Below are 72,089 nucleotides of genomic sequence, written 5' to 3'. Positions count from 1 at the left end.
TAATCAAAAGGACTTTAAACCAAAAATAAATGGGAAAAGAGATCTTATGTATAATTTGCCTCACCCCAAATGAGATATTATAGAGCATAGCCACAAAAAGAAAGGATAGCAGGAAAGACACAGAAAAAAATTATGAGACAAAATCCAAGAAAGAAGCTGGTAGCAAAAACCAGGGCCTCTATATAAACGCCCCAGATTTAGGCAACAAACAAGAGGAATTAAAGTTCTTAACTCAAGGAGACAAATTTGAACTCATGAGTATCAATGAGACTGTGTGATAAAAGCTATGATATGATTCTGGATCTAGATGAGCATAACTTATTAAAAAGAAACATGATAGTAAAAAGACAGAGGTGGTATAACATTACATATTAAGAAGGTATACTCAAATGAAGAAATTCAGTTAATAGAGGTAGTGGTGGGGGATGGTGGGGGATAGAAGTATGGAGGAGAGTACTGAGGTGAAGGTCTAAGGAGAGAGAAATAAGTGAATTTATCATTGGGCTATACTAGAGATCCCTTCGACAGAAAGAAAAAATGGATGAGGAGTTTAAAGATCACATACCTGTCAGAGGAACATGAAATAATGGTGTTGAGGGACTTCACTTAAACAGATATCTACTGGAGCCAAGCATTGTGCTAAGCACGATGACAAAAAGACAAAAAGAAAGGCAAAAAACAGTTCCTTCTCTCAAGAATCACACATTCTAATAAGGATAAACATGTAAACAACTATGTACAAATAAGATCTTTGTATATATATATATATATATATATATATATATATATATATATGTGTGTGTGTGTGTGTGTGTGTATATACATATGCATGCATACACACATACATACATACACGCACACACATATATGTATATGATGGTATCAGAGAGAAGGTGTTAGGATTGGCGGGGGGGGGGGGGGGGGGGGGGGGACTAAGAAAGGCTTCTTGTAGAAGGTAAGGTTTTAGCTAAGATTTGAAGGAAGAAAGGGAAGCCAGGAGAGAGGGATAATTTTATCTTTCAGAAACTGTAGGAATCAACAAAGAAAATTCCTATTCTGGATTTGATTTTCACAAATAGGAAAAACTGACTACTAGAATAGAAATGATCAGAAATGTAGGGAAATGTACCCATTCTATATTAGTTTGTGATAAAGGAAAGAAAATACAAGTACAGTGTGATATGCATCCTAGATTTTGGGAAAATAGATTTTAAAAGACTCGGAGGAAAAATAGGTAGGGTCCCATGAACTAAAATGCTTCAGGGAAGTCAATATAAGAAGATGGGAAATACTCAAGAATGAAATTCTAGAGACAATAAGGGGAAAAAATTCCAATGAGGATGAAAAATTGAACTGATAAATCTAGGCAGTATGATTGTTGAACCCCTGCCATTAATATCTGAAAGATCATGAAATATGGAAGAGGTAACACAAGATTGGAGAAGGAAAAATGTGATTCTATTTTTCAAAAAAGGGAGGGGAACAGTTTACAAACTATGATCCCTTTTTTGGCAAAACTTTTTATAGAGTAGCTCATCCTATTGTGAAAAAGATGAAGAGATATGGATTAGATGATAATACGTTCAGATGGATTCAGAACTGACTGGTTGGTTGAAGGACTCCATGGCAGGAAGACTCCAGTGGACTTCTCCAAAATTTTTTTGCTTGGCCCTGTTCTGTTTAAAAAAAAAAATATATATATATATGTATATATGTATATATATATATTTGCAGGGTGATGAGGGTTAAGTGACTTACCCAGCATCACACAGCTAGTAAGTGTCAAGTGTCTGAGGCCAGATTTGAACTCAGGTCCTCCTGAATCCAAGGCCAGTGCTTTATCTACTGTACCACCTAGTGCCCCCTCTGTTTAATATTTTTATCAATACCTCTCTCTTTGACATTCAAAGCCCTTCATAACCTTCCCCACTTCATATTTCTAGTCTTCTTACACTTTACATTCCTTTTCCTCACTCCCATCCCCCTTCCCACCATGTATTCTCTGGTGCAGGGACCCTGGTCTCCTTACTTTTCCTTAGATGTAACACTCCATCTCCTAACTCCAGGCATTTTTATTGGCTGTCCTCATGCACAGAATGTTCTTCCTCCTGATTCCCTTCTTCTGGCTTCCCTTTCTTTCTTTCTTCAAATCTTAGCTAAAACCTTACCTTCTACAAGAAGCCTTTCCTAGACCCTCCTTAATCCTAGCACCTTCTCTCTGATACTATCTTATGTGTGTGTGTGTGTGCGCGCGCCTATATGTATGCATATGTACATATACACATATATAAATATATCTTATTTGTACATAGTTATTTACATGTTTATCCTTATTAGAATGTGTGATTCTTGAGGGAAGGAACTGTTTTTTGCCTTTCTTTGTGTCTCTAGTGCTTAGCACAATGCTTGGCACACAGTAGATACTTGATCAATGTTTATTTGCTGACTGACTGAGGCACTGATGGTATGCTGATCAAATTGTCAATGAACATAAAGCTGGCAGTGCTAACTCACTCTACAAGCTCTGTAAGCTCTGCAAAGTACTTTCCCCACCATGATCCTGTGAAGGACATGTGAATGAAAGTGATTGAGTGACAGGCAGAAAAATAGGCCTAGTAGAACTAGAAAGTGAGGAGGTGTCCTGGAGGAGAGAGGAATGATTCACCTTTCAGGAAAAACTAATTTGAAGATTTTACATTGAAAGCAAAAACCACACTGGATGACATTCAGTATCTTAAAGGATCTTGACAGACAAAACCAGGGATTTTTAACCTAAAGCCCACATACACCCAAAGTATCCATTTGTAGATTTTAGGGAGTTCCCAAGTTTCCCAAGTTGAACTTGGGAAAAAATTACATCTTTATTTTCAGCAACCTCTAAAATGAAATGCAGCATTTCCTTGAATTACAATTTTTTTTTCAAAAGACTATTTTGAAAGGGGATAAGTAGTCTTCACTAAACAAAGAATTCCATAACACACACACACACACACACACACACACACATTAAGAACTCCTGGACTACGGCCTTGGACTAAATCTAATATGATGAAATTCAAGAAGAATAAATGCAAAGTCTTGTCTTTGGGTACAAAAAATCAACTTCAGAAGTACAAGATGAGAGAGGCCTGAATAGACAATAGTCATTCTGAAAAGGACCTGAGTGCTTTAACAGACTGCAAGCCTAGTATGAGCCAGCATTGTCATGTGGCATCCAGAAAAGATGCTGTGATCTTGGGCTTCACTAAGAGGGGCACAGATTCTAGGAGAAGAAAGGTGATAGTCCCACTGAGCTTCTCCCTCATAGTAGTAGTACTGATGACTGTAGTATATCATCTGAAGCACTGTGTTCAGTGTTGGTAATCATGGACCATTGACAACTCCCTGACCATTGACATAGGGGAGTGTCTAGGGAAGTGCAAGCAGGATGGTAAGGGGCCTTGAGACCATGATAGAGGAAAACTGGTCAAAGGAACTAGTTGTGGTTAACCTAGATAAGAGTCATGGAGGATGTGATAGCTACATTTAAGTAAGTGAAAGGCTGTCACATGGAAGAATGATAAGATTCAATCTATTACGACCCAGAAGGGAGCAATGGGTAGAAATTTCAGAGAAGCAAATTTAGGTTTAACGTTAGAGGGAAAATTCCCAATAAACAGATGTGACTAAAAGTAGAAGGGTCTGCCTAGAGATGTGATAGGGTTCCCCTCCTTGGAAGTCATCGAGAAGATGTTGAATGAACTTTTTTTTGCGTATGTTATAGTGGGGCTTCAATTCATGGATGGGCTAGAATAGATGACTGCTAAGGTCCCATCTATCCCTCTGTTTCGGTGATTAACCATGTAGTTGCATGAAGTATTATAATGATTCATAAATCCAGCAGGTCTCTTATTCCTATAATACCATAAATCCTACAAAGTACTTTTCTCACCACAATACTATGAAGGATATAGTTTTTGTATTATTAAGCCTATGTTGCATACAAGAAAACTGAGATTCAGATAGGTTTGGTGTCTTGTACATTTTAGTTGAACAAGCATTTCTTAAGCATTTTCTGCTTATGTGCTAGATACTATGCTACTAACTGGACACATAGCTAATGTGTAAAAGGTAGGATTTGAACTAGATTTTTCTTAATCCCAAGGCAGCACTCTTTTCACTATATCAACTATATCCCTGTTCTCTTCTATTTCTCATGGCCATCCTCATTGGCCAAATCTGCATATACAAAAATGTTTCATGTGCAGAAGAGGAACCTCTTTTCCAATTAATTTTCAGTCTACCTTTCCATGTCTCTTTATTACATGTAATTTTTATTGCATCATGATATGAGAAGGATGCATTTACTATTTCTGCCTTTCTACAATTGACTATGAGGGTTTTGTGCCCTAACACATGGTCAATTTTTCAGTATGTGTCAGGTACTGCTGAGAAGAAGGTATATTCCTTTCTATCCCCATTCAGTTTTTTCCAGATGTCTAACTTTTCTAATATTCCATTCACCTCTTTAACTTCTTTCTTATTTATTTTGTAGTTAGATTTATCTAATTCTGAGAGGGGAAGGTTCAGATCCCCCACTAGTATAGTTTTGCTGTCTATTTCCTCTCGTAACTTGTTTAACTTTCCCCCTAAGAATTTAGACGCTATACCACTTGGTGCATACATGTTTAGTATTGATATTACTTCATTATCTATAGTACCTTTTAGCAAGATGTAGTTTCCTTCCTTATATCTTTTAATTAGATCTATTTTTGCTTTTGCTTTGCCTGAGATAAGAATTGCTACCACTGCTTTTTTGACGTCAGCTGAAGCATAATATATTTTGCTCCAACCTTTTACCTTTATTCTGTGTGTATCTCTCTGCTTCAAATGTGTTTCTTATAAACAACATATTGTAGGATTCTGATTTTTAATCCACTCTGCTATTCCCTTCTGTTTTATGGGAGAGTTCATCCCATTCACTTTCACAGTTAAAATTATTAACTGTTTATTTCCCTCCATATTCCTTTCCCCTTTGTTTGTACTCTTTTTCCCTTCTTTCACCCTATTCCACTTGACCAGCGTTTTGCTTCTGACCACTGCCTCCCTCAATCTGCCCTCCCTTTTATTAGCTGCCCTTCTTTTACTTGCTCCCTTTCCCCCCACTTGTGCCCTCCCTTCTATCAATACCACCATTTCCCCCCTTCCCCTTTTGTTTCATTAAAGAGTAAGATGAGTTTCTTTATACAAATAGGAGTATATTTTATTCCCTACCTGAACCAAGTCTGATGAGAGTAAGGTTGCAACAATGCCCACCCCTCCCTTCTTTCCCTCTATTGTAATGAGGTGTTTTTTTTTTTGGTGAGGCAATTGGGGTTAAGTGATTTGCCCAGGGTCACACAGCTAGTAAGTGTTAAGTGTCTGAGGCCAGATTTGAACTTAGGTTCTCCTGACTCCAGGGCCAGTATGCCACCTAGCTGCCCCATAATGGGTTCTTTTTGTGCCTCTTCATATGATGTAATTTACCCCATTCCATCTCCCCTTTCCTCTCCTCCCCCAGTCATCTTTTATTCTGCCCTTTAAGTTTCTTTATATCATCACATCAAAGTTTATTTAATAACAATACCTTAACAGAGATACAGATCCCAAGAGTTAAAAGTATTATCTTCCCTCATAGGTACACAAGCAGTTTAACATCATTGAACAACCTCCCCCCCCCCACCTGTCCCCGCCCTTGTTTACCTCTTTATATTTCTCTAGAGTCTTATATTTGGAGATCAAATTTTATGTTCAGTTCTGGTCTTTTTCTCAGGAAGCCTTGGAAGTTCCCTAATTCATTGAATGCCCATCTTTTCCTCTGAAAGAGGATGATAAGTTTTGCTGGGTAGTTGATCATGGGTTATAATCCAAGCTCCTTTGCCTTCCTTAATATCATATTCCAAGCCATGCGATCCTTTAATGTTGAAGCTGCCAGGTCCTGTGCAATCCTGACTGTGGCTCCATGATATTTAAATGGTTTCTTTCTGGCCACTTGGAGAATTTTCTCCTTCACTTGATAATTCTGGAGTTTGGCTACAATATTCCTTGAAGTGTTCCTTTTGGGGTCTCTTTCAGGAGGTGATTGGTAGATTCTTTCAATGATGATTTTATCATCCGATTCTACAATTTCAGGGCAGTTCTCCTTGATAATTTCTGGGAATACGGTATCTAGACTCTTGTAGTCCAATAATTCTCATATTATCTCTGGCTCATATTATCTCCAGGTCAGTTGTTTTTCCAATTAGATATTTCACATTTTCTTCTATGTTTTCAGTTTTTTTTATTCTGCTTGGCAGATTATTGGTGTCTCATGTAGTTATCAGCTTCTATCTGCTCAATTTTAATTTTAAGACCTTATTTTCCTCAGTAAGCTTTTGCACTTCTTTTTCCATTTGGCCAATTTTTTCTCCCATTTGGCCATTTTTCCTCTCATTTGGCCAATTGCATTTTTTAAGGAATTGTTCTCCTCGGTCAATTTTTGTGCTTCTTTTTGCAGTGTAACTCTCATTTCTCTCATTTTTTTTTCCATTTTTTCCTTCTACCTCTCACTTTTTTTTTTTTTTTTTTTTGGTGAGGCAATCGGCATTAAGTGACTTGCTCAGGGTCACACAGCTAGTAAATTCTTTTGGTTTTTAAAAGCCTTTTTGAGCTTTTCAAAGAAGGCTTTTTGGTCTTGAGATGAGATCATCTTCGCACTTGAGTCTTCACTTGTAGGTGTTTTGACCAATTCATCTGAGTCTGGGTTTTGGTCTTCCCTTTCACCATAGAAGTTGTCAACGGTAAGGGTCCTTTTTTGTTTCTTGATCATGTTGTAGGCTATTTTAAAACTTATAAAGTTGAAGTCTGCTCCTGGGGCACAGGGTTCACTGTTGCAAGATTCTTACTGCTCTCAGTTGCCCCACTCTCAGCTGTGTCGAGTTGCAGCAGTGTTGAGCTGCCCACTGAGCCGAGCTTCGCTGAGGTGAGCTGCCAGCTGAGATGAGTAGTGCTGAACCGCCCTCCCCTTTCACCCAGGTGAGACAGACCTTTCCTGAAGTCTTCTAAATTATCTCAAGTAGCTGGATTGTGTCTCAGAAGAGAAACTTCTTAATGTTAGAGTTGGTTATAGAAAAAAATGCATTAGTTTCTGAAGAGTCAAAGAAATGAAGTGATTTGCTAAAGATCACACAATAGCAAATACTCTAACTCAGGGCCTCAGTTTCCAAATATAGAACCCTTTCCTCTACACCATGAAGACACTAGACATGATTGAAGGTGACTAAATGGCAGGAAGAAAAACAGGCCTAGTAGAACTAGAAAGTGAGGAGGTGTCCTAGAGGAGAGAAGAATGATTCATCTTTCAGGAAAAAAACTAACTTGGAGACATTCTATTAAAGGCAAAAATGTTTTGAAGGGCAAGGAGAAAATAATGAGGATGCGTTGAATTTATAATTTAAACTAGGACTTTTCCCAACTTGTCAGCTCTAGCAAAAGATTTAATTAAATTAATGTGCTGGTCTGACATAACCTTACAGCAGTTACCAGGGAGCAGAGTCAATTGATGCCAACACCAAAATCCCAATGGAGACACTAGGAAAAACATTCAGCGTCTTCAGCATGCCATAGATTAGAGTATAAGGCCTGATGTGAACTGCACCCAACTGATCTTTCCAGAGTATTGTCCAACTATGCTTGTTCACAGACCCTACACTCTGGCTAAGCTGAATGACTTGGTGTTTGCTAAACATGCCGTGCAATTTCCCCTCTCTACTTCTTTGCATCTATCCTCTGGTTCCATTTCAGAGCAAGTAGGTAGTGTGGTTCACATTCTGTTGACCATAAATGAGAGCTTTCTTGAATTGAGAATTTGCAAGAGACAAACTTTCATTTAACTAATGCCTAGGAATACCCAACCCCATATCCCATTTTTTTTCTTTCCAAAACACTGTACAGGTTCCTAGAAGTCTCATCAGAATAATTTTAAAAACTGGAAGTGAAAAACCTGATTGTCTCTTCTTTTATATGATGTCTAAAGCCACCCCTAGTGACTGGTTTTCACCTATTGATTTCAGCTGCTACCTTGCCACCTTCCTAGATTAGTTACCTTGAATTTCTTGCTATGCTAATAACTTCCTTTACATAGCTTCCCCAAGCATTCCAAGTGGACGTGAGGACTCTGTATCTCTCCTCCCCCCCAACCTCTTTTTTTTTCAGCCCTGATACAGGTCTGTGGCTTGGGGCTTACAGTACAGAATATTCATGAGTTTTTCACGGTATCAGTTGATGTCTCACAGGGTGTGTCTCTGTGGATCTGGGAAGAAGTCTCTGGCTAGAATAAAAGATGAATTGGGAGTCGAGGTAGGGAATGAGAGAAGACCTATTAGCAGTGCATCATAATAGCTTAGGGAGTTGACAATAAGATCCTCTATAAGGTTGTAGCAGTGATAATAGAGAGGGGTACAGGCATGAGAAATATTGCAAAGGTAAAATAGACAGGATTTGTCCAGAATGATTGGTTAAATATGAGAACTGAGGGAAGGGGAGGAGTCGAATATAACCCCAAGATTTTGAAGATAGAAGGAAGGCTGGATAGTGGTGTATTGTTTGTTTATTTTGTTGCTCGTCCTTCATTTTCAAAAAGACCGATGATATCACGACATGTAAGTGAACTAGATTTAAGTGAGGCAGAGTTGTGCAATGTCATCAGCCTGACTCTCTTCCAGAGTCCTTGGTGTACATGAGAGAGAAGGAACCAATTTAGAGATAGGATAAAAAAAATTCCATTTTAGATATGTTGAGGATGAGATGCTATTAGGACCTCAATGTTCGTTACAACTTGTTGCATTTACCGAGTTGGGGTGTGTGTCTATAGGCTTTTCTGTTGGGTGTACAGGGAAAGCCTTCCATCTTTGATCCCTTAGAAGGGCCCTTACTGGGGTAGGTGGGGGGCAGAGAATTGGGTTTATCTTTACATTCTCCTGAATGGGAAATAGTTGCACGAGGAGTATTGATGGACACCACACAGAACTTTACACATCACTTATAGAGACTATTCTATCCTGCTTTGTGCATTAAAGTGATTTGGTTGTATCATTGCTCTTGTGAGATCATAAGCTCTTTGACATCAGGAAATGACTGTGTCCTGCTCATTTTTATGTCTCCCTTAGTGTCTAGTTCAACTCCAAACACAAAGTAAGCCCTTGATAAATGGCTGAATGAATGGACAAATGACTCAAACTTAGTTAAATCTAATCCAGTTTAACAAGCATTTTTTAAGTGCTTGCCATGAATAAGTTATTGTGTAAAGTACTATGGTAGCAAAAGCAAAAATAAAATAACTCTGCTCCCAAGAAGTTTATATTCCACTGCAGGAATCCAACATGCAAATATGTAAATGTGTGTGTGTGTAGACAGCTAGGTAGCTCAGTGGATAGAGCACTGGGCCTGGAGTCAGGAAGACAAGTTCAAATCTGGCCTTAGACACTTAATAGCTGTGTGACCTTGGGCAAGTCACTTAACTCTTTTTGCCTTAATCTATTGGAAGAGGAAATGGCAAACTACTCCAGTATCTTTGCCAAGAAAACCCCATGGACAGCACTGGTGTGCTATTGTCCATGGGGGTCATGAAAAATTGGACACAACTGAACAACAAAATGCTCACACATATATATGTTATATAATCTTCTAATTTATGTATATATAATCTGAGGAGGTTGAAGAAAGCCCTAGCAAATAGGGGTAGAGTGAAGGGAATGGGGAAGAGAATAAGCATTATTAGGCCCCTACTATGTACCAGGCACCTTACAAATATTTAATTTAATCCTCACAATAACCCTGTAAGGTGGGTACCATTTTAATCTCCATTTTACAGTTAAGGAAACTGAGGCAGACAGAGGTTAAGTGACTTGCTTAGGGTCATAAGTATCTAAGACTGGATTTGAACTTGGATCTTCCTGACTCTAGGTCTAGCAGTCTAGCCCCTGTACCACCTAATTGCCTTGAGCAGAAAAGATCTCCTCCTTTCTACATGAGTTTGTCCTTAAAGGAAATTAAGGATTCTAAGAGGCAGGGGGTGAGGAGAGAGTATATTCCAGGCACCACTTTCCCTGTATCCGGCCCTTAACAGAGCCAGTTCTCTACATGAGCATTCTTCTCTTGACCCAAATGAACTTTTTGAGGTTTTTTTCACAATGTCTCTTAGTGCTACAGTCAAGAATAACCTATTGACTGGATAAGCTATGGGAGCCCCTGAGTTCTAATGGTCCTTATCCCTCTAGTCACTGCAACATTTGGGTGATTTCTTAGAAAGACAATTAAAAAGAAAGAGGAAATTAGGTTTGATGACCTCCACTGTGCTCATGTTCATGAAATCTTTGAAAAGTTTAGGATTTTAATTGTTAGAGGGGTATGGATACAGAAATTCTGGCTCTGCTACCTACTAACTGAGTCTTTGACTATCACTTCCCATCTCTGGAACTTTGCTTCCTTCTCTATAAATTGAGGAGATTTGATTAGATTAGGGTTCTTAACCTTTTTTGTATCATGGATCCTTTTAGCAGTCTGGTGAAGAAACCTATGGATCCCCTTTCAGAATTAATGTTTTTAAATTCATAAAATAAAATATTACAGAGAAATAAATTAAATGAAAATAAAGCACATTTATTTCCTATGCTCAAAATAAAGTTTATGCACCTATGAAATGTATCCAAGGACCCCATGGGGGTCTATGAACCCGAGGGTAAGAACCATTGAACTAGATGATTTTGGAGGTATCTTACAGCTCTAAATTGTATGAGCTAATGTATTGTTTGAGTTTGTGACCAAATGTTAAGGGATAAAATAGATAACCTAATGTTCCTTCTAATTCTGATATTTTAGACCAGTGGAGGAGACTCAAATAGAGATAGATCCCTATGGACCATATATTGACTTGGGAAACCACAAACTAACATTATCTATGCTGTAGTGTATTTTAATTTATTTTATTAAACTTTTCCCAATCACATTTTGATCTAGTTTGGGACATACTTGGGAGTTTGAGGGAGTTTTGAGGGCAGCTTAAAGGCTTTGGGCTATGAGTTTGACATATGTGTTCTAGACTATATCCTGTACAATATTCAGATGCCTTGAGTCCAATCCCATCTAAATATTTCCTTTTCATAAATTATATTTTTCCCTTTGAATCCATCCTTCCATCTAATCAGTATTTAAATCAATCAACCTTAACCACATAGAAGAGGGGTCAAACTAATTTTCTCATATTTCTCATTTATTGACTAATTGCATCTCCCTAGAAAATGTTTAAGGTATAGGTTTGGATTTATGTCTAAGGTCTTTCTAAAGTGAGGAGTAGAAAGGTATCCAATGTAAAATATGAATCAGACACATGACAGGTTTTTATTTCCTATGCTCAAAAGAAATACTAAGACACAAAAGACTCACAGCATACATTGGCAAGACTTAAGCTTACGTATATGACTAAATTTATAGTTTATAACTACTATTACAATATGCCAGGAAACTGAATCATAAACATCTAAACAAGAAACAATTTTCAGGACTACTGAATGAATAGGCCATTCCACATTTCACCTCAGCTCTATACTGTCCATTTGACTCCTAATTCATGTCCAGTGCCAATCTAGCTAGGACTTGGGCTCATCCTTTTTATGGTGGTCATTTTCTCCAGTGAAAAGACTTCCCTTGATATCTGTTGAACCCAAGACCTATGAACCTTTTGAACTTAAAAGATCACCTATCTTAAAAGATCACATCCATCTTGGAATCAATGCTCAATCAATGCTCACTTAAGATCAGGGAAGGTGAAGAAGAGGCAGCCCAGGATCAGGCTTACCAAGGTAGGTCATGGGAGTTAGCTTTCATGTGCTTATGGACACATGGTGGCTAGGGTTGGGGGTAAAAAAGTTCAGAGTAGAGTTCAGCAACTCCATTTGCAGCTAGAAAGAGAAATGACAAGAGAAGTAAGGGTAGAAATTCCCTTCTAAAGGAATATTTCTCCTGCTTTGTAGTCAATAAGGGAATGCTTTATTATGTCAAAGCACCAAGCCCCCTCATTGTTTTTTTTTTGTTGTTGTTGTTGTTGTTTTTTTAGTGAGGCAATTGGGGTTAAGTGACTTGCCCAGAGTCACACAGCTAGTAAGTGTTAAGTGTCTGAGTCCGGATTTGAACTCAGGTACTCCTGACTCCAGGGCCGGTGCTTTATCCACTGCGCCACCTAGCTGCCCCTAAGCCCCCTCATTGTTGAATCACCCATGTGTAGTTAGTGCAAAGTAGGAAGGGCAGCTTTGTACATGCCTTATTCAATCTTTGGTTACATTTGTTATTTAATGCTCTTCACAGTCTGGTTGCAGTCTACTTCTCCAGACAATTCATATTACTTTTCCCATTCTCTGCATTCCTGATGAAATGACCTAATTGTCCCAAATATGTGCCATATCATTTCCTACCTCCAGACCTTTGCACTGGCTGCCCTCTGTGTTTGGAATGTTGTCCCTGTGCAGTTCTGCCTCCCCAAATCCTTTACTTCTTCCAAGGCTTGTTGGAGATATCACTTCCTCCACGGGACCTTTTCTGATTCCCTCCCCACTGCCAGCTGTGATGCTCCCCTCTGTTCCTCCTGAGATCACTTTGTGTATATACTTTGTGTTTACCTATATTTGCATATTCTGGGTCCTCATAGTATATAATGTGTGCTTTTCTAGGTCAGAAATTTTTTGCCCATATTTGTATTCTCAGTCCTTAGCCTGGTATTTGCCCTCTGTTAGGTTATATAAATGCTTGTTGAATTGAATTTGATTGAAGGGATCATTCTTTCTTTTCAAGCAGATCCTTACCTTGGTCTGATATGGCCAAAGTTGTAGCTGCTGTTCATTCTTTCCCTACTGTATTCTTTTCAAACACGATACTAGGAGGTATAGACAGGAGTGTGGGTGGCATTAATAAGAGCATGGAGTTCAGAAGGAAGGAGATAATAGTCCCTCTGTACTCAACAATGGGTAGAAGTTTCAGAGAGGCAGATTTAGGCTTAATATAATGAATAATTATGACAGTTATTGTTGCCCAACAATGAAATGAACTGTCTTCTGAAGTGGTGAGCTCCCTGCCACTGGAGTTGTTTAAGCAGAGAATGGGTAACCATTTCTTGTATATCTTATATGGAATTCTTAACAACTGCACAGAGAGTTGGACTAGATGACTGTAAAAGCTCCTTTCAACTCTGAGAGTCTACCAAGTAGATAAAATGAATGACTTAGGTCCATCAGCATTTTGTGATGAAGCATTGGAGTAGAACACACATTCACGTTATAAAAATAATGATGACAATACAATGACAGCATCTTACATTAAAAATGTGCATTGGGGGCAGCAAGGTGGCACAGTGGATAGAGCACTGACCAGGGATTCAGGAGTACCTGAGTTCAGGTCTGACCTCAGACACTTGACACTTGCTAGTTGTGTGACCCTGGGCAAATCACTTAACCCTCATTGCCCCACCAAAAAAAACCCAACAAAACAAAACAAAACAAAAAATGTGCATTTATAGTTTCAAACCATTTTCACGTAAAAAAGAAAACCTGTGAAGTGATAAATGCTTATGCTATGGAAACCAGACTGTTTGTAAATTTAAATTGTTAATGGGCTTAGACCCAGTGCTGAGCAAAGCTTGATTTAGGATTTTGAAAGCAATGCATTTAATTTTAAAGCTTTTAAAAAATTGAGCTGAACAACATTGAGTTAAAAAAAATACCAATTAAGTTAATTAAAAGCAAACCTGACATTAATTTAAAAGTCACTATGATTGAATGTTTTTTTTTAAAATGATATTGTTTTGCTAACATAACTGATTTTTTATCTTTTGGTTTCAACTCAAAAATGGTTTTTTAATTAGCACAACAATTCATTTCAAACTTCTCTCTGCCCTGGGGGAGTATGCCATCTACCAATTTGCAAATGGGTTGTAATCTCCAGATGATCTTCAGTGAATGTAATGGACTGCATGCTGGTCTTGAAGACAGAAAAACATAGGTTAAGATTTTGCTTCAGATACTACTTAAAGGACAAGTCACAACCTCTCTGAGTTTCATTTTCTATAAAATGGGAATGATAATACCTGGAGTATATATCTCACAGATTCATTGTGAAACTCCAATATGACAAGGTCCATAAAACATCTTGCTTGTTTTAAGGTGCTACATTTACTCCCTCCCAAAATTAACTTGTATTATACATAAATATAATTATATATAATTAACAATATATACTGATATTATCATATATTATATGTAATAAATAATTAATGATATATTTTATATTATTATATGTTATATAACAATAATATATAATTAATAGCAATAATAGCTAACATTTATATTGTATCTGCTATGTGCCAGGTACTATACTAAGTGCTTTACATATAATATTTAGTTTTATTCTCACAACAACATGGGGAGATAGGTTCTATTTGTATGGTTGAGAAAACATAGGCAAACAGTTGCTAAGTGACTTGTTCTGGGTCACACAGCTAATTGTTGGCCCTATGTCCTAGCTACTGTACCACCTAGGATTTCCTCTACTTAATGACAACAGAAGTTCACTCTTTTTGTTTCCCAAGCACTTAACAATGTACCTGGTACACAGTAGTAGACAAATAGCTCTTAGTGATTGGTTGATTAATTGATTGCCTAATATTACACGTATTAGGCAGAAATTGACTCTGAGTCTTCTGACTCCAGAGTTCTTTTCAGAAAGTGTCCAAGTTATTTTGATTCCTTGGTCTGGAAACTCTGACGCCAGAAGAAGGGCAGTCAGAAAATTAATGTCTATTTTACAGGGTCAACTAAGTCAAATCAAGTCAACAAGAATTTGTCAAGCACCTACTATGTGTCAGGCATTGTGTTAAGCAATGGGGTTACAAAGAAAGGCAAAAACCATCCCTGACCTATAGGAACTCAGAGTCCAGTGGGGAAGACAACATGCAAACAATTATGGCAAGTAGGGTATAACTGTGAAAAGGCTTGGTAATAAAATGCAAAATAAATATCATTAATAATAATGATTATGCATGGTACAAAGTATAGAGAGCCAGTCTTGAAGCCAAGAAGACCTGAGCAAAGTGCTACCTCTGACATATAGTAGCTGTGTGAGTTTGGGCAAGTCTCTTAGCCTCTTTCTGCCTTAGGAAGCCCTATAAAACAATAAGTCACAGAGAAAGTGTTAACCTACCAATAGAGGGTGTTTCTTCTCCAAGGTGGAGAGAGCGTCTTCATCCAACCTATCTTTAAATAAATCCAGTGGAAGGGGACTCACTGTTGTACAAGATTATCATCTCATAACTTGACAAAAGGAGTTGTGGGGAAAATTTTCTTTTTGTCATTTGTGTCTTTGTAATATCTCTTGCATATGCTCCCCTCTCTCCTCTGGCATTGCATCCACCCTTTTGCAGGTACTCATCACCTGAGCCATTGCAATAGCTTATTGGTTGATCTCTCTGCCTCATCTCTCTCTTCCCACTCCAATCCATCCTCTAATCAGGTGTCAAATTTATCTTCTTAAAATTCAGCTCTGACCATATCAAAGTGTTCCTCCACTGCCCCCAGTGTGAGCATTTAAATTTTGGAAATCCACAAATACTACAAATCATGCTTTTTAAAATTTTTGGAGAGCTAGTTGTTAAACATTTACTAACACACCACTATGTGGCAATCTATCTGCCTCACTTATTTGATGCTTGAGACATCTCTTGTAGTTTATGGTTTTCATAATGGTACTTAGCAATACCTATATTATCATTCATCACAGGATATCATGGACTCTTTCAACGGAAGGTATTATTGAACAAACACTTTTCTCATATAGAATGTTAGAGAGAAGGGAGAATATCAGACCATTGGATGTCAGAACTATAAAGGAGCTTAGAGCACAGTATGTCAGAGCCAGAAGGGATATAAGGCATAAAACGATGTCGAGATTGAGTAGACCTTTAGAGATCATCTTGCCCAAGAGATAAGGAAAATGATACCCATAATCATACAACTACCTCTAGATTTAGTGCTCTTTCCCCTACCCTATTCTGCTTGCCATTTTCCTTTGACTCATCATCTAGATCTGTCCTCTCATCCCTAATTAGATTTTAATTGTTCTAAAGGTATTTTGATTTTTCCATAAGGAAGTAAGCTACATTGAAAAGAGCAATGGCTCTGGAGTCAGAAGACCTGAGTTATAATCTTACCTATGAGGCTTGCTAACTTTTTGATCTTGGACAAATTACAAAAGTTCCCTAGATGCCAGTTTTTTTCATCTGTGTAATGAAGATTTTGGGCCAGATGGACTCCAAGGTCTCTTCTAGGTTAAGATCTATGATCCCAACACAAAGCAAGTTCAACAATTTTTTTTTTGTTCAGTTAAATTTAATGTTCTTAGAAATCGAGGGGAGGGTATTCTTGACAACTGCCTAAGGAAATTCTTTTATGTCCTGGCCAGATGTTACTGTGGGGATAACTGACAAAAGACCTGAAACTGTGATTAGCCATAGGCACGTTTGGCAGACTCACAAAAGAGAAATACTACTCCCTTTGAGGAAATATTGGCAGTCTCATGAAAGACCAATAACATTCCCTTTGAGAAAAAAGAAGCTGCAACAAATGACAGGTTCAGAATATGATGCTTAACTCAGAGGAGAAACTAAATAGCAGCTTTGGAGGCAGAATGAAATAGCAGTGAGTCACAGACAAAAGTTGGGAGATAGAATCTGCAGTGTCCAAATAGAATTGTAGGAGTATGCAGTATCTAGGGAGTGGTCTTTCCCCTAATGGAACTGGGATGTGAGAGAGATTATATCCCTTTTTTATGTATTTGTGATTAGAAATTTAAAGGTTTTTTTTGGACAGAAAGTGTTGTGTAAAAGAAAAAAAATTGGATTTGGAGTCAGAGGACCTGAGTTCAAATCCTGGTACTGCTAGGGCAAGTCACTTAACCTCTCTTGGTTTCCATCACCTCATATATAAACAAGGGGATTGGACCACATGACCTCTTAGGTCCCTTCTGGTGCTAAATCTGTGACTAGATGTAAAGACAGGCAGACCTAATTTTCATCATAACATCTAGGCAACTTGTGGGGGTAGAGCCAAGATGGCAGAGGAAAGACACTAAACACACAGAGCTCCTGACACAATTACCCCCAAAACAGCAATAAAACAAGCCCTGGATTGGCAAAACACACAAAAAGATGGCTGAGATTATTTTCTAGATTAAATTGGGGCTGTACTGGGCTGTGAGAAGAATCCAATCCCATGCCAACACAGACCCCAAAAACGCTGCACAAGGGGAACTTACCCCCAGCCTCCGAATCAGCTGCAGCACCAGAGTCTTCTGGAACTAAGCTTACCATTGGGTGAGAGGACTGAACAGCTGGACCAGGGGGTGGAAAATACAGGGGTGTCTGCAGGACCTAAGGAGGAATTCAGATATCCCCCCCAGCAGGGAACCAGGAAGAAATCTTGAGCAGTGGGAGGCCCAGGTGGGGGAGGGGCACAGGCTCATTGAGGCTAAAAACCACCACAGCACTCTGCTGGCTGGTTAACTAGCAAGTTGACTTGAGGTTACCTTCAGACCACATAACAGGCCAGGAGAGAGAAAAACCTGCCCTCCTTCAAACCAAAACACCTGGGACCCTCTAAAGCTTGGGACACTGTAGCTTGGAAGTAGGGCCCCACTGTAAGAGGGAGCCAAAAATCAAGTAAAAAATGGCAAGATGAGCAAGCAAAGAAAATTGGGAACAATAGAAAGTTTCTTTAGCAACAAGGAAGATAGAGGTGCACCCTCAGAAGAAGATAGCAACTTCAGGGCCCTACATCCAAAGCTTCCAAGAAAAATATGAATTGGTCTCAGGCCAATTTGAAGAAAAAGTAGGAGAGATAGAAGGAAGAAAGGTGGAGGAAAGAATGGAAAAGAATAAAAAATGAAAAGAATGGAAAGAGAAATGAGAGCAATACAGGAGAGCTATGAGAAAAAAGTAAACAGCTTGAAAAGCCAAATGGAAAAAGGAGATAAAAAAGCTCTCAGAAGAAAAATATTGCCTAAGAACTAGGATTGAACAAATGGAAGCTAGTGACTTTATGAGAAACCAAGACACAGTAAAGCAAATCCAAATGAATAAAAATAGAGGGAAATATGAAATATATCCTTGGGAAAACAACTAACCTGGAAAATAGATCCAGGAGAGATAATTTGAAAATCATTGGACTACTTGAAAACCATGACCAAAATAAGAGTTTAGATAGCATCTTCCAAGAGATTGTCAGGGAAAATTGCCCTGATATTCTAGAAGCAGAAGGCAAAATAGAAATTGAAAGAATCTATCAATCACCTCCTGAAAGAGATCACAAAAGGAAAACCTCCAGGAATATTATAACCAAATTCCAGAGCTCCCAGGTCAAGAAGAAAATATTGCAAGCAGCTAGAAAAAAGGAATTCAAATACTGTGGAGCTCCAATAAGGATAAAACAAGATCTAGCAGCATCTACATTAAAGGACCAAAGGGCATGGAATATGATATTCCAGAGGGCAAAGGAACTGGGACTACAGCCAAGAATCATGTACCCAGAAAAACTGATTATAATCTTTCAGAGGAAAAAATGGGACTTCAGTGAAAAAGAGGACTTTCAGGCATTTGTGATGAAAAGACCTGAACTGAATAGAAAAGTTGACTTTCCAATACAAGACCCTAGAGAAGCATAAAAAGGTAAACAGGAAAAAGACTTCATGAGGGATATTAAAAGATCAAACTGTTTACATTCCTACATGGGAAGATAATACTTTGAACTCATAAGAACTTTCTCAGTAAAGAATTCACAGAAGACATCATAACATCTAAAAGGCTCAGAGAAAGCTGGACAAAACCAGTTCTAAACAGTCAGTTTCATCATTTATAAAACTGAGAGAGTAGGATTAGATGATCTCCAAGGTCCCTTCCAATTCTAGATTTAACATTCTTTTTTTTTCTCCCTGAATGGTCCTCCTGGCATTCCTGGGCAAATGAAGATCTTTCTTAAAGGCTGTCCTATAGTCTTCCTTCATGTTTCAGGAGGGTGTGCAGGTCAATTTTTCTCACTGATTTCATTTCCAGAAGCAGAGGAGGCCTCTGGCATATGGCAAAGGAAGACAAGGCCCAGTGGTCCCAAGTCCCCAGGCATATGAATTCTACCTGAGCTAGCTGTACTGAAAAAGACCAGAGGCTCATAGGTAAACAAAAAACTTAGATATTGTACTGGAGACTGCAGGGAGTTGTCCTGGTCCGTCTAGCTTAATAATAATTCACATTTATTTCATTGAATCACAGAATCTTAGAGATGAAAGGGATCTCAGATGTCATGTGGTCCACGCAGGGTGGAGCCAGCTTTGTAAAAGCTGATTGTTTAAATTTTTAGCATGAGCATTTACACCTTAGAAATCAGCAAATACTATGCATCAGAGCCTGATTATTGTTTGTGATTATCTAGGCTTAAGGAAGTGATGGAGAAAATGTTAATAATGTAAAAGCATGTTATATGTACTTCTTTTTTTGAGAGCAAGTTATTAAACATTATAAGCAGTGACTTATGTCTAACTCCTACCTGAACAGGAGTCTCCTCTTGAATGCCCCTCTTCAGTGGGCATCCATCTCCTTGCAGGTCTCAAGTGACACAGAGCTCACTACTTTCTGGAGCCGTCTCATTCTACTTTCAGACAGTTCTCCTAGCATCCTGCTACCTGGGTGTTCCCTATAGACCTTTTCCATCCGTGCTCCAGCCCCTGCCACACATGACATTAAAATACTTGAAGACAACTATGACATGTCCCATAAAATCTCTTCGCCTAGCTAAACATCCTCAGTGTCTTCAAAAGTCCCTCTCCCCACAACATTTTGTGATTTTCTTTTCTCTATTATTTCATCTGATCCTCAGAAAAAAGTCCTTTTCAATGGTTAAGGCAAACTTTATTAGCTTTATTTATAGAGAAGGAAATCAAAGCTCAGAGGACTAGTTGAATTGCCAAACCCTGCACACAAAAATATGCAGTAGAATCAGTTCTTGAACCAGGTCTTCTGACTTCAATACCAGCATTCTCTTCCTTGATGTTCATGGCAACAAGATTAAATGCAACAGGGATGCAAATGCAGAGAAGGAGGGCTACGTGATGGGGCAGGGGACGGAGGCACACAGTGAGACTTGCACCACTAGCTTAGCCTTCAGTGGCTTCCTGGAAAAACATACCTTTGGGTCACAGTTTTCATGAATTCCTCCCTTGTTCCACTCTTCAGTGAGCTCAGGCTGTTCCACAGAGTACAGCTGGTTCCTCAGAAACCCACCAGGTAACCAACTGGCTCTGCTTCTCATTTTGCTATTGCACCAATCATTTATACACCTCCCCCTGCTCACTGTGCTTGAAAATGAAGTTTGTGCTCATAAAAGATGCTGGTCTAAGGAGATGGAAGGAAAGGCGAAAATGATTCTCTACCAGCCCAGAATGTTCTCCTTTTAGTGATGTGCTCAGTGTAAGAAATCACACCTTCCTTACCCCCAAAGGCTATGGACCTCTTGACTGGACCTCAGCAGAATAATGAGATGGAAGAAATTTCTCTTTGGCATCTCTTCATCTTTCTGCCTCCCTGCCCCTGCCCCAGATGCCTGTCCTGTGACCAAGTCCTGGTGGATTATGATGTCCATTTTGAACTTTAGAAGTGTGAGGAGATTGAGAAAGCTGAGGTCTGAGAAGTGAAATGATCTGGGACAAGTTCACAGTTCATCAATGCTAATTGTGTTCCACCTCTCAGGTATCATGAACTGGAGAGAGACACCTCCTCTTTAGGGATAGGGGAGTGAGCTCTACTGATGAATCTCATAGTCCTCAGCCCCTATGCTGGAATTTTTGTGTGTTCTGCTGCCAAATTCTGGAAAAGTATAGCATGCGGCCTCATGACTAAAATAACTCCATTCTACTAGGAGCAGCTAGGTGGTACAATGTATAAAGCACCAGCCCTGAAGTCAGGAAGACTTGAGTTCAAATCTGAACTCATACCACTTACTAGCTGTGTGATCTTGGGCAGTCACTTAACCTCAATTTGCCTCAGTTTCTTCATTTGTAAAATGGAATAATAATAGCTCATACCTCCCAGGGTAATTGTGAGGATCAAAATGAGAGAATTGTAAGTTGTAAATAATTATTATAAATCATTAACACAGTGCCTGGCACATAGTAAGCACTGTAAATGTGAGCTATTATTTTTATTTATCAAGTGCTTCCTCTGTGTCAAGATGCTGTTAAGCATCCTCAGGGAACACCCACGTGCCCTTTAGTCTTTGTATCATAGCTCATAGATTTAGAACTAGAAAGAATCTTGAAGGTCATTTGGTCCAACCCTCTCACTTTATAGATGAGGTAACTGAGCCCCAAATTGGTACAGTAACTTGACTATAGTGTACACAGGGTATGAGATGATGAATCGGCATTTGAACCTAGATCCTCTGACTTTAATCTTTCATACTGTATCACAGTGCTTGCCTGGACTTCTGACCTCCTCTTCTCCAGAGTTTTGACAATGAAGACAGAAGTTAAGGAGGGGCGGAGGAATACCCTGAGGCCCCAGACAACTGTCATAATATCATTCATTCATTAACTTTTCTGAGGCTTACCTTTGCTTCTGAATGACACAAACTGCAGTGTCTCCTACAAGGCGGGGCTGGTTTGATGATTTCAAGCGCTGTTTCTTCAGCACTGACCCTGCGGAAGGGCTGTCTACTTTAGCATGGTCTGAACAGATGTCAGGATGCATAACTGGTAGGGGTCCAGATCTCTGCAATAGCACCAGGAACTTTCAAGATAAAGATTTATATGATCAAAGAAAAAATTATAGTAGTGGACCTTAAGCCAGATAGAGGAAATAAGGAAAATGCTTTTACTTTTCTTTTCTTTCTGGGTATGTGCACATGTGAACATGCATATACACATGCACACACAGGGGTGAGGTTGAAGAGAGATTTCTAGATATCCTTCAAGTTGTACAACGTAGGTGATTCACTGCTCTGTGTGGCTGTAAGACCAGCCAAGCTGATATCACACAGGTCATTATGGAGCCTTTTGGATACTTCTCCCTGCCTTCCTGCCTTACATATCTGAAGGTGCTAGGACAGCTAGATGGCAGTGGGTAGAACACTGGCCCTGAAGTGGGGAGGATCTGAGTTCAAATCTCAACTTAGACACTTGCTAGCTGTGTGACTATGGACAGTCACATTTAACCCCAATTGCTTTAAACATCTGGGGCCATCTTGCCACTGGATCCAGATGGCTCTGGAGGAAAGAGTGAGGTTGGTGACCTTGCACAGCCTCCCTCACTTAAATCTAATTCAGTGCGATTAATGACATCACCCTGATGTCATGGTCCTCTTCAAGAAAAGACAAACAACAACAACAACAATCTGAAGGTGCTAGATAATGCATTTTCAGGGTGACTAACCAGATGGATGGAAAGATGTATGCATCCATCATGAACTACCAGCACTGCATACTGGAGCAGAGCTGCCTTGCATGTGGGGAATTTGAAAAAGAACATTCTTTTTCATTTTGACTTCTCTCTTAAGTATATATAAGTGGAAACCATATTGAATTTCTAGTCAGAAGATGCAGGTTTGAACTCAAACTTTTCTATTCATTACTTGTCTAACCTTGAGCACATAATCTCCCTTCTGTGTCTCAGTTTCCTCACTTGTAAAATGAGGCAATTGTACTAGGTGCCAAGTTTCTTTCCAACTATAAGTCCCATGAGCCTACACTGAAATAGGAAAAACTACAATATCTGTTTTCAAGACATTTCTATTGAAAAGTGTTACTGAAAAGAGTCCTGTGTAGCCTGACTCATTTTTACCAACAAGGCCCTCATGGTACACAGCAAACTCTCAGGCCCCATTTGAGAAGACTAAGGGATCTCTGAGGACCCTTCCAGCTTGGACACTGCAAGTCTGAGGGTGAATTATAGAAAATTGACACTGAATGAAACCTCAGAGATCATTGAGACCAAGCTTGTCATTTCGTAGAGGGGTAGGGAGAGAGAACTCCAGAGAGGAGGAAGATACTTACCCAAGGTCACACAGTAAGCCAATGAGACATTTTTTAGCATCCATGTCTTCATAGCTTCCTGGGAAAGGTCCTTGTCCCTACATTGAACTATATGTGACTTTTTAAAAAGTTGCTCTCTTGCATATTGCATGTAATTCCTCGTATGTCTATTCATGGCAGGGAGCTGAGTCTTAGTTCTTGGGCAAGTCCCACCAAGTTAGAAAGACTTCATTTATATGTTTTTTTTCTTTTCTTTTCTTTTTTGGTGAGGCAATTGGGGTTAAGTGACTTGCCTAGGGTCACACAGTTAGTAAGTGTTAAGTGTCTGAGGCCAGATTTGAACTCAGGTCCTCCTCACTCCAGAGCCAATGCTCTATCCACTGCACCACCTAGCTGCCCCAAGATTTCATTTATAGATCAGATAATGGGTTGTGCTTGCCATCCAAGAGATAGATCATTCAAGTATTGAGAGGCTGATTACCAGCAGTCCATGGGTTTAGGGTTTTGGCCATAGCACCTCTTGAAGACTCTCTACTAAAATATGATACCTGTAGCATCTACCCCATAGGGTTGTTGTGAAGCTCAAATGACTGTGTATTTATTTTCCAAAATGTAAAGCATTATAAGACACTCATTATTCCTGTGGTTGTGACAGCTGCTTCTAAATTGGTTGGTCCTTCCATAGCTTAGCCTTTGAGAGTATAGAGTCAGCTATGTGCCATGAGAAGTCATTAAAGAATTTCAGTTGGAGATGTAGGAATCAAGGTTGAATATATATATGTATATATGCAATATGTAAATATAAACACATATATACATATGTGTGTTAGAACCTATATGTTATATATAGTTAGGATGTATATTTACATACATATATGTAGATAGTCTACTGATGCTGGGTTAATAGAGCCATATTTAGACATGAAAGAGAGAATGTCATTGTTGTTATTGATGAACTATGTTATATTCTAGCAACAGTAAGTAACATTTCTTTTGTAAGAAGGGTCCTGTAAGAAGAGCTGTGTGGGATACAAGAGGAATAACAAATGGTCCCTTCCCTCAGAGAGCCAGTATGGCCTAATGGATAAAGAGTTGACCTTGAAGTTTAGGATGACCTGAGTTCAAATCCTACCTGACAGTTACTGGCTGTGTGACCCTGGGCAAGTCACTTAACCCTTATATGCTCTAGGCAACTCTTTAAGACTGTAAATTTCAGAGAAGGTACCAAACTGCTCCCTATGTCAATGAAATCATAGAACTAGTCCCAATTTTAAATCTAGAAGAGGAAAAAAAACAAGCATTTTTTGCTATGGATTTTAGTAAAAAGCTAATTTTTAAAAGGCTAAGTGATGGGCTACATATTCAAATAAATGGCTGATGAGGTCCCTTCTAACCCCAGAGAGTCTTGTGCGCATGTGCATCCACATGTGTACATGTGTGTGTTTCTCCATCAACAACAAAAAAGGAAAAAAACCCCAAAGTTCTCTAGGGGTTTAGAGGAGGCAGAGATGATTTCTTGTTTCAGGAGGTGAGGCCAGTGTATCAGGCTTCATGAAAGAGGGGTGGGACTAGGGAGTACTTATAAGCATTTTAGGACAACCAATCTGGGAGTAGTAGGATGAAGGATAGATTGGAAAATGTTAGGAGAGGATGAAAGTAAGAAGAAAGTTTAAGAGTACACAGTGAGGGGGCAGCTAGGTGGCGCAGTGGATAAAGCACTGGCCCTGGATTCAGGAGGACCTGAGTTCAAATCTGACCTCAGACACTTGACACTTACTAGCTGTGTGACCTTGTGCAAATCGCTTAATCCTCATTGCCCCGCAAAAAAAAAAAAAAAAAAGAGAGAGAGTACACAGTGATAGTCTGGGAGAGAGGTAATAAGCCTCAAACTAAGGTAGCGAACAGGGAGAATGGAAATAATAGGGTGCACTTGGGAAATGTTGCACAGGATTCTAAGATTCAAAGACTTTCGGATAGGATATAGGCCATTATTACTATTATTGGTGGGACACAGTAACCTGAAATTGTCCAAACTCTATTGAAATAAAGATAAAAATAATTTAAATTTTCTGAGAAGCTAGGTTCTCTACCCCAAGTGTGAAAGAATAAACAGTAGGTGGTGGAAGCAGAGAGACAAATTCACATGCAAGGAAGAAGTGTCCAAAAAGGAATTACAAAGATTTCTGCCAGAATTATTACGAGAAGGGAGTAGAGAGCAGAGGTGGGGATGGAGACCACAGACAAGTGCAATTAAAGGAGAAAAATAAGAGCTGCTGCCTGGAGTATCTAATATCCTGAGGGGGGCAGAAGAAAAGGGCCAAATTTTGATGGTGGAGAGGAGATAGAAACAATTGGCCATGGATCTTGGGATTGCATTTGTGGGAAGATGAAGAGGGGAGGAGGTCAGGGGTTAGGGCTGCTGAGCTTTGAAAGTTCCCAGTGCCAAGAAGTAGATAAAGGATTAGGGAAGACTAAGTGCAGTGCCTAATTCTTTAGAAGTCCTGAAAAGCTGCTCTTTCTCAGATATTTATTTCAAAGTGAGGACCTTGATTTCAATTGATGGATTTGCCCTTGAATTCCAAGAAGAGATGATAGAATGCTCTTACGATATTTATTTTCAAGGTATTTGCAACAGAACATTTTGTAGCAGAAAGAAAATTAGATTAGGAAATTAGAAAGCGATGGCTATTAGGATATACAGCGTAATGGAAAGGACAGTGAATTGGCATCAGAACACCTTGGTTCTAGTCTCAGCTTGGCTAGACTATGTACTTCCTGTACTTACCTTCTACCTTCTCTGTAAAATGAGAGGGTTGATTGAGATGATCTCGAGGCTCATTCAGGTATAGCATTCTGTGTTTCTATAACAGGACTAAAAAGTGAGAAAGCAGGAAGATTTTGCTAATGAGGAGCTTATAAGAGCATGTGATAGGGGGCAGCTAGGTGGTGCCAGTTGGATAAACACCAGCCCCTGAATTCAGGAGTCCTGAGTTCAAATCTGAACTCAGATACTTGACACTTGCTAGCTATGTGACCCTGGGCAAGTCATTTAATCCTCATTGCCCCGCAAAAAAAAAAAAAAAAAAAAGAGCATGGGATAGATCTGGTCCCTGTATGGGTATTAGCTTGCTAATGAAAAAAAAAAAGAGTGATCCCTGGGATACTAAAAGATGTTTGTCTCAGAGATCAGAGGAAATGGATTCTAATCTTCTCATGGCTACTCACTGCCTATGTGACTCGTACAATTAACTTGAGTTCCCTGGGCCTCAGTTTCCTCATCTGTAAATGAGGGAGTAGGATTTAATAACTTCCAAGATCTCTTCTACTTATTGATCAAAATGATCCTATGATTCCCTTGTGCCATCATTCCATAGAGATTGTTCGCTATGGGCAGCAAGGTGGCACAGTAGACAAAGTGCTGGGCCTGGAGTGAGGAGGACTCATCTTCCTGAGTTCAAATCTGGCTTCACACACTTACTAGCTGTGTGACCCTGGACAAGTCATTTCACCCTGGTTGCCTCAGTTTCCTCATCTGTAAAATGAGCTGAAGAAGGAAATGGCAAACACTCCAGTATCTTTGCCAAGAAAACTCCTAAATGGGGTCATGAAGAGTTGGATATGAATGAAATAACTGAATAACTAAGTACACTAAACATATGAAGAACTAAACTAAGAAAAAATCCCTCTTACAGTTATAGAATAATTTCTAATTTATAAGGCACTTTCATACCCATGGCCTCATTTGCTTCTTGAATTATAGATGAGGATTTTTTAAAATTTGTGATATATAATTAAATTTTATACATATATTAAACATAGATATAATATACATATATGTAAGATATATAATGTATATTTTCTATGTTATTACATTTAGATATACCTAGATATATTCTAATTCATATAACTTAGTATCTTAAATCTTTACTCTTCCTTTTTTTTTATAAACAGGCAGTTCTCTCTCTCTCTCTTTTTTTTTAAGGAAATTGAGGCCCTCAGAAATGAAGAAACCATAGTTAGCAAGCAGGGGTATGCTGGTAAATGTTTAATGATTGGCTCTCTGAAAAAAATAGTATGTAGGCCACACTTTTAAGTTTAATCAGTATAGGGGGCAGCTAGGTGGCACAGTAGATAAAACACCGGCCCTGAATTCAGGAGGACCTGAGTTCAAATCTGGCCTCAGACACTTGGCACTTTCTACCTGTGTGACTCTGGGCAAGTCACTTAACCCTCATTGCCCCACCAAAACAAAACAAAAAAGTTTAATCAGTATTATTAACATTTTCTCCATTACTTTCTTACATTTAGACAATCAACAAGACAATAATTCAATGCCCTGATTTGTAGCTATGTGGCCAATTTTTTGAGGTGCCATGTGTTCATACTGAAAATTTAACAATAGACTCCCAGTCTAGTTTCAAGCTGGCTTGGCGCCAGCACATCCCTGCGAAATAAGTTCAAAGTCAGGATTTGAACTGAAAAACAGGATCCCCTGGCTCTAAGTCTACTCTTTACTCTATGTAACACTGACTCACATAGAAATGTTATAAGGAAAATTCTTTCATAAACCTTTATGCACCATAGTAATTGAGTCAATGTTTATACCACACTACCCCTCAACTATTATCTATAGATGTAATCTAGTGGTAGTGGAAAAGAATGATTGATGGGAATCAGGGTATCTGGGTTATCCGAGGATCTGATTCCTTCTCCACAATGGAGCCCTCAAGTCCACTCATTTTTCAGTCTGTGGTGGTATATTGAAAAATGCTCCCCACTGGATTTGGGGTCAGAGGACCTAGGTTCAAATCCTGGTTCTACTTATTACTTATATCGAGTTTCAGTGTCCTCACCTGCAGAATTGAAGAGAGTTGGAACAAGAAATTTTAAGATCCTGTCTAGCTCTGTAAATCTATGACTTGGTGCTGAAACCAATGTAAACATTTTAAGATGAAAACATCAAATTGCAAATGGCTTAATGTTGGGCGCCATGTTGGATGATAGAATCAGAGCAAAAAAGAATGCAATGGTCAAGAACATGGGGCCAAAGCCAATAAAAATGAAATCCAATAGGATAAACGTAAAGTTTTACATGAGTTCAAACAGTCAACTTCACAAGTTGAAATAGGAGCAGCTTTGTGGCTTGGTGGATAGAGCACTAGACCTAGATTCAGGAAAGACCTAAGTTCAAATCTGGCCTCATACACTTACGAGCTGTGTGAGCCTGGGCAAATCACTTAAATCTGTCTTAATCCACTGGAGAAGGAAATGGCAAGTCACTCTAGTATCTTGCAAGAAAAACACATGGACAGTATGTTCCATGGAGTCATGAAGGGTCAGATGCATTGGTGAAACAACTGAACAGCTGCAACAAATTTGAAATAGTTAGAGGGGAGGGTAGAGTGATAAGTAGCTTAAAAAAACTATTGGATGTTTTAGTGAATTGCCAGCTCAATACAAGTCAAAGAGTTTATGACAGCTAAGAAGCTAATATGATCTTGGCTTCATTAAGAAGGGAGTACAGAGGGGTAGCTAGGTGGTGCAGTGGATAAAGCACCGGCTCTGGATTCAGGAGGACCTGAGTTCAAATCCAGTCTCAGACATTTGACACTTACTAGCTGTGTGACCCTGGGAAAGTCACTTAACCCTCATTGCCCTGCAAAAAAAAAAAAAAGAACGAAAAAAGAAGGAGTAAAGGAAATGTATAGGGATAGGAGTGTGCTAATACTATTATACTCTGGCCAGGACATACCATATCCAGAATATTATGTTCCAGATCGATGTACCTCATTTTAAGTTGGGGGAGTCTAGATCAGGGATTCTTAAAATTTTGTGTATCAATGACTCATTTGGGAGTCTGATTGATGCCTATGGACCTCTTTTCAGAATAATGTTTTTCAATGAATAAAATAAAATCCACAGAATTACAAAGGAAATCAATTATATTGAAATAAAAATGTATTTTTCCCCCTCTGAGTTCTTGAACCAACTCTCCGGGGCCTGTGCACCTCAGGTTAAGAAATGCTGCTCTGGAAGAGGGAGGCCAAAATAATGAAGGCATATGAATTTGGGTTGAAAAAAATGGGAATTCTGAGCCTGGAGAAGACTTGGAGGGACCCGAAAGTTGCATTCAAATATTTGAAGGGTCACCATGGAGAAGCAGGATAAGACTGATCTTGCTTGGTACCAATAGACAGAACTAAGAAGGCAGACTTAGATTTGATTTCATGAAAAGCTTCCTAATCATTAGTATTACTCCAAAGCAGAATGGGCTGCCCGGAAAGGTGGTAGATTATTCACTGGAGATCCTCAAGCAAAGTCCAGATTACTACTTCTTGAGATTTTTGATCGGGTACAGGTGGGTCTCAGATGAGAGGATCATGGTGCTGAATTATAACTGGGATTGGCCAATGAGAAGACAGTCTTTGTGAGTATGTCCACGGAGCTCTGCTGTTGTGGACTGCAGGGTATGCACAGATATTGTTAATGGTCTGTTTATCATGTGAAATATTTTGAGGGCTGCCAGAACTGAGAATGCTTATAAAAGCACTCACACCCATGGTACTACTCCTAGGCCTATGATTTTTTTGTAGTAGAAAAGAAACTGGAAACTAAGGGGGTTCCCATCAGTTGGAGAATGGATAGACAAATTATGGCATGTGAATATAATCAAATACTATTGTGCCATAAGAAATGAAGAAAAGGATGGTTTCAATAAAACCTGAGAAGAGTTTTTTGAACTGATACAGAATGAAGTAAGCAGAACTAAGAGAACAACTTATAAAATGATGATATTATCAAAACAACTTTGAAAGCCTTGAGAGTTCTGATCAGTGGAATGATCAACCATGATTCCGGAAGGAGGAACAGTTACTCATCTCTCAGCTCTCCCACTTTCAGAAAAGAACTCGCTGGGATAAATTCTATATAGAAAATGCTTTATGTCTGAACTTACTATCTCCGGGGCCTGAGGTGGTCTAAGGGAGAATTTGTTCTCAGATGTTAAGGGAAAATTATATTTCTGCTCCTTGCTATATCATCTCAGTAAATATGTCCTTTAACAAGCTAATTTATATTAATTGGTTAAATAAAACTAGGGCAGTTGTCACGGGTGATTGGTAATAGGGAGAATACACCAGAATGGGAACTCAAGTTGATGACATTAGGAAGACATCTCAACCTCTCAAGGATATCCTAGTATCTTGAAGGGGGAAATAGAGCTAGCCTAGCCTCTGAGGACTTGTCATTCTGTCTAGGAGTTGGGATAAAGAACCTCAGAGCTTATTAGGGCCGCAATGGATTTAAAGCTAGAAGGCATATTAGAGACCATCTGGTCCTAGCTCCTCATCTTACAGATGTAGAAACTGAGGATCAGAGAGAAGAAATGCCTGTCCTATTGTCACACAGCTGTACGAGAGCTCTTAGAGGTCACTTCTGATTCTGAAATGCTGTGATTCTGTGAACAAGTAAGAAAGCATACGCTTTTGTCTCATCTCTGAGCTATTGTAGCAGCATAGCTGACTAATTTTGCAATCCTGATGTGAAACTGATGTGGGAAGTGGCAATACCTTCTGAACACATTTCCTCATGGTCTGGGGGAAAGCAGAGAAATGCAGAACCAAGTCAACAGCAGCCTCCTTCCCACCCAACTCTAGGGCTCCATTTTTATACAAGTAATGACAACATGAAAACTGGTGTCATCTAATCAATCAGAGAGAAGACAGTTCATATTGTTTAACCCAAGGGGAATGGGATTTGGTTTTAAAGTCTCAAGGCATTAATAGGGTTAGTGTGGTACCTCATACAGAGGCTAGGATGGAGATGTGTTCCACAAATTAAGATAAATACTCGCAACCCTCTGCCTATTCTGATGTTTAATGAAGAACATCAACATTTTAAAATCATTTCAGAGTCCGGAGGAGTTTGAATAATTCAACCTCTACCATCAGTTACTGCAAAATGCCTCATTTCATCTTATGACTCATCTGAAGAGGGAAGGGAATAGGGAAATGTACCAAGAAGCATAAGGCAGAACTAACTGTAAATTGAGAGAATATAGATGTCACAAGAGGAGAAAAAGATGAACTGTTGAGAAAAACAATTGTATTTTGAAGAATCCTCATTGCCCACATTGGCACCTCTCTGCTCTGGACTGATGAGATTTCACCAGGGATCTATTATTGAATATGGCCTTTAGATTCTCTGGGAAGCTCTATCCTGACTGAGAATCAGAGAATAATTGAATGTCAGAGCAGGAAAGGACTTAAGAGATCATCTAGTCTATTGCTCCCATTTTACACAGGGTTAAATAAAATACAGACTCTTTGGGTTAGCATTCACGGCCACAATCTTTTCAGTCTTATTAACTTTTCAATCTTATTTTATTGTAATCTAAATCCAGTACTTTACAATCCAACCAAATTGGATTCCTTGCAGTTCCTTGAGTTCATCTTTTTCTCTCCCACCTCCATGACATTGCTCATGCCATTTTCCATGCCTGATATGGACTTTTCCTCTCCACCCCACAACTTTTGAAATCCTTTTCCTCCTTCTCCAGCTCAGATGCTGCCTCTCCCATAAATGCCTTCTTTTTTATTATAATTAATCAATCAATAAGCATGAATTAAGGCCCTATGATGTGGCAGGCACACAATGAGAAGAGCTTCCTTCTTCCTTGAATCTCTTGTGCCTTTCTGATCTCTCCTATGCACACCAAACTGGTAGGATAGAAAGAGAACTAGGCAGGGTGTCATGACATTGAGATCTGAGAACAAGTTCAGCTACTAACTTGTTGTGTGACCTTTGACAAGTCACTTATAAGACCTCACTGCTTCTCAGTTTTATTATCTGTAAAATGAAGGGCTTAGATTAGGTGATCCCTAAAGTCTGTCTGGGCTATAAGATTCTGTGATTGTCTATGTTCTCTCTCTTACTAGGCTGTAAGCACCTTGAAGGCAGGGGCTGTTTAGTTTTTCATCTTTGTAATCCATGCACATAACCTAGTTCCTTATACATAATACACGCCTAATAAATGTTTGTGGAATTGAATTGAATTACAATCTTGGAATGCCCTACCTCTTCAGCTCCACTCTCAGATTCTCTGTCTTCCTTAAGGACTCAGTTCAGATGTCTCCTTCTCCTGGAAATCTTCCTTGATTCCCCAGTCCTTACTGTTCTCTCTTCTTCCTCAAATTACACTGTATTTACTAAGCTGTGAACACATCAGTCCTCCCAAGTAGACTATAAGCTCCATGAGGGTAAGGCCTATTTTACTTCTGTCTTTGTATCCTCAGGGCCAAAGGTAAGGTGCTTTACATATAGTAGACACTTCATAAATACCTAAAAAAGAAAATAAAAATCAAGGGATAAAGGAAGGAGAGTAGTTTTGACACTATTGCAAAAATCCATGTTTGAGGTGATGAGAAATTGTTTTTGAGTAGCAGCTGGGAGTGTGAAGATAAGGGGAATAGATCCAAGAGTTATTAGAGATGAGGAATGAATATAATTTGTTCACTGATTGGATATAGAGATTGTGAAGTGGATAGAGCATTAGACCTGGACTCAGGAAGACCTAAGTTTAAATTTAACCTGTCACTTACCAGCTTTGTGACCCTGGGCAAGTCATTTAACCTCTTCTTGCTTCAGTTTCCTTACTCCCAGGGTTGTTATGGGAATAAAATGAGACAACATTTGTAAATCACTTTGTAAGCCTGAAAACACTATATAAATGCTAATTATTATTATCATTACTACCGTTATTATTAGTTAGTGTGAGAGAAGAAATTACTTAGTAACTTTTCTTTCTTAATATGGTATGATTTTTTAAAATTGAGAGACAACAGAAACATCAGAACTTGGCTTCACTGGCGCTCTCAAATTATATAAAAGAATCAAATTTCTTGGAGGCCTTAGGATAAAACATGGGCAATAGTAACACAGTATGGGAAGGCATTGAGGGGCCACTATCTGTCAAGGTAGAGGGAATCACAGCTCTTCCCAAGTATTAAAGTGAGTTATGAGAGGCAGTATGGTACAGTAGTTAAAGAGCTGGCTTTGGAGTCAAGAAGACCTGGATCCAAGTCATGCCACTGATACCTATTGACTTTTGATTCTGAGTTTTTCTGATTTTTTAATTTGATTTTTGACTTGATTTTGATTGAGTTGATTTGAGCCTCTCTGTCTATAAGTTGTAGAGCAGGTATCACCTGCATTAATAGGGAAAGTTCCTTACCAAGAGTACTTTATACTCATAAAATCACAGGAATGATGCACAAATACACAAAACAAGCTAGGTTTTATTTAAATGTGCTTTTTATGTTTAGAATTTTATTTTCCAAATTACATGTAAAAACAAATTTTGTTGGTCAATTTTTTAAAACTTTGTGTTCCAATTTGTCTTCCTCCCTCCCTTCCCACCCCCCTCCCCACCCCAAGAACTCATGGAAAACATCTCCACACTAGCTAGGTTATGAAAGAAAACAGATAAAAACTTCAGATTAAGGAATTGTAAAAAATATGTGTTTCAATCTGTTTTCAGATACCATCAGTTCTTTCTCTGTAGATGGATCGCAATTTTCATAAGTCCTTCAGAGTTACATTGGATCATTGCCTTGCTGAAAATAACCACATCCTTCACAGCAGATCATCTTACATTATTGCTGTTATTTTGTATACAGTACATTTCTCTCTGCTTCAGTTCATGTAGGTCTTTCCAGGTTTTTCTGATAGCATCCTGTTCATCATAACTTTTATATAGTACCTTAAACATGACAAAATTTTCTTCACAATAGCCCAGGAGAATAGGTACCATATGTTTTGCCATTGTTGTCAATCATCATAACTGTTTCCCTCCATCATATTCCCTTCCAATGATATTTACTCTATTTTCTATCTTCTTTTACCCTATTCCTCCTCAAAAGAGTTTTACTTCTGATTGCCCCCTCCCCACTCTGCCCTCCCTTCTTTCATCCTTCCCTCCTTGTCCTCTTCCCCTCCTACTTTCCTGTAGGATTAAATAGATTACTCCTCCCAATTCAGTGTGTATGTTATTCCTTCCTTGATCCCACTCTGATGAGGGTAAGGTCTTTGAGCCAATTCTGTGTTCTAAATTTTTCTTCCCTGCTCCCTCCTCAACTTCCCCTATGAAATTAAGTAATTCAATATAAGTCATACATGTGCAGTTATGCAGAACATCTTCACCTTCCTTGAAAGTGTTTTGCTTTTTACTGCTCCTTCCCCCAATCTGCCATTCCCTCCTTCCCCTCTTCTTCCCCCCACACCCACTTATCTCCTCCCCCTCCCACTTTTCCTCAGGGCAAAAATATATTACTATACCCACGTGAGTATGTATGTTATTCCCTCTTTGAGCCAATTCTGATGATAGTAAGGTTCCCTCACTCCCCCGCTCCTTCCCCCTCTTCCCCTCCCCTCCATAAGCTTTTTTCTTGTTTACTTCATGTGAGCTACCTCTCCCCAGTCCACCTCTCCCCTTCTCCCTCCCCCCATGAATTCCTCCTACCCCCAACCCTATTTTAAAGATGTCATCATGGGTTAGCTAGGTGACACAGTGGACCAAGCACCAGACCTGGACCCAGGAAGCCCTGAGCCCAAATACAGCCCCCGACATAAGATACCCCACCCTGCTTGTTCCACAAAGAACAAGGATAAACAAAAAATAAATGCTTTTCAAGTATCATCCCTTCATATTCTGTTCAGAGCTGTGTCCTCTGTCTAAGTGTATTATTCCTTTCAGCTACCCTAATACTGAGAAAGTTCTTATGAGTTCAAAGTATTATCTTCCCATGTAGAAACGTAAACATTTCTTTTTCCTGTTTGCCTTTTTACTTTGTTGTTTTTTTATGCTAGGGTCTTGTAACTGAAAGTCAAATTTTCTATTCAGTTCAGGTATTTTCATCACAAATGCCTGAAAGTCCTCTTTTTCATTGAAGTCCCATTTTTTCCTCTGAAAGATTATAATCAGTTTTGCAGGGCACATGATTCTTGGCCGTAGTTCCAGTTCCTTTGCCCTCTGGAATATCATATTCCATGCCCTCTGGTCCTTTAATGTAGATGCTGCTAGATCTTGTTTTATCCTTATTGGAGTGCCACAGCATTTGAATTCCTTTTTTCTAGCTGCTTGCAATATTTTCTCCTTGACCTGGGAGCTCTGGAATTTGGCTATAATATTCCTGGAGGTTTTCCTTTTTGGGTTCTCTTTTAGGAGGTGATTGGTGGATTCTTTCAATTTCTATTTTGCCTTCTGCTTCTAGAATATCAGGGCAATTTTCCCTGACAATCTCTTGGAAGATGCTGTCTAAACTCTTATTTTGGTCATGGTTTTCAAGTAGTCCAATGATTTTCAAATGATCTCTCCTGGATCTATTTTCCAGGTCAGTTGTTTTTCCAAGGAGATATTTTATATTGCCTTCTATTTTTTTATTTGGATTTGCTTTACTCTGTCTTGGTTTCTTATAAAGTCACTAGCTTTCATTTGCTCAATCCTAGTTCTTAGGCTCCAGGGGTTATTTTATTGCTGTTTTTGGGGTAATCGTATCAGGAGCTCTGTGCCTTTAATGTATTTCCTCTGCCATCTTGGCTCCACTCCCTGGAACTCTCTTTTTTCCCTTCTTTCACCCTATTCCTCCTGAACACTATTTTGCTTCTGACCAACAAATGTGCTTTTTTTTTTTTTAGTGAGGCAATTGGGGTTAAGTGACTTGCCCAGGGTCACATAGCTAGTAAGTGTCAAGTGTCTGAGGCCGGATTTGAACTCAGGTACTCCTGAATCCAGGGCCGGTGCTTTATCCACTGCACCACCTAGCCGCCCCTAAAAATGTGCTTTTAAAAGTTAAATTTTGACATAGGGAGGACTTTTCAAAATTTCCAGTCGTCTTTGCAAGCCATCATGCTACTGATTTACTGTTTTTTTGCTTTAGTCTTTGGATTGTAAAGGAACCAGCCAAGCTATGTCCACTGCCCCTGTTCCAATCCTAACCCTCATTATCATATCCCTGGTTGTTACAATAATCTCTTGACTGGCCTCCCAGCCTCTGTTTTGCATATCCTATAACCCATTCAGCAATTGCTGTCAGCCATCCACAAGAAAGCATGACTTTCCTCATTATACTTCCTAATCTGAAAACTATAGTAACTAAGATTAATCATAGATTGTTAGAATGAGAAGGGGTCTCAAAGATCATCTTTCATTTTATGGAGGAAGAAACTGAGGCCAAAGGAGAGGAACTGACCACATAGAGAATTGCTGGTAGAACCTTAGTCCAGGTCCCATGACACCTGCACAGTGTTTTTTTCTATACAAATCTCCTTCCCCACTTGAGAAACCATTTAGGCTTTAAAGGGGGTTAAGTTATGCCACTTTGGAAGGCTGTCATATTCATAGCTGACCCACTTATTTAGTTTGAATAGTTATCCCCTTCCCACTAATTGTCCTGTGTATAGGAAACTGGAATTTCTCAGTGGATCTGGGAAAGAGAAAGGAGATTTGCATTAGATAAGTGAATTTAAACAGAAGGGTTAGCTGGACCACAAGACTGTGCCTGACTGGGGCCCCAGGAAGTTAATGAGTGTTGTTCTTCAGTCATTTCAGATGTATCCAATCCTTCGTGACCTTATTTGGGGTTTTCTCAGTAAAGATACTAGAGTTGTTTGCCATTTTCTTCTCTAGCTTATTTTATAGATGAGGAAACTGAGGCAAACAGGCTTGAGTGACTTGCCCAGGGTCCCATAGCTAGTAAGTGTCTGAGGCCAGATTTGAACCCACAAAGATGAATCTTCTTGACTTCAGGCCTGACCTTCAATCCACTGTGCCACTTCACTGACCTCAATTAAGGAAAAGGAAGGCCCTAAAACCCCACTAAAAGTTAGAGTGCTCAAAGGAAAATTCATTGGATTAGGAATCGGACTATTTGGACTAAAATCCCAGTTTTGCTGCTTGCTACCAATGGAACTTTGGAGAAGTTACTTGATTTCTCTGCATGTCAACTTTCCTCTTCAGTAAAATGAGGGAGTTGGAGTAGATGGGCTCGAATGTTTCTTCTAGCTCTAAATATATCATCCTGTGAGTAGCATAAGGAACCAGATACAGTCTGTCTGTTTCCCAGCTTTGCCCCCTGTTGCCAATCTCCAATTTAGACCCGCCTATCTTTCTTATAATGCTGAATTTCCTAATCGTTCTTCACCTAAAATCTTCAAACCCCCTGTTTCTATATTCCACAGCAGTATAGTAGAAAGGATACTGGCTCTGGAGTGAAAGGACCTGGGTTCAAATGCTGTCTGTGATACTTATTAGCTGTGTGGTCTTGGGGAAATAATTTAACCATCTGCACTCCACTGGCAAAACCTTTGGAAACTGAGAGTCAGCTCCATGACATGATGAGGTACTAGAGTAAGACTGGATGCTGGGAACCCAAAGCAAAAAAATAAAACAGTACTTTTCCTCAAGGAGTTTGTATTTCATGGCTCTTCATCTCCATGTTGCTGCTGGCTGTTTTGCTAACAAAGAATTTAAGGGACTTGCCTGTTGCAAATGACTGAGGCAGCATCTATGTATTTTGGGTCTTTCTACATCACTCATCTACCTCTATCCACAGGAGGAAGGTCTCTTGCTTCTGATAATAGTTCATCCCAGTGAAGTCAGGGAAGGTTTTTTTTTTGGGGGGGGGGGTGGCTAAGGTTAGGGTTAAGTGACTTGCCCATGGTTACCCAGCTAGTAAGTATCTGAGTTCAGATTTGAACTCAATACCTCCTGACTCCAGGGCTGGTGCTCTATCTGCTACACCCCTAGCTTCTCTGATGTCTGGGAATGTTAACCAATATTCCACTAAAATTAAAGGAGTAAAATTGAGGTTATTGAAAGCAGAGAATCCATCTGACAGTAATGTTGCCACAGTCTTTGCCTTTGAAATGAGCTTTGGAGCAACAACTCCACATGGTAGTTTCCTATAGGGACTAACAACCCTTTCTACTGTATCTTCCATGTAATAGAGAAACCCATCGCTTTGCTCTTTGTAATTAAATGTCATCATTAGATTGCCTTTCATGGCTCTTTAAATTAGAGCTTGAATGAATTCACCAGAAGCTCAAGAGAGAGCATGCACTTGAGAGAACCTCTGTGCCCAATGTGGGATTTGTACCGAGCAAATTCAATCTATACTTTCTCTCACTGGGTCCAGACCTACTGCAGTCAAATTCCCAAGGTATGCAATTGAAAAAAGAACACATCTACCAGAATTAGAAGGATGTATGTTGTGAATGCATTAAGACAAGTCTGGGAACAAACTCATGGGTTCTATTGTTTTTCCTTGGGCCAGTAGCCTGATTCAAAGGCTCTGCATCACCCCATATTTATCCTAGTCCCAGTAAATATATGTATGGCACCCCAGAACCCTGGTATGCTAACCAGAGTAGTTAAAACATCATTGTTCCACTTTACAAATGACATAATGGAGAGATGAAGTTGCTTGCCCAGAGGAGAATGTAGTAGAACTGAGCCTTAAACCCAGATATAGAAGGGAGCATAATGTAGTGAGGACTACAGGAGCCCTGAATTCAAGTCCTGCTTCAGACACCTACTGTGTGTGTGACCATGGGCAAATCACTTACCCTTCCTGAGTCTCAGTTTCTTCATCTTTACAATGAGAGAGTTGGACTTAATGACTACCAAGTTCCTTGTACCTCTGATGCAAGGCTTGGACTCTTCAGCCTCCCAGTGCCTAGAGGTTATAGAGCTAAGTCTCTACCCTCAGGAAGAGCGGGTTATTCTCTCTCTGTGCAAATCTTTCCCATTCTTAAACAGATAGCAATATTGAGCAGATCCAACTTATTCAACAAATATTTATTCATTCATTCCATTTATCTTTTGTTTGCTTACTTATTCATTCATTCATTCATTCATTCATTTATATATCTATTTATCTATTTATTTATTTATCTATCTATCTATTTATTTATTATTTTTGCCAAATATTTATTAAAGCCTGCTGCAGACATGAAGGTGTAAAAGTGAAATTAGAACCAGCTCCCCTACCCCTGCAAAGATCTTACAATAAAATAGGAGGGCTAAGACGTATGCCAACAACTACAACATAGGGTTGAGTAAAATCAGTAGAAAAGAGAGGCCAAAATGCTGTGAGAAATTTGGGGAAAGAGAGATCACTTTCAGTAGGTGGGAGTTGGGGGAGAGATTTGGGAATATGGCAGGGATAGCATCTGAGCCTTGAAGAAAGGGAAGGAATTCAACATGATGGACAGGGGAGGTGAGAGTCTATTCTAAACTTCAGGTAAACAGAATTAAATGGATAGTAGCAAAGGCATAGAGGCAGAAGTAAGCAGGATGAGAACAGGGCTGATGATCGAACCATTTTGGTTGTAGTGGAAAGTACATGAAAGGGAGTAAAATGAGATAAGAGTAGAAAGGTAGCATAGAGACAGATCATGCCAGTCTAAGAGGCTATTTTTTTTATGTGGGCAATGGGGAGCCAGTAAAGGTTCTTCAGCAGGTGAGAGATATAATCAGGATGGTGCACTAGGAAGATGACTATAGTACTTGTCTTGAGGATGAATTGAAGGAGTAAGAATGGAGGCTTCTAGCCTGGAGGCTTGGGAGGATGGTGGTGCCATAAGAAAACTAAGAAAGGCAGAAAAGAAAAAAAGCAATGAAGGAAGGAATAAAGGAATGAAGGTTCAAAGGAGGGAAGGTTGTTGTTGTTTGTCTTTCATGCTAGAAGAGGACCAAAATAACATCACAACGTCTGGGTAAATATGCAGTGTGTCCAGCTGTGGCTGATCAGACTAAAATGAGCTCCGAGGGTTTTGTCACAGGCCAGGCACACATACTCCATATGACCATTTGGGAGGGAGATGTCTCTAAATTTTCACATCTCATGTTTCTTTTTTTAAAATAATATTTTTTCCCCAATTACTTGTCAAGACAACTTTTAGGATTCATTTTAATAAGATATTGAGTTCCAGGGGCAGCTAAGTGGCACAGTGGATAAAGCACCGGCCCTAGATTCAGGAGAATCTGAGTTCAAATCCAGTCTCAGAAACTTGACACTTACTAGCTGTGTGACCTTGGGCAAGTCACTTAACCCCAATTGTCTCACCAATAAATAAATAAACAAACAAATAAATAAATAAGATATTGAGTTCAAATTTTCTCCCTCCCTCTCTCCTCTCCTCTCTTCTTAAATTGGTAGGCAATTTGATATAGGTTATATATGTGCTATCATGCAGAAACATATGTCCATATTAGCCACAGTTGTGAAAGAAGAAACATATCAAAAGAAAAAAAAGCCATGACAGAAAAAAGTGAAAAAAATATGCTTCAATCTTCATTCAGAATCCATCAGTTCTTTATCTGGATGTAGATAGCATTTTCTCCATGAGTCCTTTGTACTTGTCTTGGATTATTGTGTTGCTGAGAAGAGCTGAATCATTCATAGTTATCATCACAATCAACATATCAACACAATTTTGCTGATAATGTGTACAATGTTCTCCTGGTTCTGCTCACTTCACTCAGCATCAGTCCACTTAAGTCTTTCCAAGTTTTTCTGAAATCTTCTTGTTCATCATTTCTTATTGCACAATAGTAGTCCATTACATTCATATACCACAATTTGTTCATCCATTCCCCAATTGATGGGCATCTCCTCGATTTCCAATTCTTTGCCACCACAAAAAGGGATGCTATAAATAATTTTGCACATGTGAGTCCTTTTATTTTTTTAAGATTTCTTTGGGATTTACACCTAGTAGTAGTATTGCTGGATTAGAGGGTATGCAGTTTAGTTGCCCTTTGGACATAGTTCCAAATTGCTCTCCAGAATGGTTTGATTGGGGCAGCTAGGTGGCACAGTGGATAAAGCACTGGTCCTGGATTAAGGAGGACCTGAGTTCAAATTTGACCTCAGACACTTGACACTTACTAGCTGTGTGACCCTGGGCAAGTCACTTAACCCCCATAGCCCTGCAAAAAAAAAAAGTGATTTAGAGCACTTCTTCACATGCCTATGGATATCTTTGATTTCTTTGTCTGAAAACTGCCTGTTCATATCCTTTGACTGTTTATTGGGGAATTGTGGAATGGCTTGTAGTCATGTAAATTTGACTCAGTTCTCTATATATTTGAGAAATGAGGCCTTTATCAGAGACATTTGCTGTAAAGATTGTTTCCTAGCTTTCTGCTTTCCTTCTAATCTTTCCTACATTAGTTTTGTTTGTAAAAAAGGTTTTTATTTTAATGTAATCCAAATGGTCTGTTTTACATTTTGCAATGCTCTCTATCTCTTATTTGGTCATGAATTCTTCCCTTCCCCATTGCTCTGACTGGTAGACTATTCCTTGCTCTTCTAATTTGCTCATGGTTTCACCCTTTATGTCTAAATCATGTACTCATTTTGACCTTATCTTGACATACAGTGTGAGATGTCAGTCTATACCTAGTTTGTGTCCTATTGTTTTCCAGTTTTCCCAGCAGTTTTTGTCAAATATTGAGTTCTTATCCCAAAGACTGGGGTCTTTGGGTTTTTCAAACAACAGGTTATTATGGTCTTTGACTACTGTGTCTTGTATGCCTAATCTATTTCTTATCCAGTCCCAGATAGTTTTAATGATTACTGCTTTATAATATAGTTTGAGATCTGGCATCCTAGGTCACCTTCCTTTGTATTTTTTATTTCATGAATTCCCTTGGTATTCTTAACCTTTGGTTCTTCCAGATAAATTTTGTTGTTATTTTTTCTAGGTCTATCAAATAATTTTTTGGTAGTTTGATTGCTATGGCACTGAATAAGTAAATTAGTTTAGGCAGAATTGTCATTTTTATTATATTAGTTTGGCCTATCCATGAGCAATTAATATTTTTCCATTTGTTTATATCTGGTTTTATTTGTGTGAAAAGTGTTTTGTAATTATGTTCGTATGGTTCCTGGATTTGTCTTGGCAGGTAGACTCCCAAGTATTTTATATTGTTTAAAGTTATTTTAAATGAAACTTCTCTTTCTATCTCTTGCTGCTGTGCTTTGTTGGTCACATAAAGAATTGCTGATGATTTATGTGGGTTTATCTTAAAGGGCTCTTACTCAAGAGAAAAGTGAGGACTGGAGGTATAGATTTGGAAAATATTTTTGCATTGAGGTAATGATAGAAGCTATGCAACCTGATGAAATTGTGAAAGAAGAACATGTAGAGGGGGGAAGAGCAAGGGATCATTATAAAGCTACTGAGGAGACTAAGAAAGTACAAAGAGTTACCATAAGGGTAGAGCATCAGAGAAGCTAAAGGAGAAGAGGAATTACAGAAGGAAGAGAGAATGAGGAGGTGACCTAGTAGAGTAGGAGGAATATTGGCTTCTGGAGGATAAGAGGACTGGGGGGAAAGGTCATGATATAGGATTATAAAAAGATCATTAATGGCAGTGAGAAAAGTAGTTTGAGTGGTGGGGATGAGGAAAGAAGCCAGCCCAAAGGGCTGAGGAACAAATGAATAGTTGAGGATGAATTTGTCAGGGAAGGGGAGTAGACAGATAGCTTGGGGAGGAGGTTCTAGGATTAAAGGAAAGTCTTCTTAGCCTAGTTGAGGCTTGAACATGTTTCTAGGCAGTAGGGTAGGAGTCAATAGAGAGGAAGGGACTGAAGATATTTGAAAGGAAAGGCATAACTGGTTGACTTAACCCTAACCCTAATACCGAAGATCTCATTTCCTGTTGAAGATCCGCTAATGCCTTCCTCTCTGAAATTACCTTCCACCTACTCTGTATATATCTTGTATGTTCTTTGTTATTTACTTCTTGTCTCCCTCCCCACTCCCCATTAGGATATGAGCTCCTTGATGGCAGGGACTGTTTTTTGCCTTACTGTATTTTGTATCCACGGGATTTAGCACAGTGCCTGGCACATCACAAATTGTAATAATTGCTTTCCTAACTAAATGACTGACTAGGGATTAAACCCATAGATAGAAGAGCCTTTTCCCCAGTTCCTAGCACCGGATTTATCTGAAGACCTAGGTTTGTACGATTGAATGAAGGGAAAAGCATTTGATTAAATGCTTACTATGTATCAAATACAATGCTTGGCATTGGGGATACAAATAATATGCCAGCACTTATATTCTAATAGGGGAGACAGAATACACAAGGAAATGGTGTCCAGAGAGGGCACTTTGGTCCCGAAAGGTTTAAGCTCATTCATACCTGCCCTGTACACATCACAGGGCAATTTATACTGAAAAGATCAAGTGAGAGAATATATGTTGATAATACTTTGCGAATTGCAAGAGTACTCAGGCTAGACCATATTTATTTTTGATTCTTCCCCATAATACTAGGGATCAGTTGGCTGGCTCATCAAAATCCACCTACGCTGGCATTCTATTAAAACAGTCCACTCATCCACCCAGAGCGAGCTTCATATGTGAACTATGGTTTCTACTCATAGTTTTTTCCTCACTTAGCCCACACACTGCAGTTCCTACAGTCAATGACTACTTGGAAAAGTTAGAAGCCCATCAGGCTGAATTGTAGCATCTTGTGCAAGTGGACAAAGTAACATACCAACTGTCTTACTACCCCTAGGGAACCTGTAAGTGTAGGGGGCCAGGTCAGGCTATCCTGTGACAAATTCTGTACCAGGACACTTTCCTGGAAACTGGTAGAAAGGTTTCTTCCCTATCAGTTGGCTTAGTAACCTCCTGACTGGGGCTACTCGTCTCACTTAATATTTATCCCATGTAGCACCTGTCTTTGCTATAAGGCCCCAACCCAATTCTGAACTCTACCTTTTAAATCATCTCTACTACTGATAATTTTGAATGTGCAGGGAAAAGATATTGTTTAGTAGAGCATACAATGATTCACAGAGATTTTGAGTCAGAAAGGTCATTAAAGGTCATCTAGTCTAACCCTTCATTTTATAGATGGATAGATAAATGGATAGATGATGGATGGATGAATAGATAGATGAATAGATGGATAAATAAATAGATGAATGGGTAGGTAAATAGATGGATAGATAGTGGGATAACTAGATGCTAGATGTATGTATGGATAGATAATTTATTAAGTACTAACTATTTGTCAGTCATTGTGCTAAGTGCTGGGGATATAAATGTAAGCAAAAGAGACAGTCTCTATATTTTATTGGCGGAATATAACATAAAGGAGAGTTGAAAAGGGAAGGATAGAACATTAAAGCTGAAGATGTTTTGGAAATTCTTTGGAGGCCTGGAACCAAGCAAGATGATGTTAAAACTGACCTATCAAAGCCCATAGTGGTTTCAGAGGCAGAGTCCAATGTTCCAGTGGGAGAGGCTGGTTTGAGTTGAAATGGAATAACTGAAGGTGTCTTGGAAACTGGGACCTAGTGAAGTTAATTGATTTATCCAAGATCATACAGGTAGTATGATGCAGAACTGGGATACAAACTCGAGAACTCTGACATCAAATCCAGTACTCTTTCATCTATACAACTAGATAAAAACTGCCCAGAGAGCGAAGTTACAGAAAGGAACTGGATTAAGAAATAATATTCTCACATGTGCTTTTTTTTTTTTTTAAACTTAGATCTATGATTTTATTGGTGTCAGGAGCTAATGGTGTGGAACTCCTATCAGTACAGATTGGCACTTGCTTGAAACTTAGAGTTTTATAGAATTGCTTAGGGACATTGAGAAGTTAAGTGGGCTGACCTTTGGGGCTGCCTATAATATCTAGTAGACTGGAAAGAAGTTCTGCCCCAAGGAAAAGACACAGGTGCCAGCAGTGTAGGAAGCCTCAGAGGACAGGGTTGTTGTGAGGATCAAATGAAATAATAATAATAGTAAAATGCTTAGCATAGTGTCTGGTATGTTGTAAGCACCATTAAACATTAACTATTATTTTTTCCCTGAATAACTGTTTGTTTGTTTTTGTTTTGTTTTGTTTTTCGGGGCAATGAGGGTTAAGTGACTTGCCCAGGGTCCCACAGCTACTAAGTGTCAAGTGTCTGAGACTGGATTTGAACTCAGGTCCTCCTGAATCCAGGGTCAGTGCTTCATCCACTTCGCCACCTTGCTACTCCCTGAATAACTACTTTCTAATCATGTCTCCCCCATCTTATACTTATGGAATTAATTTTTTTTGCACCTAAATGCAAGGCTTTACATTTATTCCTATTGAATTTCATCTCATTAGATTCAGCTCATTGCTCTTCCTCAGACATAAAACTAGGAAAAGGTTGAACTGGAAAAAAAATCCAATGTTACTATTATTATCTTTAAGGTAAAACATAATTCAAATTTGTCTTTACCTGACTGCTCTATTCTACTCTTCTTTCAGTTCTTTCCAACGCAAAATCTCTGATGAAATTATGATGCCATGCTGTATACATTGTGGTTGTTTAAATATATGTCATAGATTTTGAATCAATGAGAGGCAAAGGAAAAAAACTAATAGAGTAAAAAAAATGTTTTACATTTTAGTTGAGTCTAATACCTGCCAAGTAATTCAGGCTGTGAGAAAATAATTATTAATAATGGATTTCTTGGGGGAACCCAGTTTTATTTGGCTTTCTCTCCCCCCCCACTTCAGAAAGTTCTGGGCCAGCCCAAGGAATGCAGATAGACTCTTTTTCTAGTTCAGTGAACTGATAGGATTATACCACACCTAGATAATGGACTTTGCCTTGAACAATTTAGGGGTAGTCTTTTGGATACTTCCCCCTGTTGTTATCTGTAGAGCTCATTTTAATATGGACCACCCTCAAGTCACATCAACCATTAGAATTGAATGATGCTATCCAATTAGTTTTGATCAGTGTATAGTGTGACCTGCCTCTATCAAAAGAGGATAAAAGCCAAGACCATGGGCTTCTTGATGATCTTGGCTTTCTAGACCCACTGTTAGTTGGTGAGTGCTCTCCTCTTAGGACAGGGTAGGCTGGTAGGCCATGTGCTCTCTTAGAGACAATATGATGCTGGGACTTTTCTACTTGTGTTAAATGCCACATGGTCAATACTTTACTGATATTCAATTTTAATTAATAATAAATACTTACTGCTTAAATGGATATAAATAGCCATTAATTTATAAGTAGCAATAATTTTAGAAAACCTGGCCTAGCCCCAGTAATTTAAAAAACACAAGGCAGATGCCTGGGGAAGAGTCCCACACTAACCCTGTGCCCATGGGTAAGCTTTTGTGTAATTATCTGAGGAAGCTGCAGTTGGAAGGATTACCTTATTAAGATGGGCAGGGACTAATAGCATCCCACCTGCTTTGACTTCATGGGAATCATAAGATTTTAGAATTAAAAGGACCTGGGGCTTGTGTCATTCACTACAGATGAGGCTACCTTATAACCTGATTAATCAAAAGAATTCTCCCTGGGATGTGGAACATGCAATCCACATAGTTCTGTTGAACCTTAGAATCACAAAATGTCAGTACCTTAGAATCACATAATCAAAGAATCTCAAAATCTTAGAATTATATAATTATAGCTTAGCACCCCCTCTGCAATATCCCCCCAAAGCATAAGCTCAAGCATGCACCCACACAATCATACCCAAAGGTTGGGTTTCCAGAAGGTGGTTGCTACCTCAAGGTAGTTCCTAACTCATGAGTGCCCACCAGTGTGCTTACAATTAACAGTCATCCAGTAGACACAGTTTGCTCTTAGAAAGACATTTATTAAGATGACATAGTTAGAACAGTATTTGCAAAGCATCATCTTCCCCAAAAGATAAACCTGGGGAACATTCTTGCAAATACACATAATATCTTCATGAAACAAATTTAGTATAGAATGGTAATGAGATACACATATGGGAAATATATAAAGCCAAGGATACTTATTCCTTCAATACTGTCAAGCTTAGAAGTACTTTCTCCTTTGTGATGTTCTTACAAAAGTGCCCCCCTCCATCTTTGCTGGGTGGGTTGCTCAGCTGGGTTCCCATGCTCTGATCTCTGCATCTCAATTCTTTATTCCTTAGCCTAACTTTTTCTTAAGTAAACTCTCTTTTTTTTTGTTTATTTGCTCTTTTTTAGTCACACTCCTTGAAGCTGCTTCTGCCTCAAGTCAATGCCTATCTATATCCATATCTGCCTGGATTGTGTGCCCATGCTCCTTCAACCATGCCTTGAATTCTTTTAAACTGACTTTACAACTGCTGGCTAGGGTGTCTCCTCCTGGATAAATAGCTCCATTGCCTAAAGTCATGGCTAATGGGTTTGAGGAAAGAAAGAGAAATCTCTTTCACCCTCACCAAGAATAATTTCCTAGAGTGAGCCAACAATTCAGTCTTCTTAGAGTCCTCAGTGTGGTGAACACATTTGAACTGAGTTAATCACCAATACAGATACTCTATTCATTATCAAAGTCCATTCTTAATACACTACAAAAAGAATCAAGAAAACATCAACAACTATCAACCTTTAGGTCAACTTTCCTATCTATTAAAAAAAATTTTTTTAATTCTGTACATCAGGCTGAGTTCATCCATGATAAATATATTACTGGGGAATAAGTAGCCTTTTGCAATCAGTACTGTACTGTAGCCCATGCCTTTGCCATCATATAATTAATAATAATTAATAATCACTGAAATATAGAGAGAATACAAGATCCCACTGTGTTTATTATTTGTTGACTATTTTAAAAAATGCATTGGTACAGCAAATGATGTCTTAAAGTCTTTCTCACAACAAGGCATCTCCTAAGCAAACATCTTCCAGACCCCAAACAAACTGTACTTCTCTTTTCTCCCTGAATATACCTCATAGGACTACATCTCCAAGCTCCTTCCTTCTTCTAAGCCTGGCCCCATGATCATAAACATCAGATGAGTCCTAAAACATGGAGATATATGTTTTCTGAAAGTAGTCCCCACTGTCATGGAGGAGATTCAGTGTAGAATCCCAGTCTTCGTAGAAATAGTAAAATCTTCTAGATGATTCTCTTTGCATATGAGCTTGTACTGATTTATTAGGTCCTTGAAATCTGCAAAGTTTCCTAGAAGAGTCTCAAACCACTCCAAGGGTATAGCCTAACAAGTCCTTCATTAGTTTAGTAAGAATGGGGTACTTTGGAACTATTGGATAAAATCAGATGCAACTATACAGGAGATATATTAAGATACATACATAGAGTCATATATATATATGTGTGTGTGTGTATATGTATGCAAATACATATGTATATATATATACATATGTATGCATTTGTATATGTATATGTGTGTATGAAGTTCTAGCACCAGAAAAAGCAAGTGGATGCGGTGTGATTATTATCAAGAATCTCTGACTCGCAGTTAGATGTATAAACTATAACATTTATACACATACATATATTAAATGAACTCTGAAAATAAACAAGGAGTTGGGGTCATAACTGAACAGGAGGAATAAAGTAGATTGGATTGTGAATGGGAGATATTAGAACTTTTTAATAACAAAACTTCCCGAAATAAAAGTCCATTTTTTAATTCCACTAGTAGTGTTGTACAACTGAAAGTCATAGAACACCATACCTACCAAAAAATTAAAATTGAATGTCACTCAGAGGGTAAGGGAGAGGTACATGGTGAGTGTGAGCAGGCTGCAACATGTAATAAGGAATTATAAAGAATTAATGTAAAGAAGGTCACTGAAAAAAGTATGATAAAACAGATGGGCCACTCATGACTCGAAGGAAGACAAGTATTTAAATGGCCCATGAGTTCCACTGCTAACCTCATGATATCAAGGGAAACTGGGAAATTGAAGAGAGTCTGTGGTATATCAGGTGAATCCTCTGGAGTGAATTCATGAGAGAACATGGACAAGAGGCACACAGGATGGGCAGACATGCACAGGCTATGATCTACATCATTTGATGAGGCGTTGATGCCAATGAGATCACACTCCCGGCACATAGTTAACGCTTAATATAACTGTTGATCAATAGATTCCACATGATGCTCCTTAAACCAGAAGACAGCCTGATATTATGGATAGAGCACTGGATCTGGAATTGGGAAGACTTGGATTTGAATTTTGCCTCAGACATTGTGGCACCTGAGACAAATAATTTCATATCCATGTGCCTCTTTCCTCATATATCAAATGAGGGCTTGATATCTTGGATATTTTGGCTTTGAATCAATGATCCTATAAATACTTGAAGATAGTTATCATGTCTTCTCTTCTTCAGGCTAAATAGCTTTAGTTTCTTGAACTGGTCCTTGTATTGCATGATGTTTAGGGTCCCTGACATCCTAGGTACTACCTCTAGACATGCTTTAATTTAGCAATATCTGTTCTCAGATGCATAAAATGCTCCTCACATGGTCTTATCAGAACATAACTGGACTCTCACCTCCTAGTTTCTGGGAGAAATTTGTCTTTTAATGCAGCCTAAGTTCATATGAGTAATTTTGGCTGCCATATCGTACTGTTGACTCATAATGAGAACTGCTATCTGGTCATATCGCCCTTATCTTGTATTATGTAGTTGATTTTAAAAAAATGCAAATACAGGATATTCCAAAAGTCTTACTGCATTTCAGGCTATTAAAACTTGAATTAAATTTCATATAACAAGATGAAATTTAATAGAGATAAATGTAAAGTTTTATACAGGATATTCCAAAAGTCAGTGTGGTTTCAAGCTTTAATAGCTTACTAGTTAATAGCTTTAAAAGTTAAATTTCATCTTATTAAATATGAAGTTCTAGTCTTTTGAGAACTTTTAAGGTACATATTCTGTCTTCTAGTATATTATCTATCCCTCCTCATTTTATGTTAGCTGAAAATTGGATAAGTATGCCACCTATGCCTTCATCCAAGTCACTGGGGAAAGTATTAAACTGAATAGGAAGGGCCAGGCATATGTCTCCATTGAAGATGTTCTTCCAGGTTAACATAGAGACATTGATAACTTCTCATTGGGTCTGGCCATCCAAACAGTTCTAAATGTACCCAGTTGTCCTATTGTGTAGTTTCCTATCTTATCCATAAGGACAATATGGCAGACTTTGACAAATGTGTTTTGCCAAAATCCAAGTAAATACCTACACTATTCCCTGATCTACCAGTCTAGGTACCCTGTAAAAAACCAATAAAAGTATTCTAACATCCCCAGTTGTGCTTGACTTATTCTTGTAATTGCTGTTTACTTTCTATGGGTTTACTGGCCATTTGTTTAATAACATTTTACAGAAATTTGCCATGAATTAGTCAAACTCATCAACCTCTATGGGTATGGATTGAATTTGAAGATTTTGCTTCTTTCTTTCTCTCTTAAAAAAATTGGAGCATTTGCCCTCCTCTAGTCCTGGAATGCTGGACCAAGTCTCCATGAATTTGGATTTTTTTTTCCCCAGTAGGCAATGGGAGTTGTAGTAGGAGTGGAACCTGTTTTATGTAGACAGTGCTGGCCCTTTAAGAGGGTGGTATTTAGCTCCCTTGCCACTTGAAGCATGAAAATTCCAGCCTACAATTAGTTGGCATGAGAGGTTTTCATGGAATTTTCTCTGTTCTGTAGGAACACCCTTATGACTAGTTGTCATGGTTAACATGGAGGCTGACAAGGAATAGCCACTTTATCTGAATTGCTTTTTAACTCCAGGAATTCCATCCTTTTTTTACCACTTATTGTTAGTAAATTTAATCTTAAGATCCACGAGCATATTGTTTTATTCTAATCCAGATCTTGAACCACTGAACTGGCTTGAATTAGGCCTGGCCCAGAATAAAGGTTCCTGAAGTTTTTTGATCACAAAACAACAGACAGTATGGAGAGAGGCAAATGTCGTCCCCTCCCTGGCCCTTATCCACACGACAAAGATCTCTTCTTTCTTTAATATTCTGGGATATCAGGTAGTACACACAGTCAATGCTTTTGCAGCTCCAGTACTGGAAAGATATCCTCTATTCTTATGTTCCATTATCAAACTATAGAAAATATAGTTAGACCCTCTCATTCACACACTTGAAGCATAATTGTAGCATTGGAGCAAGAAGAGACCTGTCCTAGGCCTCATTATTTGTTGAGGTTTTAAACCATTTCCCAACTGAAGAAATAACATAAGGACAAGAGACAGACAGACACACAGATACAGAGAGAGATAGAGACACAGAGAGAGACAGACACAGAAGAGACAGACACAAAGGGAGAGAGACCCTCAGAGAGAGAGAGAGAGAGAGAGAGAGAAAGACAGAGAGAGGGATCGTGATTAGATCCTTTTAATTTACAAAGAAACCCAAGAGCCCAAGTTTTATTAAAATCCTTAGATCAAAAGTTTTCAGGGCACTTGGGAACTGTGTAAGCTGTAGTTCAGTGAAACAAAACTCCCTCTTGGTTGGTAAGGATGAATGTTTTCCTTGCAGGTTTTCCTCTCCATTGCCTTTGTGGTTTCCTATAATAATACAAACAATTATTTAGACTTCTACAAGCCCTTTAATACTTACAGAATAGATTTCTTACAACAACCCTTTGAGACTGGTGGTAAAAGTGTTTCTTTCTGATTCGACAGATGAGGAAACTGGGATTCACCCAGGTTGAGTGACCTGCTCAGTATTGCATAGCTAGCAAGTGTCAGAGCTAGATTTTAAACCCAGATATCTTGGCTCCAAGTCCAGTAGTATTTCCACCACACCGTGTTGCTTCTGATGATTAACTTCTGAAAACAAGTACTTTGTCACCTCATGACCTTAACGCACCCAGTGCTGAAGGTATGCCTCCAGCTCTTAATGTATTTCTGACCACTCAAATTAAGGAAGGAAACAAGCATTTATTAAGTACCTACTATGTGCCAGATATTGACCTAAGCATTCTATAAATGATATCTTATTTGATTCTCACAACAACCCAGGTAGGTAGGTGTTATTATTATCTCCATTGTACAATTGAGGAAACTGAGGCAGGCAGAGGTCATAGGGTCACACATTTAGCAAGTACCTCAGGTCAGATTTGAACTCAGGTCTTCCTGACTCCAGGCTCAGCACTCTAAGTACTGACCTACCTAGCTGCCTTCTCTAGAGTAATGGCCACCCACAATGGTGTAGTAATAAGGTTGAACCTTCCATAGATGGAGTTAGTGAAAGAATGGCTCTTATCCAATCATGATGTATTGTGTGTATAAAGTATCTTTACTCACAGTGTATGGCATTACCCTTTTCATAGAGGGCAAGCAGGCATACTCTCTGGGATAGCTTATCCACCCCAGACCTCACATGAGTAGGTTTAGATTCCCAGAGGACCACCACTGCATGGTTATACTCAAACTCTCTCAGGGTCCTAAGGGTACTTCTCTTGTGGAGGAATACACTCCACTAATTTAGCTCTTGAGCCCCCAATGATGTGCTCACAATGACACATCCAGATCTTTAAAATGACTGCTTAATTAGTAATAAGTCGAAAGAAATGAGTGCATCTAAGTGATTCAGTGGCTAGAGTGCCAGGTCTGGATTCATGAGGACCCATCTTCATGCTTTCAAATCTGGCCTCAGACACTTACTAGGTATATGACCCTGGGCAAGTCACTTAACCTTGTTTGCCTCAGTTTCCTCATATGTAAAATGAGCTGGAGAAGGAAATGGAAAATCACTCCAGTATCTTTGCCAAGAAAACCCCAAATGGGGTCATGAAGTCAGACACAACTGAACAACAGCAGAAATAATATCACAGATACTCATTTATTACAACAAATATAGGAATAATATATATATATATTACAATCCACACATAAATCTGTCATATGTTTCCATCAATACACTCAGAGTCTTTAAAGAATGAACTCACACAGACATCTGGCAGGGAAACACATATGTGAAAAAAAGTCATATGTTTGAGGTAAATCATAAATTTGCAACTATAAACCTTGGTGTCCTCTTTCTGTCTCAAGAACTATCCTTTTCTTTTTTTTAAATGTTCCTTGGTGAATATAGCTTTTGTATTCAACAGATAGGGCAGCTAGGTGGTACAGTGGATAAAGCGCTGGGCCTGGAGTCAGGAAGAACTGAGTTCAAATCCAGTCTCAGACTTGTACTAACTGTGTGACGTTGAGCAAGTCACTTCACCCTGTTTGCCTCAGTTCCTCATCTATAAAATGAGCTAGAGAAGGACATGGCAAAGCACTCCAGTGTCTTTGCCAAGAAAACCCCCAAAGGGATCACTAAGCACAATATCTCAGCCAAGTTCTACAGCTAATTTCTCTGCTTCCTTCTAAGCTGTTCCTCTGCTCACTTAGACTTATTTCTTAACAGCAATAAGTGACAGTACAAGGAGAGGGTTACAGTATCTGGTATCATTTCAAATTTATCCTGTATATCAGAACCGGAGGGAAATAGAATGGGAAGAAGGAATTATGCCCCAGACAAGTAATAGATCCACAAAGGTTTCCATTTGCCTTGTCTTTCCTGATGCTTTCTTTTGGCTCAAACTGTGGGCTTTAGAAATGGATTGAAGTGATTTTTTAAAAAATCATGGCAGGTCTACAAGGAAGACTGTATTGAGGGGGGAGAAGTGGGCAGTCAAGAAAGGGCAGAGAATATAATTGCTGTTGTCCTGACAGATGTGCCTCCCAGCCTTAGTTAGTCTGAAATATCACCTGTCTATCAGAGCAGGCAAACTAACCTAGCCAGCAGCCCACATTGCTGTGGGAACCAGGAGTCAGTCACTCTGACTGACCAAAGGGAGAGGGAGGCTCTGGGCTGTTGTGATCCTGGTAGGAATCAGTGACAGGAAGATGAGTCTGGATTGGAAAGCTCCTGTTGTTACCTTAAATTGGGGAACATATGCTCCTTTCTGATCCTTTGAACTGGTGGGGCTGCTTGTTGTTTCTAATGGAATGCTCTATCTAGCCTACATAGTGCTCCTCAGAGCACTATGAGTGTTGGTGATAGCTTGGTAGAGTACCTGGTGTGCTGGCCTTGGAGCCAGGAACATGGGGGTTCAAGTCCCACCTTCAACACTTACCAGCCATGAGCTTCTGATTTCAGGTCTTGAGTCTTTTCAGCTATACTATGAAACTTCTAGACAGAGGCAGCTAGGTAGAATAGTGAGGAGATAGAACACTGGGCTTGGAGTCAGGAAGACTTGAGTTCAAATCTCTCCTCTGCTGTTTATTATGTGTGATGTTGGAAAAAAAAAATCACTTGATCTCTCTGAACTTTAGTTTCTTTATCTGTAAAATGTGAATTATAATACTTGGCCTAACCTATTTCACAAAGCTGTCAGGATGATTAAGTCTATATGTAAAGTACTTTGTAAACTACAAATATAAATGATAAAAGCTGGGTTATAGAGGGACTCTCATTGTGGCCAAATAATGGAGAACTCTGAATGACTGACCAAGGAACTTTAGCCTAAGCCAACACTAGGTTCTTAGAAGCACCAAACAGCCAGGACATTGAGAGATATACAGGTAATGCTGGCCAAATACAGTTTCTAGGACTTAATCATTAAGCTACAGTAATAAAGCAGAAAGAAAATGTACAGAATGAAGCATATTCCCACCCCCCCCCCGAAAGCACTCCTATTTTAATTGGCTTTTTTTTGTTTGTTTCCTAATCCTATTCCTCTAAAAAATTTTTTTCTCTCCTTACAAGTTGACACCTTGGTATTCTGTGGGATGGGAAGGCTTAGAAACTGTGGCTAAGGATAGAACTAGTTCTGAGTTAGTGGGGAAAGTGGAGAGGAATATGGTGGGTTGGAAAGGGGTAGGAGTAAAGGGCACTCTGGATCTTTGAGGGTTTTAATTTTGTTCCTATGGCAGAATACTCCCAAAGGCCCCTCCCTATCTGTCTTGACCCTCCTCTCTCCTTCCTTCTGTCTTTAACCTTTCCTATTACTTCTCTTCCTCCCTTCCCCTTATCCCCCAGTGCCTAAATGGCAGACAGATGGAGGGTGGAGGAGAAACTACAGAGAAGGCCCTCTTGGGGAGTGTTGGAGAATCAGTCTGTTTTTACTCCTACCAGAAGGTCTGTGCTATAGAAGTCTATTGTTCTAGAAATCAGAAGACCTGTATTCTATCCCAGCTGCCACATTTACTGGGTATATAATGTCAGGCCTGTCTCTCCAATTCTTTGAAGTCAGTTTCCTCATCTGTAAAGTAGATATAATAGTACCATTTGTCCTGCCTTTATAACAAGGCTATTATGAAAGTCAGGGCAGTTAGGTGGCCCACTTGAGAGAGTACCAGGCCTAGAGCCAGGAAGACTCACCTTCATGAGGTCATATCTGGCCTCAGACACTTACTAGCTGTGTGATCCTGGGCAAGTCACTTTCTTTTCTTTTCTTTTTTGGGTGGGGCAATGAGGGTTAAGTGACTTGCACAGGGTCACACAGCTAGTAAGTGTCAAGTGTCTAAGGCTGGATTTGAACTCAGGTCCTCCTGAATCCAGGGCCAGTGCTTTATCCACTGCGCCACCTAGCTGCCCCCTTGGGCAAGTCACTTAACCCAGTTTGCCTCAGTTTCCTCATCTGTAAAATGAGCTAGAAAAGGAAATAGAAAATCACTCCAGTATCTTTGCCAAGAAAACCCCAAATGGGGTCATGAAGAGTTGGACTCAACTATACAACAACAACATTATGAAATAATGAAATAATACAAATGAAAGTGCCTTGCAAATTTTAAAAAACTATTAATGTAGGATTATTTTCCTCTTCTGATATCTTAGCATTCACCATGCCTTTATATACACTCCTATCACTCTCTTGTAGGCCTCCTCCTCCTGCAGAGACATACATATATTCCTTCAGAGTTCTACATTTTTTTTTGGGGGGGCCATGAGAATTAAGTGACTTGCCCAGGGCCACACTAGTGTCAAGTGTATGATACCGGATTTGAACTCAGGTCCTCCTGAATCCAGGGCCAGTGCTTTATCCACTGCACCACCTAGCTGCCCCCAACATCTGTTTTTATAAGTTTTTGAGTTCCAAATTTTTCCCCTTCCCTCCCTTCCCTCCCTCCTCCTGAAAAGAGAAAACAATCTGATATAGGTTATATAGGTACAATCACATTAAATATATGTCTGCATTAGTCATATTGTGAAAGAAGAATCAGAACAAAAAGGGAAATCTTTAAAAAAGGAAAAAAAAAGTAGAAACAGTATGTATGGTTCAATCTGCATTCAGATTCCACCATTCTTTTTTTCTGGACGTGGAGAGCATTTTCCATCATGAGTCCTTTGGAATTGTCCTAGATCATTGTATTGCTGAGAAGAGCTAAGTCTATCACAGTTGATCATCACACAAAGTTATTGTTACTGTGTACAATGTTCTCCTGGTTCGGCTCACTTCACCCAGCATCAGTCCACTTAAATCTTTCCAGGTTTTTCTGAAATCTGCCTGATCATCATTTCTAGTAGCACAATAGCATTCTATTACATTCATATAACACAACTTGTTCAGCCATTCCTCAATTGATGGGCATTCCCTTGATTTCCAATTCTTTACCACCATAAAGAAAGCTGCTGGGGCAGCTAGGTAGCGCAGTAGATAAAGCACTAGCCCTGGATTCCAGAGGACCTGAGTTCAAATCCAGCCTCAGACACTTGACACTAGCTGTGTGATCCTGGGCAAGTCACTTAACCCTCATTGCCCTGCCAGAGAGAGAGAGAGAGAGAGAGAGAGAGAGAGAGAGAGAGAGAGAGAGAGAGAGAGAGAGCGCTGCTATAAGTATTTTTGTACATGTGGGCCCTTTTCCCTTTTTTTATGACCTATTTGGGATATAGATCTAGTAGTGGTATTACTGAGTCAAAGGGTATGCACATCCCCATAGCCCTTTGGGCATAGTTCCAAACTGCTTTCCAGAATGAATGGATCAGTTCACAACTCTACCAACAATACATTAGTGTTCCAATTATTCCACAACTTCTCCGACATTTATTATTTTCCTTTTTTGTCATATTAGCCAATCTGATAGGTGTAAGGTGGTAACTCAAAGTTGTTTCAATTTGCATTTCTCGAATCAATAGTGATTTAGAGCATTTTTTCATATGGCAATAGATGGCTTTGATTTCTTTATCTGAAAACTGCCTGTTCATATCCTTTGACCATTTCTCAATTGGGGAATGATTTACATTCTTATAAATTTGATTTAGTTCCCTATATACTTTAGAAATGGGGCCTTTATCAGAAACACTGGCTGTAAAAATTGTGTCCCAGCTTTCTGTTAAAAAGCTAACTTTAATAAGGGCTTAACCTTGTCAAGGAATTCTTATAGGATAGCCTATAGCATTGGAAGGCAAATGATCATCCCTTCCCTAAAGGAGCTCATGTCTCTTTGTCTCTCTCCTTGTCTTTCTATCTTTCTATTTCCTTTTCTAGCTCATTTTACAGAAGAGGAAGACTTGAGTTCAAATTCTCTTTGGAACATGTACAGTAAGCTGTGTAATGTGGAGCAAGTCAGCTTCAATTTCCTCATCTCTAAAATGAGGATAATAATAGCACTTCCCTCATAGGGTTGTTATTAGGATCAAATGATATATGTAAAGCAGTTTGCAAACCTTAAAGCACTTTATAAACGATAACTATTATTTTTATTGTTGTTAGTTATAGATTTTATCGTAATTAGGTAGAGGGCTCAGATACCAGCTCTGCTACTAACTGTGTGACCTCAAGCACAGTACTTGTGCTCTCTTGTAAAATGAAAGGGTTGGACTGAATGACCTCTAAGGTCCCTTCTAGTAGCAGATCAATGATCCTATGCCTCTGGGCCTCAGTTTCTTTCTCTGTACAATAAAGATACTTGACTGCTGCTCATTCATTTTCAGTCATGACCCCCTCTTCATGATCCCATTTGGGGTTTTCTTAGCAAAGACACTGGAGTGGTTTGCCATTTCCTTGATGATGTGATCTCCAAAATCTCTCCCAGCTCTAAATTCTATGAAGAGTCCATAGGAAAAATTTAGGCCTCTGCACTCCGGTAACAAATACCAGTGTTAACAAAGGCCTGTTAAGTGATAGCAGCCATTGTAGTTGCTGCCTCGCACAGTCAGGGCTGCAGACAAAAGGAGAGACTATTTCCTCTGTGCTTCTGTTTATACCAATGCACCCCAGCTGTGCTCTCGGCTGTCTAGCTGCAAAAGCACGACATCTTATTTGACCCTTGAATGTGAGCCTCTCTTCAGATGAGAAGGATATTGTTGTCATCTCCTGATGCAGGTTGTTTTATTGGATGGGATTCTGCTTGTGTGTGTTTCTTTCTCCAGAAATAAAAGGATCACTGGGGAAAGATTAGGTGGTTTCTGTGTTTGTCTCTGTCTCTTTGTCTCTCTCCTTGTCTTTCTATTTTTCTGTCTCTCCTTGTCTCTCTATCTTTCTGTCTCTCTCTGTGCCTCCCTGTTTCTCTGTCTCTGAATCTCTTTCGATTTGTCTCCACAAGTATTTGTTTTTCTTTCTCTCTTTCTCTTTCTCTTTCTTTCTCTCCTTGTCTTTCTCTCTCTTTCTCTGATTTTCTGTTGCTGTCTGTCTCTGTTCTTCTTTGTCTTGTCTTTCTGTCTCTCTGTCTTTATCTCTCTTACGCCATCTCCCTTTTTCCCTTCCCCAACCTCATCACAGTGTGGCACTGACCCAGACTTCTTGAAGGCTCAGTGGGTCTAAAGTTCTCATTGAACCTACAATGCTGGAAATGCATCAAGTAAGGGACAGGGATTGATTGTGTGTGTGTGTGTGTGTGTGTGTGTGTGTGTGTGTGTGTATACATGTGAGGGGCGGAGGGAGGAATGGAGAGAGAGAGAGATTGATTGATTGATTAGAGGACAAGCCTGAATGAGTTCAGAAAACCCAACTGCAAGGTCAGCTCTGATTAGATAAGTTTGTTCCATCCCAGTGACTCATGAAGCCTGATCACTACAGCTTAGAGGTGTTGGGATCACTAGAAATCACAGAACCTTAAAATACTGAAGTATTTGAGTTAATAATCTTGTAAATATCTAGAATACTTTACTATTTACCAAGCACTTTCAACATCTAGCATCTCATTTGGTCTTCTTAACAGTGCTATGAGTTAAGCAGGCCAGTCAAAACTTAATAAATCAATGAATCGACCCATCCACTATGTATCCTACTTCTCCAGTCTTCTTCTACCTTGCACCCCGCCTCTCTGTTCTGTGAACTAATGACCGCTATTCCTTGGGAAAGACTCTCCATCTCCCAACTCTGGCCATGGTCCCCATAGCTGGAGTAAGTCCCTCCCTCTTCATCTCCTTCTCCTGACTTCCTTGGCTTCTTTCAAACCCCGGCTAAAATCCCACTTTCTACAGGAAGACTTTCTGGATCTCCCTTAATTCTAGCATCCTCCCTTTGTTAACTATCTCTGATTTATCCTGTCTGTATATAGCTTCTTTGTACATAGTCATTTTTCAGGCTGTTTCCCTCATTGGACTGTGAGTTCCTTGAGAGCATAGATTATTTTTTGCTCTTCTTTTTATCCCCGGTGATTAGCACAGTGCCTAGCAAACAGTAGGTACTTATATGTTTATTGACTGAGCAATTATTGACTGACTGGGAATGCAAAGGCAAAAGCTGAATAGTTCCCACCCTGAAGGAGCTTACAAAACAGGATCACAGAAATCAGAGATGTGGTGCTGGAGAGAACATTAGAAGCTGTAGATTCCAACCCCTTCATCTTACAGATGAAGAAACTGAGACATAGAGTGATTAAGAGACTTGCTTAGAGTCATTCAGCTACTAAGTATGTGAGGTAGGGATTGGACCTAGGTCTTCCTGACTCCAACCCACTTCCTATCCACTATGCAATGCTGTCTCTCAATCTTCACATAGAAGTAAAAACCGTAGATAGTCAAAATAAGTACCTCTCCTGTGACCTTAGGCAAGTCACTTAACCTCTCTAGGGCTCAGTTTCCTCATCTGTAAAATGACACAGTTGGACTAACAGGCCCCTAAGGTCTCTTCCAAGTCTAAATCTATGATCCAGTGACTGTTGATGGTGATGGGGCAGGCATTTTAATTTCCGTTTAAAAGATGAGGCAACTGGTCTCCTAAGAGTATAAGCTCCTTACTTTACCAGGGTCAGAAAGCCATCCAATCACAGTTCTTAGAGCTAGAAGGGAACTCAAGAGACTGTCTGGACCACCCCTTTACTTTCAGTTAGGGACAGTCTTTAGTTAGTGGCAGAGCTGGGTCTCAATCGTATAATTCCTGACATTCAGCCCAGTAGATCCTTCTCCTTAGGTGCTTTGGGGTATGGGGAGAACTCACTGCAGATCTGTGACTGGTTCTAGCCACCATTAGACAGTGAATAATGTTCTGATGCATCTGAGTGGTTCTTAGGATGTTTCTCCAAATATTTAGCTTTGTGATGAGTTTTGAGCACCCTTGCTTTCTCTCTCTTCAGAGTTCTTGTCAACCTCCCCAGCTCCTGTGTTCACACCATCTGGAGTAAAGTCTGTAAGTCTGTACTGTGTTTATCCTCAGAAACAAGGCGTCTGGCTCAGGGACTGGCAATTACAGCCATTAGATCCAAGATGTCAATTCAATGCATCATGTGAGTCACTGCATTCATTCCTCCAGGTTGGCAATTTTTTTTTTTTACAAGTCTGCCTTGACTAATTGGCTTAATTACTTCTTGCCTCATTTATTCCAAATTGCCCTAAAAGTATTTTGTCTTTTGTTAGAAACCAAGTGTCCTCATCCACCCACCCACCCATCCATTCATTCAAACCAACTATGCAGGGATCCCCTGCCTACCATGCATAAGTCTCTGAGGGGGACAGAAAGATGGCCAAGACATGGGATTTTCCTTTGCTTCAACTTCCAAAGAGCTTAAAGTTTAGTATTGTCTCAGCAATTCAAGAAATTGCTCAGAAAACCCCAGAGTCTCTCTGGATCCAATGCAAATTCTTCTCTTTGGCACTGAAAGCCTTTCTTTGCCCCTTCATCCTACGGAAAATGTTGCCCTTCCAAACCTAATCTGAGATTACATGGATTATTTTACATAATCTCAACTAGTCCTTCACTGTGGTGAGGCAACACTTTAATACTTTCCTAATTGATTCATGATCCTACTTGACGTTGGGGTTTTTCCAAACCTTTTCCTCCTTCCTCAAACCTCCCACAGCTCCTCCCCTCTCCACATTCTCAATTGAAAACCTTGCCTCATATTTCAGTGAAAAACAAAACAAAACAAAAAAACTAAGGCTCTTAGAAGAGAGCTCCTCTTTTCTCCTCTTCCTCATTTCACTTCACTCAGATGCCTTCTGTAACTATTTCTCTGGGCAGCTAGGTGGCGCAGTGAATAGAGCACCAGCCCTGGATTCAGGAGGACCTGAGTTCAATTCTGGCCTCATACACTTGACACTTACTAGCTGTGTGACCCTGGGCAAGTCACTTAACCCCAATTGCCTCACAAAAAAACCAAAACAAAACCAAAACCAAAAAATTATTTCTCCTTTACCCATCCCACATCAAGAGGTGACTCATCCTTGCCAACATAAACCTCTCTATATGATCTCATTCCATCCTGTCTTCTTCAGCAGATTTCTTCCTCTATTACCCCTACTCTCTCACTAATATTCAATTGCTCTCCGTCTACTGGCTACCTATCGACTACCTACAAACATGTCCATGCCTCCTCCATCCTCAAACAAAACAAAACAAAACAAAACAAAACAAAACAAAAAAACCTCTCACTTGATCCATGCATCCCTGCTGGCTATTGTCCTCTCTATCTCCTCCCTTTTGCCTTGAGAAAGTTGTTTTCAGTAGGTGGCTCCGCTTCCTCTCCTTTCACTCTCTTCTTAACTCTACAGTCTGGCTTCTTCCCTCATGATTCAACCTAAATTGATCTCTCCAAAATTAATTTTTAAATCTCTTAATTAGCATATCTGATGACTTTTCCCCAGTCCTCAGCCTTCTTAACCTCTCTGCAGTCTCTGATGTTGTCAATCACCCTCTTCTCCTTGATATTCTCTTCTCTGTAGGTTTTTGTGCCACTACTCTCTTCTGGTGTTAATACCTATCTGACTGCTCCTTTTCTGTCTCCTTTGCTGGATCTTCATCCAGGTGGTGCCTGCCAATTGTGGGGATCCCCCAAAGCTCTGCCCTGGATCTTCTTCTCCCTCTCTGGTATTTCACTTGGTGATCTCAATAGTTCTCATGGTTTCAATGATCATTTCTATATAGATAATTCTCAGATCTACCTGTCTAATCTGGACCTGTCTCCTGACCTCTGGTTTCACATCTCCACTTCTCAAACTAGACCTCCTGCACACAATTTAAACTCAACATATCAAAAACTGACCTCATTATCTTTCCCCAGCAAAACCTCCCCTCTTACAGTTACTGTCAAGGATACTGCCATCTTCTCAGTTACCCAGGCTACCAACTTAAGTGTCATCCTCAACTCCTAACCCTGTCCCATCTCCCGTAGACAATCAGCTGTCAAGTCCCATCATTTTTACCTTTTTACATTTTTCATATATGCCCCCTTCTCCTTCTGACACTGCCACCAACCTCATTCAGGCCTATACCCCTTCACATACAGACTATTGCTATAGTTTGTTGGTTGCTCTCACTGCCAAAAGTCTTTCTTCACTCCAATCCATCTTCCTCTCAGCTGTATAATCCATCTTCTTAAAATTCAGATCTGACCATATCACTTCCTCTATTCTAGAAACTCCAGTGGCTCCCTATCATCTTCTGGAGCAAATCCAAAATCCTATGTTTTGCTTTTAGAGCTCTTCACAACCTGTATCATTCCTACTGATTCAATGACATTGGCTTCCTTGTTGTTTGATCCATAGAATCCTCCCTCTTCCAACTTGGAGCATTTTCAATGGCTAGCCTCTAGACATGGAATTCTCTCCCTCTTCATCTTGTCTTCTAGTTTCTCTGGTTTCCTTCAAGTTTCAGCTACAGTCCTCATTCTGCAAGAAGCTTTCTTTTCTCACTCCTCCTCAATCTTTATTTTTTTTTAAATTTTTTTGGGCATGGCAATGAGGATTAAGTGACTTGCCCAGGGTCACACAGCTAGTATGTGTCAAGTGTCTGAGGCCGGATTTGAACTCAGGTCCTCCTGAATTCAGGGCCAGTGCTTTATCCACTGCACCACTTAGCTGCCCCCACTCCTCCTCAATCTTGTTTTTTTTTTTTTTTTTTCGGTAAGGCAATTGGGGTTAAGTGACTTGCCCAGGGTCACATAGCTAGTAAGTGTTAAGTGTCTGAGGCTGGATTTGAACTCAGGTACTCCTGACTCCAGGGCTGGTGCTTTATCCACTGCGCCACCTAGCTGCCCCTCCTCCTCAATCTTAATGTCTTCCCTCTGACATTACCTCCAATTGGTCCAGTTTATATCGTTTTAAAAAAATAATATTTTATTTTCTCCCAGTTACATGTAAAGATAAATTTTAACATTCGTTTTAAATTATTAATTAATTTTATTTTTAATTTATGGGATAAAATTAGCATTTCTATAGCATAGTATAATAAAAAATGATTGCACATGAAACTTCAAATCTATTATGTATAACTTGCTATTCCTTTAAAATATATAATAAAATTATTATGTAAATTTCCTTTTCTTTCTTCCCTCCCCCCACTCTAGAGATGGCTAACATTAGACACAAAGATGTGTACACACACACACACACACACACACAGACACACACACACAATCATTCTCTATATACTTCTATTTATCAGTTCTTTCTCTGGAGGCAGCTAGCATCTTCTTATATGTCCTTTGTAGTTATCTGCACCTTGTTGCTGGCATGTTTTCTTCTTCATTACACTGAGCTCTTTGAAAGCAAGGACTGTTTATTCCTTTTGTTTTTATCCTTAGCTAAGGCTTAGCAGAGTCTCTGGCATACAGTAGCTGCTTAATAAATGCTAGTTGAGGGGGCAGCTAGGTGACACAGTGGATAAAGCACCAGCCCTGGATTCAGGAGGACCTGAGTTCCAATCCAGCCTCAGACACTTGACACTTACTAGTGTGGCCCTGGGCAATTTACTTAACTTTCGTCACCCCACAAAAAAATAAAAATAAAATAAATACTATTTGACTGACTGATATATTTTGGGAGATGTTATAGAGAAAGAAAAGATAAATTTGTTAACTATTTGGACATATATGTACATTTGGATATAAATAAAAGCAAGAAGTAGAGCATAACACCAATGCTGTGAACCTGTATATACCGAAGAGGCTTGGATTCTTCCTTTAACACCAGGGATGTGGAGATCATCACCAGTAGGAAGAAGACTTAGGGTAGATAGAGAAAATGTGGTAACCATATTTATTTATTTAAACTCCTTTGAACACTGAAAAAGAGTTAAACTTTTTCTGTCAGAGGGCAGATGTTCAATAAGGATCAATAAATACAAGTTAAAAGATGGTAAATTTTTGTTCCTTAGAATAGGGGAAAAAAATCCTAACTGAGCTTTCTTAATGTGGAGTGGGATGGGGGCAGCTAGGTGGCACAGTAAATAATGCATCGGCTCTGGATTTAGGAGGACTTGAGTTCAAATATGGCCTCAGACCCTTGACACTTACTAGCTGTGCGACCCTGGGCAAGTCACTTAACTCTCATTGCCCCACAAAAAACAAACAAACAATGTGGAGTGGGATGTTATGAGTTGTAGGGGTTCCCCACCACTGTAGATCTTCAAGAGAAGTTAAATAACTGCCTTTTTAAAAAAAGGCTACTTTGAATGCTGGTTGAATCAGATAACTTCCTTGTGACATCCCCTCCAGTTCTGAGATTCTGCGATTTTGTGAACTGATTGAGTGATCACGATGAGAGATTAAAGGTAGGTCCCAAGGATGACCTGGAGATACAGACCTTAAGTGACTAGGACAATAGTGGTACCATCAATAAAAGTATGGAAGTTAGGAGGAGGTGCTAGACTATGGGAGAAGTGATGAGCTTAGTTCAATCCCATCTAAACTGAACTCATCACTTCCCCCATAATTGAGTTTGATGTTCTGTGAGCATAGAGTTATTGCTGTTAACTCTAGAAATTTGGATTGAGGGGCAGCAGTGGATAAAGGTGGTGCAGTGGATAAAGCACTGGCCCTGGATTCAGGAAACCTAAGTTCAAATCTGGCCTCAGACACTTGACACTTACTAGCTGTGTGACCCTGGGCAAGTCACTTGACCCTCATTGCTCCACAAAAAAAAAGAAAAGAAAAGAAAAAGAAATTTGGATTGAAAGCCTGAAGGGTTACAACATTGTATAATGGAAAACATATGGGCTCTGGAATCTGAGGGCATGAGTTCAAATCCTACCCATCATGTTTATTCCCTGATTACCTTGGGCAAGTTACTTAACTCTCATGAGCCTTGGATTATTGATCTGTAAAATAACAGGGTTAGACTAAATGGTCTGTGAGGTCCTTCTAGGTCTGTGATCTCATAATAACGTTGGTCTTTCATGACAATATAGTACAGGAGTTCTTAGCATTTTGTGTGTGTGTGTCATGGACCCCTTTGACAGCCTATGGATTCTTCACAAAATGGTTTTAAATGCATAATATAAAATATACAGGATCACCAAGGAAATCAATTGTATTGAAATCCAGTTATCAATATATATATATATATATATATATATTTTAAATGTCCATGGATCCCAGGTTCAGAACCCTCATTGCAGGAGGGTATTTCTGCTCATCATTTCACTCTCCCCTCCTTCATTGCTCACCTTCACACAAAGCATCCTATTGAACGTTTTAGTGAAATAAGGGTCCACTCTGAGTTTGGTGATGACTCCTTAGAAATGTGATTTTGACTAAGTGGCTTCTCAGAAAACAGCTTGTGGTACTTTTATCAGAAGAAGACTTGAGCTTGGAGTCCTCACCAGCTAGAGTTATGGACTGGAAACACTCTGCCCCATCCATAGCTTGTGCTCAGTCTCTGATGACAATCAGAGAAAACATCTCCCAACTCTGTTTGATCACTATGACAGGGGTCAGTGCTATGTCATTCATGGCCCCAAAGAGATTTTTCACGTTTCCCATTCTCTTCTTCCCTTTTTGTCTCTTTGCTACACTTTTCTGGAAAAGGGGTCCTGGGTTCAAGAATGGCAATTATGAGATAAGGAAGAAAGATGGGGGTAGGGGGGTGGGCCCACACAGAGAGTAATACTAACTTGAATATTGCCTGAGAATAGTGGTCTCAGCTTAAAGTAGCTTTCTGCATTAGGTGCATTTCTGAAAATCTGTGTAAATAAAAACACTGTGAAGAATCCTCTCTTTCCTTTGACTTTTCATTATGATTTCAAGGGTGCATTCTAACTGGAGAAAAAAATAGTTCCAACCTTAAAAGCAGTATGGTGCAGTGGAAAGATTCCTGGGCTAGGAGGCAGAAGACATGGATTTAATTGCCACCCCCTCCTCCCAAGGTCCCAGATGTTTGTCCATGGTCAAGTCTCTTAGCCTCTTTGAACCTCAGTTTCTTCATCTGTAAAATGATGAGATTGGGTTAGATCATCTCTAAAGTCTCTTTCAGCTATAAAGTTCTGTGCTTCTGTGTTAAAAACCTCAAAGTTCACTTCCAAGAACATTTTGCCTTGCTTTCTGGACAGAGTGCATTTAATTTCCCTACATCCCTTATGCAAAGAGTTAGGCATAGGGACAATCCATTCACTTTGCTCCCTCATAAAAAGCACATCCATATTAAAATTCTCCACTGACATAATTTCCATTTTATTGGAATTAATTGGTTTAATTGGTTCTGGGGGACTTTATCATTTCAGCAGCCACACTGGCTAGTGCTGGTTGGTATCCATTGGAACTCCCTTGGTCTGGCTGTGGGAGCCTGATTGAGATGCTTCTTCAGATAATAATAGCTTTCACATATGTAAAGCACTTTATAGAGTGTCATGACAACCTTGTGATAGAGGTGTTGCAGATATTGTTATCCCCATTTTTACAAATAAGGAAAATGTAGCTCAGAGGGATCAAATGATTTGCCTGAGATCACATGACTAGTAAGTGTGAGAGGTATAATTTGAACTTAGTAGAATGTGAGGTCCTTGAGGATGTGCAGCCCTTGTAACTGATTGGTTACAACAAGCATTTATGAACTGCCTACTGTGTGTCAGGCACTGGGAATACACGGACAATAATTAGTCTCTAATTGCAATAAGTAATCAGATTCAACAAGCATTTATTAAGTGCTAACTACATACCAGGTAGTGTCCTGGGCACTGGGGATACAAATGTAAAAGTTTTTACCATCAGGGAGTCAATGCTACTGAAACTAGGTATCTCTTGATGCCACATCCAACACTTTTTTGGGTTATATCATAATATTTCCTTTTCTTCTCTTCTTTTTAAGAATATTTCCCCCCAATTACATGTTAAAACAATTTAAAACTATCCCTCCCTGAGGCAGTAAGCAATCTGATATAGGTTATACATGTATTATCATTTAAAACATTTTCATATTATTCATTTTGTACAAGAAGACTTGAATAAAAAAAGGAAGAAAGTGAAAAATAGTATGTTTCAGTCTGTATTCAGACAATATCAGTTCTTTTTCTGGAGGCAGATGGTGTGCTTCATCATGAGGCCTTTGCTGAGAATAGCTAAGTCTTTCACAATTCTGCATTGTACAATATTGCAGTTTCTGTATACAACATTCTCCTAGTTTTGCTCACTTCATTTTGCATCAGTTCATGTAAGGTTTTTTTCTGAAATCATCCTGATTGTGATTTCTTATAGCACAATAATATTCCATCACAATCATATCCCATAGCTTGTTTAGCCATTCCCCAACTGATGGGCATCTTCTTGCAATCCAACACTTTCAACACCTCATGCTGCCCCATCAGTTCATAAGGTCTGTCAGCCTTGGCCAATGGGCAATAATTTGACACAGGTTGTGGAACCAGAATCAGGAGACTCTATGGTATCAGTAGCCAGACAGGGAAGCTTGTAAAGAAAGACTCAAGCAAGCAGTAAAGGGTAGGAACACAGAAGGTCCCAGAAAAGGGCTGGGCATGAGGCATCTGTATTTAGACAAAGGCATCAAGCTACAGATAGGGGGTAGCAGCCACCTTTGGAGGCAGAGGCTCTACTAACCTGTTTGGCATCTTGGTGGGTCTGATTCTATCTACAACGTTTTGCTTTATATAACTTGTTAAAGATGACCCTGAATGTCAAGCTATAATTGGAAAGGAGGGCTTTTTTGTTGTTTGCTTTAGACATCATATATAGGCCATACTGTCTGTTCTTAGGAGCTATACACTAACTTGAGTGAAAGAGTCAGGAATTTCTTTAAAGTCATATACTTTTTCTTAAATTTTCAAGTGGAGTGTGTTATTTAAATTATTGGGGGACTAGGCTGGGTTTTCTAAAATATTGCTAAATTATATATGAATGGTTATTGCACCAGTTTTGGCAGTTAGTATTCATTATTAATTAATATTATAAAGTATTGACCGCATGTCTCCCTGGCTTCCCCACTAGCCACAGGCTTACAGGCCTAAACAATTATATAACCAGTATGTTGAGCCCAGAGGGCCAGAAGCAAGAGAGGAGAGGGTGAGTGGAGAGTAAAATAGAGTCCAGGGAAGAAGAGCACAAACCCTTGGCAGTCCAGTCTTTTTATACTCTTTTTTTTCCGTAGAGACAGATCACCATACATTGATCTAAGCTAATGGGTTAGCATCATTCAGCTCCATTGATTGACATGACTTGGGGGGTGATCTAGAGGTCAAATTCCCACTGTCTAGGTGTGCTTCTTCCCCTAACTAAACAAAAAGTTCCTTCTGCATTCCTTTTGTTCACATGAAGGCTCATCCCAGGCTGGTTTCCGGTGAGGGGGAGAGTTTCTCCTAGAGTCTGAGTTTCTCCTAGAAATCCATTATTAATAATTATTTTCTCCCAGGAGGACAAAAGGGGTATTGTCCCTTTAAAACACACAGACATACAAATCATACAGGAGCATGCACATGTGCACTCCTAATAGCCCAGTTGAGAGAATGCTTTTAATTATTACTAGAACTTTAGTCTCTATTAGTGACTGCTCAGGTGAGCATTTCTAGGAGCTAACTGACCTCCAAAAAGGGGGTGGGAGGGTTATATTTTAAACTCACTTTTACAGCTTCTTGAAGCTTTAAGACCTGAAAGATTAATTGAATTAAATGCAAAAATAAATTTCAGAAAGAGACCATTTCCAAAGCAAGGAAGACCTATACATCGATGAGGATAGCAACCATTTTTTTTTTCATGACCCTTGGAAATAATTCTAACTTAAATCAACTCTTTTAAATGTGGCCTTTATCAAGGACGTAGAAAGTTGGGTTTTCTCCTAGGACTTACCTACAAAACTGTTGGTGATTCAGGCTTTTGTTATAAATTGTTGGAGCTGCAGGAGAATAGCAGTGCTGAGCTGGCCTATTTCTTGGCTGTCTGCAGTACGGGGCATGATTTATGTTAGCCAGAGATGGGAGCTTATGGAGAGGGGAATGAGCAAGGCTTTAAATTAAACTGGACTTCAAAGAAATTAGACAGTGGGAAAAAGGATGTTTTAATGGAGCACCAGACCAGTGGATGTAGGAATTAGACTGAGTAATACCCCTCACTTCTGTTCATACATATCATCTGACCTTTTGGTTTCCTTGGTTTTCTTATCCAGAAAAAGCAGGCAATAGCTTCCTGAGGAAAGCTGGACTTTGGGAACATGCTTGGATAGATTAAAAACAGGAGTTCCTGTCTTTGGGGAGTTTATATGTTATCAAGGGAAGACAACAAATGTAGAGGAGTAATGGTCAAAGAAGGAAGTTTTGGTCTGGGTATTGACAAGGATGGTGGATTGATACATAGGGCAGTTGATTGACTTGCCCTTCCCAGGATTTGATTATTGTTCATAGAGTAAGTGGACATGGAAAGTAAGATGGCTGGATTTTATTGTGGTGGGTCTGGTGTGGTGTATCCTTAGACATGATTAACTCTCACCAATCAGGAGTACAAGACACTAGGGCAGTTGCTAGAGTGCCTGGTTAAAAGCAGAGAGCAAAAGAATGCAGCATGGCATGAAGATGATTAAAAAAAAACAAGAATCACCACATTGCACCATAAAAAAGAAAAGAACAAGAAATAAAAGACTTGCAGATTAAATAGAAGTCTCATGCATATAAATCAATTTGTGGCAGAGTTCACTCTTAAGGAGGAAGTTACTGGACATGAAGATTAAACATTTTTTAAAATGAAATTGAATACACCTAGACAGGAAATAACTGCTTGCCAATGTATAAGTAATTTCAAATCAGTTTTCAGTGTATATAAATTAATTAGAGTAAAGATTAAAGTCAATATCCAATTATAAGAAATCACAAAAATGAGGAATAGCATGTAGTTAAAATAACTCCAATATGATGTATTTAAGCGAACAACTGATATTTTTAAAAAAGGGTAATCAATAAAGGAACTGACACTGACAAAGACCAAAACAATTTCTAAGAACATATAACCAACCTAAATCAATTTCTATGATGAGAACAAAAGTACACAGAAACCACCTTCAGTAGCAAACATCTGATCTATTTCTCAAGTGAAGAGATAGAGTAAAAACATTTTAGAATGCAAACTTGTTCAAAAAATCTTATGGAAAAGGATGATGGAAGAAAATAAGCAGTATTGCCCCATAAAATATTGAAAAATAGCAGTAGAAGGAAAAACATACTTATAGAAAGCTTGGCAAGGGGCCCAATTTAGCCAGACCATCCCTTGGGTTCTTAAGAATGTAACTGGAAAAAAGGGAAAACAAACAAAAGAAAAATTTCTGTCAAAATTTCTATACACACTATTTTCTCTATCATTGACAGCAGACGTATAACATTTAAACTCTAACATCACAGTCCCTAGTGAGGTGAAAGGTAAATGAAGTAAAAATTGCAGGAAAGAAAACAGAGAAATATTTGCTGGATTGGAACAGGTATACAAAGAAGTGGTCCATAATGGGAGCAACAGTTTTTTTTTTTTTTTTTTTGTGGAACAATGAGGGGTAAGTGACTTGCCCAGGTTCACACAGCTAGTAAGTGCCAAGTGTCTGAGACTGGATTTGAACTCAGGTCCTCCTGAATCCAGTATTGGTGCTTTATCTACCGTGCCACCTAGCTGCCCTAGAGCAAGACAATTTTGAAGCCAAAAAGGGATCAACTCATATTACCTGAAATTAGGTAGCATACCAGATGCTTCACAGACATTCTTACTCTTTTTTTTTTAATTTTAATTTTTTAATTTTTTTGGTGAGGCAATTGGGGTTAAGTGACTTGCCCAGGGTCACACAGCTAGTAAGTGTTAAGTGTCTGAGGCCGGGTTTGAACTCAGGTCCTCCTGAATCCAGGGCCGGTGCTCTATCCACTGTGCCACATAGCTGCCCCATTCTTACTCTTTTTAAAAGTGGCTCAGAAAATGTCACTTCCTATCTTTAAGCCTACTTTCCTTTATTTGTAAAATCTTTGTGAAGTTGGTACTCATATGATGTCAAGAAATTTAGAGGAAAACATTCAGAATTTTAGGTAGACTCTTTTGAGGGATTTATGAGGAGACATGGACAAAGGTTACAGAGGATGAAAAGGCCTGGATAATTTGGACTCTGACATTTGAAGGCCAGACTAGCTAAAGGTAGAAGAAAGCTTAATAGAAGATGATTCTTTTTTGGAGGTGTGTAAGAGGTGCAGTGGCACTCTGAGGGCCAAAATTTGATATACGGAGTGTTATTTGGGCAACTCACCTTAATATTGGGGTCTTGAAAATATGAGGGACCTTTTAGGTTCTCCATTCCGCTCTGAACTGCCCTTTTAGATATTTCTCCCAGGCCAATAAGAAAGGAGCCTCTAAGCTTTAGTTCACAAAAGGATCAGATTTTATTACTTGGGAATTAATTAAACAAAGGTGAAACTAATAAAAAATCAAAGATAAGGAAATAGGAAAATAGAAATACAGAGAAATGCTCTTAACTCTAAACTTAGCCTATTAGGGTTTTCCATAATTAAACTCACCAAACACCTGAACAGCCCACCAGT

The sequence above is a fragment of the Dromiciops gliroides genome, chromosome 2, assembly GCF_019393635.1.
Source record: "Dromiciops gliroides isolate mDroGli1 chromosome 2, mDroGli1.pri, whole genome shotgun sequence".
In the NCBI taxonomy this organism is placed as follows: Eukaryota; Metazoa; Chordata; class Mammalia; order Microbiotheria; family Microbiotheriidae; genus Dromiciops; species Dromiciops gliroides.
Note: the sequence above shows the minus strand (reverse complement) of the source record.